The sequence below is a fragment of the Mauremys reevesii genome, linkage group 1 (assembly GCF_016161935.1).
Source record: "Mauremys reevesii isolate NIE-2019 linkage group 1, ASM1616193v1, whole genome shotgun sequence".
In the NCBI taxonomy this organism is placed as follows: domain Eukaryota; kingdom Metazoa; phylum Chordata; order Testudines; family Geoemydidae; genus Mauremys; species Mauremys reevesii.
The window spans coordinates 216,628,338-216,700,426 of NC_052623.1; the positions used below are offsets into that span (position 1 = coordinate 216,628,338).

Genomic DNA, 72,089 nt, shown 5'->3' on the forward strand with positions numbered 1-72,089 from the left:
AGATTAAAACATATGGCTCCTGCCATATGCTAAATCTATATCAGGCAAGAAGTGACATCATCCATGGTTCTTCACTCCTGACACAAGAAGACTCCTAAAGGAACAAAAGACAGAACTGGGGGAAGAGCTGGACCCAGTCTAAAGGGATCTCTAGCCTGTGTATGAAAACCTGGGGATTCCTAGATGGAAAGCAAGTGCAGCTTGTACCTTGAGAATCTGCTATCCTGCTTGTATCATCAGTCAGGATGAGAGATTGTTAACTCAAATCATATCCTTCTAGTACAGGGATCGGCAACCTTTCAGAAGCGGTGTGGCGAGTCTTCATTTGTTCACGCTAATGTAAGGTTTTGCGTGCCTGTAATACATTTTAACATTTTTAGAAGGTCTCTTTCTATAAGTCTATAATATATAACTAAACTATTGTATGTAAAGTAAATAAGGTTTTAAAAATGTTTAAGAAGCTTCATTTAAAATTAAATTAAAATGCAGAGCCCCCCAGACCAGTGGCCAGGACCCAGGCAGTGTGAGTGCCACTGAAAATCAGCTTGTACGCTGCCTTTGGCACGCATGCCATAGATTGCCTACCCCTGTTCTAGTATGTTAAGCTTAGTTTGCATTTTTGTTTATTTGCTAGATGATCTGATTTGATCTGTTTGTTATCCCGTTTAATCACTTAAAATCTATCTTTTGTAGTTAGTAAACTTGTTTTTTCTTTATCTAAATGAGTGAGTTGGAATGAAGTGCTTGGAAATCTTAGCTCAAGGAGAAAAGGCTATTGCATTTCCTCTGCACATTGAGGGGGAGGCAAACTGGATAATAAATTCATACTGGTTGGGGTTTTGACCAGGGCAGGACAGTACAGCTCTGGGGTCCTAGACTGGGAAGCTGGCAGTTGTTTTGGCTGTAGTCTCTCTATTGTTGGTGTGACGGGTTGGATCACATAAACCCCCTTGGGAGCTGCCATCCAATGTGCGAAGACTACTTCTACCCCTGCCTTCCCTGCCAGCTCAGGACTATAGCACCCTGTCTTGCTGAGCCACACACTCCCGTCTGCTCCAACAAAGACCCGCGGTCTGAATTACTTGCCCCAAAAGCTGCAGGTTTACCTGAAAGCAGCTCACAGAAGTGTTCTTGTCTTTAACACTCAGATGCCCAACTCCCAATGGGGTCTAAACCCAAATAAATCCGTTTTACCCTGTATAAAGCTTATGCAGGGTAAACCCATAAATTGTTCGCCCTCTATAACACTGATAGAGAGATATGCACAGTTGTTTGCTCCCGCCAGGTATTAATACATACTCATACTCATATTCATCATGCATCCGATTAAGTGGGTATTCAGCCACGAAAGCTCATGCTCCAAAATGTCTGTTAGTGTATAAGGTGCCACAAGACTCCTTGCTGCTTTTACAGATTCAGACTAACATGGCTACCCCTCTGATACTTAATACATACTCTGAGTTAATTAATAAGTAAAAAGTAATTTTATTAAATACAGAAAGTAGCATGTAAGCGGTTCCAAGTAGTAACAGACAGAACAAAGTAAGTCACCAAGCAAAATAAAATAAAATGCGCAAATCTATGTCTAATCAAACTGAATACAGATAATCTCACCTTCAGAGATGCTTCAGTAAGTTTTTTCTCAGACTGGACCCCTTCCAGGCCTGGGCACAATTCTTTCCCCTGGTACAGCTCTTGTTCCAGCTCAGGTGGTAGTTAGGGGGTTCTTCATGATGGCTCCTCTTCTAGCCAGCTGAAGACAAAATGGAGGGGTCTCCCCAGGGTTTAAATAGACTTTCTCTTGTGGGTGGAAACCCCCTCCTCACTCCTATGCAAAGTCCAGCTCCAAGATGGAGTTTAGGAGTTACCTGGGCAAGTCACATATTCATGCGTGACTCACAGTTTTTACAGGTAGCATCCATTGTTTACAATCTACCTTGAACATCCTCAAGTAGACTTCTTATGTGGATTGGAGCATTCCAAGATCCATTGTCTTTTAAGTGTTTCTTGATTAGGTACTTAATTTCAACATTCCTTTCTCCAGGAACTGAGCAAATGCTCTACTAAGGTTATTTAGAAACCAAGCCAGTACACAGCCAACATTCATAACATTCATAACTTCGAATACAAAAATGATACATGCATACAAATAGGATTAATACATTCAGTAGATCATAACCCTTACAGAGATATGTTACATGGCTTATGTAGCATAAAACACATTCTAAGCATATTTCCATAAAGCCTTATGGGAGGTACCATCACAGTTAGTTCATACAGTGGCTGGTCAGAAAGCCTGCATGTAACTGCAGCTGGGTATGTCCCTACCTGTGTGAATGCTGGTGGAAGTGTAGGACTGGGAGAGGGTCTGCAGCTTGTCACAGCAGTACAGCGTGAGATGGAGCCCAGGGAGGTGAGTCAGAGGGCTCAGTGGTACCTCAGTTCCAGGTGGCACCCTGGGGGGAATCTGTCACAGTGACACCACTCCTAGTTTACAGAATGTCCATGACTTTCCCTTTTCTCTTTAATCACCCTGTGACTTCTCCTACAAATGCCAGGATAAATAGCCTGGACTCCAATGCAACAGGCACTTAATGGGGAACTAGAAACCTGCTCAGGAACTGGGTGTGTTCAGAGGGAGCTGAGTGTTGTGTTTGCTGTTCCAGAGGGAGCTTCCCCTGAGGGGTCTCAGTTGGATTACGATAACGTGGAGGAGCCTGCATTGAATGATGACCCCCAGACTCCAGACAACCAAGGTGAGGAGTGAATCTGCCTTCTGGGAGCAACGTTAGTCCAGGAAAAAGCTAATAATATTGTCTTTGTAGAGACAAAAATTGTGCTTTATAGGTTTGCTCTTGTAAGGTGCTGAGCATCTTCAATCCTGCTGTGATCATTGGGAGCTCAGAGTGCTCAGCACTTCACAGGATCAAGCCTTCTGCAAGCAGCTTTGACAAACTCTTCTCCCATAAAGCATGGCTGTGTGCACTGGTTTAGTCCAGAGATGCACTGAGAGGACCAAGAAGTAGCAAAGCAGGTCAGAATAGAGGCACATTAGCCAACCAGTGTGACTCTAGAAGGAGGTTGTTCACCCTCATGACTGTAGGAGAAGCTTGTTCTCCCCCTGCTCATGCTGCCCAATTCTAGTCACTGATTCCTGGCCCTCACTTTCATATGCACTAACGTTACTCACAATATTAGGGGACAATCTCTCTGAGCACAGCCCTCTGATCGGCGGTAAAGGTCCCTCTCCACCATTCCTGCCTGTGCTGAGTCCATTGATCTAGACGTGAGTTTCACATGCACTGTGATAGGTGAAGGGATGTAGAGCTTTCACACACATACTCATATCTTGTCCTGAACTGGTGATGCAGCTTCCAGAGACTGCAGATTGAGGGTGGTTTATGGGCTAGACTACTTCAGGGAAATGGAACAAAACAAGATTTTAACCATAATTGAAAATGTAGGAAATGGGTGATAGAACAAATTAAAGTGTCATTTATCTGTTACTAATTACTAATTGATATATAATTAGTATAACAACAAATTACAGTGAAGAAATCTTCCTCTGACATAAACCCTACCCCCAGCCACCTCTTTCCAGATCTCCCACATCCCCACCTGGGTTTCTGCTTTAGGTTCTGTCCAGCAATTTACAGACACATCAAGTCCTTAAAATGTGTCAGATAAATGTGACCTGTATAAAATTCCTCTGACACTCAGGTTGCAGGGGAGAAGGGAACTTTTGATCTCTTATCATTGTGAGGGTGTCAGTACCTCAAGGCCCTTCATACCTGGTGTAAAATTTATTTCTCTATTCAGTGGAAGGTCTCTTCTCATTACCATTAATTCCTGTCTCTGTTTCAGAGGGCCATGCCTTGCCTGGAGATGTCCCTGGGGATAGTTATGACGATGTCAGAGAAGTTTTTGACCCTGAAGATGATCCTGGTTCAGGGCAGTGTGCCCGGGAGGTTACTTTGGCCCCTCGGGAGAGTGACAGGAACAGGGATTCACAGAGAGGTGAGTGGGGAAAAGCCCTGTTGCAATTCTTGTGGTTTGATTGCTAGTCTCATTATAGCTTGGTTTACACTACAGACTTGTAAGGCAGCTTACATTGACCTAATTCTGACACTGTACACACTACAACCTTGCTCCTGCTGATGTAAGTGCCCTACTACACCAACATCATAACTCCACCCCCACGAGAGGCCTGGGGCTTATGTCAGTGCAGTTAGGGTGACACAATGTCTGTGTAGACACTGCTTTACTTACGTCAGCTGTTGGCTGTCATTCTTGTCAATTTCATGGATGCATGCTAGAGCCATGAAATTGACAAAAAAGAGGGTTGGGAGGCTCCAGCTAGAGCCTGGTTGCCCTCAGGCTCCCTTCTCCAAGCCAGGCTACACTCACCCTGTTCCCCACTCAGAGCTGGGTGGTGCCTGCCAGGCTCCCCTGCTCCCTACTCCCAGCCCGGTTGCACCTATCTGGCTCCCCACTCCCAGCTGGGCTGCTGCCTGGGACTACAGGCACAGAGCCACCCAGACTACGGGCACAGAGCTCCATGCCAGGAGCCCAGGGGGCCAGCCACACTCCTGGCAGCAGGGAGCGGGAATCTGGCTCCCAGCAGAGGGGAGCCAAGAGATCAGGGGTAGCCAGGCTCCTCATGGGGAGCTGCACGGCTCTCAGCCCCCTACACTGCCCCTCTTAAGTCCATGGAAGAGCTCTTGGTGAGGACCCACACAACGGGCAGAAGGAGGGCAGTGTGTACATGAACCATTGCAGGAATTACTGTGGTAGCGTAAGTGACCTGAAATAGGCCAGCTTAAGTTTCTAGTGTAGACTTTCCCGATATTTGGTAAAAGATGCAGCTCCTAGACTTAGGTGGTTACATGAGAATCTCAGCTTTCAGTTTAAGAAAGGAAGTTTTCTAGACCTCATGGTTGCAGAAAGAAGCCTCAAATCATGAACCAAGTTTAACCTAAAGGCTTAGGAACCAGAAGACAAACAGAAACCAAAAGGACACCAAAATGTTTGTTTTAATCTCAAAATTTTTAAGCTAATCTCCTGATATTTGAGGCCTTACTCCCGATTTCCAAACACTTGGAGATGGCAATGCTGGAAATGTCTGTGTTTCCCAGTGACCCACAGGAACAATCTCCGGGAGGTGGGGAGGGGAATGTGGATTATGCAGCAAATAAGTGACGCTGGCCAAAGCGATGGTTGTGAGGAGGCTCCTCTCCCTGTAGACAGGGCCGGCTCCAGACCCCAGCACGCCAAGCACGTGCTTGGGGCGGCATGGCGCGGGGGGTGCTCTGCCTGTCGCCGGGAGGGCGGCAGGCGGCTCTGGTGGACCTCCCGCAGGCATGCCTGCGGAGGGTCCGCTGGTCCCGCGGCTCTGGTGGACCTCCCGCAGGCATGCCTGCGGAGGGTCCGCTGGTCCCGCGGCTCCGGTGGACCTCCCGCAGGCATGCCTGCGGATGCTCCACCGGAGCCGCGGGACCGGCAACCGCCAGAGCGCGCCCCGCGGCGTGCCGCCCTGCTTGGGGCAGCGAAATAGCTAGAGCCACCCCTGCTTGTAGCGCTCTGTGCATGGACACATTTGAGAGAGAAATTGCAGTAAGGGTTGCTGAGCAAATAACCTGGAACAGCCTCTACTGACCACTAGAGGCCACTGTCACTTCACTAAAATACAGCTAGTGTTAAACTAACCTTCTCAGCTGTATCCCCACCCTGACTTCGGCTAAACACTGTTAAATGGACTGAAATACCTGATGATTCCTATCTAAGGCCCTAATCCTGCAAACACTGGAGCCCACTTGTCACTCTCATCACATGAATATTCTCACTGACTCAAGGGTGACACCAGCCTCTTCCTGGTGGGGGGACTGAGGTGGCCCAGACAGAAAACTGGGGGGGCTGTGCTCCTCCTCACCAATAGGTCCCACCCCCTTCTGTGGCCCTGCCCAGGTTGCAGGCTGGAAGCCAGAGCCAAGCAGTGACTGGCTGATTGCAGCTGATAAAACTGTCCAAAAGGGGGACCTGGCTCCAGGCTAACAGAGCCCTTTGGGGGCGGAGCCCAGGAGCCTGGGCCAGAGCAGGTCAGTCTAGGCCACCGTGAGGAGCCCCGGACTGTCCACCTGCCCTGGATGATGCATCTTGGCAGGCAGGGACATGGGCTGGGGGCTGCTGTTGGGCACCCCGGCACCCGGCCCGGGCTAACTTCTCTGCTGCTGCTGGAGCTGGGCACCCAGCCAGCAGCCACCACTCTCTCCACTCTGCCTTCAGAGCTAGTCGACTGGAGAGTGGCAGCTGCTACGGGGTGGCTATGGGGATGCTAAGACAAATTTTGGGGTAGCTATAGCCCCTGCAAGCCCCACCCTAGTGCCAACTTCAGTGGGACTGTCCAGATCAGCAAAGTTACATTAATGGATTTGCAGGATCAGGGCCCAAACAAGGTGGCAGTGCCCTGGATGGTAATGGCAAGAACAGGGCCCTGTGATGGGGTTAGTTAGTGGCCTGGCTTCAGGTTTGTAATCAATCTCTTCAGTATGCATATGGACCCAATTGTACCAGAGCACCTCACAGTCTGAGGCTGAGGGCTGAGCTCCCACTTCGCACCTCAGAGGAAAGTGGGTTGGGATGAAATGTGCATTTCATTGTACTTGATGAGAATAACATACAACCATGTATTGTGCAGGCAGGATGAACTCTATGACATCCTCTTTTGGATTCCTTGCTCTTGCATGTCCCCTGGGGTAGGAGCCTGCCCTGCTCCTCCCCACCTGGTCGCACCTGGCACATGTCCCCTTAAGGACTATGCCAGCCATCGGGAGTTAGAGCAGCTCCTACTGAAGCATCAAGGAGGTGTCACCAAGTCACTGGCATTCCCACACTTCTGCACCTGGCAGATCTCAGCATGGAGAGAATCTACTCCCAGCTGTTTTCTTTATGGAACAGAATAACATAATGGATTAAACTTGTCAGAATCCCAATCAGAGGAACAGAGGGGATCATTCACAGCCCATACTATAGGATGCTCACCCATGTTAGGTTAGTGCACACAGGTGTAGAATAGATATATTGGCTGGAATGTGCCTCCTTTGATATTTTCAGATTGGAATCTGCACTCCCTGAGAAATGAAGGGGCCTTAGGGACTGAGAGAGACAGCCCATTCCCGCCTCCTGGAGACCCAGGTTATGATGACATTGAAGCTGGCATCCCTGAGACATCAATATAAGAATCACTGAGTTCCAATCAAATATCATGTGAGGATGTAAATGCTGTATGATTAGACTCTTTCTCTCTTAACTGCTAACTGGGCATGGGGGCATCAGAGATAGTTCCTGTCATGGATCTAGTTCAGTCACCTTTTATATTGGGGTTTTATGTAGTTGCAGGAAATATAAGTGTGACTGAGACAAGGTCTGTGACTTTCCCTGTAATATCTCATTGATCAGATTGCCTGGAACTTGTCCTGCTTTTTTATTCCTAATATTTTCTTCATCATCATTTTTTACTTTTTCATATTGAATCCTTTTAAAAAGTTTATTCCAGGAATGATGCTTCTCTCACAAGGTGCATAAGGGATCATAAGAGAGTGAGATGGAGTCTGAACCACCAAAAAATAATAATTGCAAAATGTCACCTCAGGTTGCTCAATAGGGTGCTGGATGGAGAATGAACATTCCGTCCCTTGTGTGGTAATGGTTAAAAACCCAGCAACAGAATAATCCTAACTCCAGAGATGGCCCTAACTGCCATCCAAACTCCAGACTTTCCTTTAAAATCCAGGAGGATAAATGGATATTATTTATAGGAACCTTAATGCACACACACAATTAGATAGCAGCTAAAAGATACCCCCATCCCATCCTCTTCTCTTCTCCTCTATACAAATTCATATACCATGCCCATTACTGTAGCATTGGAGCATCTTTCAGTGGTGCATTAAGTATAAGGACCTTCATCTTTGGTTTATACTGATTTTTTAATGAACATTTGCTGAGTTTTACAAAAATCGTTATTCCGTTTTTAACAATTTTTACCCAAATTTTAGAAGCGCTGGAACTTCATCTCCCTGCTCCAGGAGAAATGGCAGCTTGGTAACCTGGATGACCCAGGTTACCATGCCACCATCTCTCCTTCCAGAGTAGGAAGCCAGGTCAAAAGCACTGGAACAACTTGAGTGGTGGTGTATGTACTGGTGTCAATCCCACACCCACCACACACCACATACAGAATACCAGCTTTACAGATAGTGTAGATTGTCATCAGCAGTCAAAGCAAAATAAAAGTAGTTATGATATGATAAAATGGGTTGAAAACAAAAAAACTGTATCTGCTTACATTTCAGAACATACAGAGGGTGAGGGGGGCTTGAAAGTTAAAAAACAAATAGACAAAAAAAATCCTAGGAGAAGAGAGTCATATTTCCCTGATATTTCCCCAGAAAACTGCCAAGTTAATTTTTTCTACTGATTTTTCGCCCTTTTTTAATTTTTGAGATAAACACTGAGGCATTCCCCAGAAATTTCAAACAAAATAAAAACCTAAAATGAAGGCCCTTAATTAAGTGACATTATTGTCTTTCATCATGTGTGTTCATTCTGCCTCCATCCTGTGATCCAGGACAGCCAGCAGAGAGAGGGCACACCATACCAGAACTCTCATGAGGCCTGACACTCTCATTGTCCCAATTCACTCATATAATCTGTATCTAAAAGGTGTTGTGTAAGATGTTCTATGCAAACTGCTAACATGCTGCACATTAATATAATGGCATGATGTATGTACAGGTGCTGTATAAAGAAATAGAGATGTGTGCTGGAAATGTATTTCTAAAATGTGTTAGGCAGACTGTGCCTAAGCGCTGCCTTTCTCAAACAAAGGAATGTGTTTTTGCAGCTTGCCTGTGTCTCCAGTGTAAATTAAGCAAGGTGTGACCTAAGACAATGAAATGGACATTTACAAGCAAGGTAGACAAAGCCATCATGGGGGAATTGAACAATTAACCATCTTGATGGGGGATGGAGGCTATACTCCCAGAAAGCCTCCCTACCTCTTGAAGCAGGGTCAATGGACTTTGAGAAGATATAAGCAGAGGCAAAAAGTTGTTTTGTCATCTATCCCAGGCAACAGGTCACAGCACCTTCAAGCCTATGACAGTTGGGTCCTGTGGTGTGGGGGACCAGGGATGCTGATGACTTGATGTAAGTTATGAAACTGATCAGGCAAAGATTGTAACTTTCTAGTATTAAATTTCAGTCACCTGAAAGTATGTTTTGTTTTATTTGTAACCTTTCCTATCTGTTACTTGTAATCACTCCAACTTATGCCCTTATTAATAAACATTGTTTTTGTTTAATTACAGAAACATCTCAGAGTTGTGCATTAAGTTGAAGCATGGGTTTTAGCCAAACTATCAGGCTTCTGTGTGTACCCTGTCTCTGTGGAGGCAGGGAATGCAATCATTTCTGTGAGGGTACAGTGAGAGGGACTGGGCATTGCAGGGGAAATGATTTTGGGAGTCTCAGGACTGGAAGGGTGACGTTGATGTCACCCTCCAAGAAGTAAACAGGGTGGTGGAAGCCAGGGTGAGGCCACTGTGCTGTGATCAGGCTGCTGGTGTCAGGGCCCTGAGCCAAAGCTGCACAGGACAGAGACATCCAGGGTTACAGGACAGGCAGTGACACAACTCCTTACTGGTCTGAATGAAACCCCAAAATGTCAGAAAAGGGCCTTAGTTAAGTGGCATTATTTTCTGTCATCATGTGTGGTTCATTCTCCCTCCTCCCCTAGGGGCAAAAGCACATATGGATTTTGGAGGGTTACAGGCAGTTAATGGTGGTTTTGTTTTATGATGTGCTACAAGCTTCTGTTAGTGAAGACAGATTGAGGTAGCCCCCTGGCAAGTGGAACAGAGAGTTTTCAGGTGATTTTTTTTTAGATCCTGTGGGGCCTAAATATCTCTGAGGCTCTTGGTTGAATATATGAACTGAGACCTTGAATTAGAGATTATATTCTATGGGAATATCTAAGAGAAGGTTAAAATGCCTCTGTATATGTGATATGGTTGTGTTGTATGTGTAACCGCCTTGGGGTTTAGAGAGTGTGGTCCCTTTAAAACCTTGTATGTGGCCCTTTTAAAACCAGGGTGTGTGTGTCTGTAGCTCCAGACAAGAGAACTACAGTGAGCAGGCCATCACATAGTGAAGCAGCCGAGAACCTGCCTGAAGCCTGGGAGGGACAGAGTGACTGACTGGAGAAACCCCAGAACAGGAGCCAGGACCAGCACTCTGCCAGGGAGCAATCCCCCGAGAAGAACAAACAGAGCTGGACCCACTATCACTGTTGCCCAGAGCTATACGGGGCTGTGTGACCTTGCATTGGGAATAAGGAAAGAGGCTGTATTTAGCTAAGTGGGGAAGTCAAGGTTCCTCCCCCACTCTGAACTTTAGGGTACAGATGTGGGGACCTGCGTGGACACTTCTAAGCTTAATTACTAGCTTAGATCTGGTAACACTGCCACCATCCAGAAATTTCAGTGTCTGGATCACTTTCTGTCCCCCCAAAACCTTCCCCTCCCTGGGCAGCCTTGAGAGGCTTTTTCACCAAGTTCCTGGTGAACACCAATCCAACCCCTTGGATCTTAACACAAGGAGAATTCACCATCCCCCCTCCGTTCCCCCACCAATTCGTGGTGAGTCCAGATCCAATCCCCTTGGATCTTAACACAAGGAAAAAATTAATCAGGTTCTTAAAAAGAAAGAAAGGTAAAAATTATCTCTGTAAAATCAGGATGGAAAATACTTTACAGGGTAATCAGATTTATATAGCCCAGAGTAACCCCCTCTAGCCTTAGGTTCAAAGTTACAGCAAATAGAGGTAAAATCCTCTCAGTAAAAAAGGAACATTTACAAGTTGAGAAAACAAAAATAAGACTATCACGCCTTGCCTGGCTATTACTTACAAGTTTGAAACATGAGAGACTGATTCAGAAAGATTTGGAGAGCCTGGATTGATGTCTGGTCTCTCTTAGTCCCAAGAGTGAACAACCCCCAAACAAAGAGCACAAACAAAAGACTTCCCTCCACCAAGATTTGAAAGTATCTTGTCCCCTTATTGGTCCTCTGGTCAGGTGTCAGCCAGGTTTACTGAGCTTTACAGGTAAAAGAGACATCAACCCTTAACTATCTGTTTATGACAGGGGAAGTTGTTGCTCTGTGTGGTTTTGCAGAGAGCAGCAGAAGAGGGCACCAGAGGGGTTTGTTGGGGAAAATTCACTGGCACCAAAGATGACCAGGAGCACCCAAGACTCATTGCCAGACTGGCACTCTGCCCAGTATTCCTGAACTCTGAGTGGAGATGCAGTGCTAGGTGTCTGCCCCAGGGGCGGCTCCAGGCGCCAGCACGCCAAGCGCGTGCTTGGAGCGGCAAGCCGCAGGGGCCGCTCTGCCAGGGACTGTTGGGAGTGCAGATGGCACAAAGAGAAAACATGGCTGAGGTTCTTTTGTAGACAAACTCCTCCTAATCTCTTCATAGTTGGACAGAGCAAGGGGCTGGAATGAGCAGTGGTTGTGCGATCCCATGATTCCCCCACAGAAGAGTGAGGACACCAAGAACTAATTGAAACAAAACTTTCATTGCACCCACACTGGACTTTGGTCCGCAGAAGCCCAGCACAGGTGACAGGGGCCTGCATCTTGCCTAGGATGTAACTGGCATTAGTCACACATCTTACTGTACTGCCCCACTGAGACCCACATCATTGCTGAGGCATTTCAAAAAGGCAGCTATGGAGGTCATGTGCTGCAGGAGAATGGCTGACATGCCTCTTACTGACCAGCTTTTACTTTGATCCTGCTGCAGAGCCCAGACAGGGCCCCTGTCACAGGGACTGTGGAAAAGGTCCGAGAGACAGGCCAAGGTCAGAAGCAGTCCAGGGAGGCAGTAAGAAGTCTGAGGAAACAGACCCCAGCTGTTTGCTACAGAGTCCCTTGACTGGAACCGAGAATAGAGGAAGGGCCAGGGATCCCTAGTGGCCACCGAGGAAGATGGCATGAAACCCCTGATACAAGGGGTAAAGACTAGCGCAGACAAAGAGTGTAAGGAACACTGGGCCCAGAGTCAGGGGCCAAAGACCTGGCATTAAATCAATGGACCATTGTTTGTGGGACTCGCTGCTACCCTGGAAGGGGTGGGACTGAACGTGACTTGGTCAGAGTCATGAGAAAAAGCAGACCACAGGCCAGGAGAAGGGGAAGCCAAAGAAGGGGAGCCTGCTACCCCTTGCTCAGCCATGTGAGGGCACACCAGCCAGCGAGTCACCCTTCTACAGTCCCCAAGTCTACTCCTAAATCTTCAGGTAGCATCTGTGACAAGAAGTGCCTTTATCCATTGAGTTTAGCTACATCACTGGAATGATTAGTCTGTGAAGTGGACTCAGCACAGTTCTCCATGGCTCTGTAATCTTCCAATTTCATTACATTCTTGTGCTATACATGGGCACACTGCAGACCCACGTTTATCTTCTCTCTTACTCGAGTTATAGGTCATGGGACCATAGCACACCAGTTCTCTGATGTCTGAATTGGCTTCTCATTCATTGCATGGTGCAATTCAAGGAGTTGATCTATAATCCCCCCTGTAGTTTGCACCCACCTCTCTCCCTTCATGACATCTGAGATCCTCCCACTCACTTTTCCTGGATTTGGATATCTGGGGGCTCATTCCTCACATTGGTCGGGATTAAATCCTGATTTGCTGACCCACAGGACAGAATCAGGCCCCCTGTTTACTCACACTTTTACCTGAGATGCTGCTAGTGGGGCCTGTGAAGGTCTGTCTGCTGTGACAAGAGTGTCAGTGCATTATTATTTGTTAATAAAAAAAAATATTTTCCTGATTCCTGTGTCTGCCCTCCAAGATCAGGCAACAGATGCATTTTATAAACCTTAAACAAAGTAAGTAAATGAAAGTTAGTCCCTGCTCCTGGCAATCACTGTAGCAGTGCATGGGATTCTTCTGTCCTAAGTGCAGGACTCTGCACTTTTCCTTGTTGAACCACATCAGATTTATTTTGGCCCAATCCTCTAATTTGTCTTAGGTCCCTCTGTATCCTATCCCTACCCTCCAGCATATCTACCACTCCTCCCAGTTTAGTGTCATCTGCAAACTTGCTGAGATGCAATCCACACCATCTTCAAGATCATTAATGAAGATATTGAACAAAACTGGCCCCAGGACCAACCCTTGGGGAACTCCGCCAATAGGCAGACTACAGTGATAGAACAACACAGAAATGAGGATTTTACACCCCAGCTATTGATAAGTGAGTTCTTTCCATACAGGATGCTATCAAACTAAGTTTTCTTTACATTTTTTAGGCTCTTCCCTTTCTCTGGAGGTGATAGATCGGATCACCTTTCTAACAGCCCCAGATTGCCATATTTCAGTGTGACTAGTTTGGCATATGAGGATGTGACCGTTCACTTCCCAGTTTATGGCTGCCTCTGCTGCTTAGCCAAAGACCTCAGCCTAAGAACACGGCCTTAAACTATCATAGTGAGAGAAGGCCTATAAACAGGCAGACAGTGATTTTGATTCTTTTTTTATACCTCTACAACTAGCCAAATGATAAACATATACCTAAATTCTTAAAGTATAGGCCTTTGCAGACAGGCCTAATTATCTGTATCCTAACACATGCTATTAAACAACAGAAGCAGAAATGTTGATAAAAAATGGTTTTATGTATAAGGACTGAGATATCATGCTGAAAGGAGCCTTTGGATTCTCCATATCTTGGAGTATTCAAATCAAGATTGGGTGTCTTTTTGGAAGATGTGCTTCAATCAGACACAAATTATTGGGGTAAATGCAGGGGCAAGTGGATGAAATTATCTGGTTGGTGTTATGCAGGAAGTGAGGCTAGTTGATCTAATGGTCTCTTCTGGCCTTGGAATTTACAAAATATGAAAACAGATTAGTATAGATTAGGGAGAGACAGAGATAAGTTAGATAGGTAGAACAGGTTTCAGAGTAGCAGCCATGTTAGTCTGCATCCACAAAAAGAACAGGAGTACTTGTGGCACCTTAGAGACTAACAAATTTATTTGAGCATAAGCTTTCGTAGGCTACAGCCCACTACAACGGATGCATAGACTGGAACATACAGCAAGAAGCTATTTATACGTACACAGAGCATGAAAAGGTGGAAGTAGCCATACCAACTGAGATGAGCTATCATCAGCAGGAGAAAAAAAAACTTTTGAAGTGATAATCGAGATGACCCATAGAAGGTGTGAGGATACTTAACATGAGGAAATAGATTCAATTAGTGTAATGGCCCAACCATTCCCAGTCTCTGTTCAAACCTAAGTTAATTGTATCTAATTTGCATATTAATTCAGGTCCAGCAGTCTCTCTTTGGAGTCTGTTTTTGAAGTTTTTTTGTTGTAAAACTGCCACCTTCAAGTCTGTCACTGAGTGATTAGGGAGGTTGAAGTGTTCTCCCACTGGTTTTTGATGTTATGATTCCTGATGTTATGATTCCTGATGTCAGATTTGTGTCCATTTATTCTTTTGCATAGAGACTGTCTGGTTTGGCCAATGTATATGGCAGAGGGGCATTGCTGGCACATGATGACATATATCATGTTGGTAGATGTGCAAGTGAACAAGCCCCTGATGGCGTGGCTGATGTGATTAGGTCCTACGATGGTGTCACTTGAATAGATATGTGGACAGAGCTGGCATCGGGCTTTGTTGCAAGGATAGGTTCCTGGGTTAGTGTTTATGTTGTATGGCGTGCGGTTGCTGGAGACTATTTGCTTCAGGTTGCGGGGCTGTCTGTAAGCGAGGACTGGTCTGTCTCCCAAGATCTGTGAGAGTGAGGGATCATCTTTCAGGATAGGTTGTAGATCTTTGATGATGCGCTGGAGAGGTAGAACAGTTGCGTTTATATAACATTTTACGTGACCAAAGTCATATAAGAAATATTACTCTCTAAAGACAGGGGCTGGCTTATGGTCTGTCTCTTTGCTGGGAGATTGCTTGATGCCTCAGAGGGTACCCAAGGCTTCCTGTTTCAGACTGGGGTTACTGGGCTTCAGGGTGATGGCCTGTGCAAACAGGAGTATTGGAAATGAGGTAATGCAAATTAAGAACCAGGTGTGGTCATATGAAAAAAATATCCAAAAAGATTAAACTCTCAGGCACATAATAGAAAATATAGAGAATGAGGAGAGAAGTCAAGGTTTGGATTGCATGATTGTGGGCATTCAGGTTAGATTTGCCAAAGACCATGATCTACTCCAGATACCTGTTGTGCTGGCAGAGGGTCTTCATGAGCTTTATTAAAAAAGTGATGCTACTCTAAAGGGCCAAGGACAGGACAGGAGAAAGAGGATGAGACAGAAGGAAATGTAGCTGTTAAAAAGAAGTGATGGCTTGTTCTAACTGATGCTGAAATTGGTCATCATGCCTGGAGAGGTTTCTTTACAGACATCCCAGGCTACAGGAGTATCCAGGATGTCTGCCTGGAGTTTCTCATCTTCATCCTGAGGAAAATGCAATGGGTGCCATTAATTGTCTTCACATAATAGGAGGCACTTCAGCAACTGGTAAACCAAAAGCTGCAGACATTGCCAAAAATCAGGAAAAAGTAGAAAACATGATTCTTGAACCACAAGGAGAACGGTTCTGTTGCCGGCTCAAAGGGCCCGAGGCGGAGCAACAGCAGGGTTCGTTGCCCGGTGTGCGTCGCACTAATTAACACACCAGGGTGGAGAAGCAAACCACGTTTATTTGAGCCCAAATAAGATGCCAGGGAGAAAAAGCATTCTCAAATCCTGCACACCCGCGCGCAGGCGGGGTTCCAGCATTTATACCCCCCTTGTTTGTGTAAGCCTTTTGTTTGGTTTTCCCCCTCACCCCTCCCTTCCCAACAGCAGTTACTTTAAACATTACATTTCAGCGTGTTAGAAAAGTTCCCATTCGCATATTTATCTATTGCCTTCACAGCACAAACGCATACAGATTTTCCTCCCCCCCTCCCCCTCCTCCCCGCCGCTTTTTGCTGTTTCAAACTGTCCTACAGCTGCAAGCCGAGACAGCTGACAGTTACACATTTTGCTTGCTGTCTGTTAGCATCTTAGGCTGGTTAAAGTTCACAGCATGGAAGACCTTTGGTTACCAAGACACCAACAGTTCTATTCAGAAGAAAAAGCAGAAATCAGCTGCTGTGGCCAGGCACTGCACACAAATATTAAACAGTCCCAGAGAGAGACCAAGATTTGATCATTTGAGGACAGGTTGATGCCTTTAGCTCAGTGACATTCACAGTCACTATAAATTATAATGCTTACCGGTGAGACATGCCTATATGCTGCCTATATGAGAATGCCTATATGTTAAGAAAAATGATAACAGGGATGGCATATTTGCCCTTCCCTAGTTCTCCTCCACATAGCTCTCTGGAGTACTCTGATTATGTTGCCCATGTAAACTGACAGATGCTGTACTGAAGAAGGGGCGATCAGGGCAGGCTGTATCTTGCAAATGGAGGCTAGAAATGCTTGGAGATGGATCTTTATTTTCGCCAGAATTTTTTTTTCCCTTCTGGAATGATGCTAGCACCCTAATTATTCATTTACCATTTCCATAACTCACTCATGCAATGAATTCTCAACATCTGGCTAAGAAATCACAGCCCAGCCACTCCACACACTACAGTACTTGCCAGCTTTAATGGTGAACAAAACCATCACAATTTGCTAAATAGCTAATGCATAATAAAAACTCTACTATAGAACCCCATCATCTGAGGCTGCTAAATAAAATATGGGGCCCGAGCCTTGGGTCTGATGAAGCACCACTGGATGCAGTACCCATGTGTGACGGTGTTGCCCGTGGGAGCCAGCTGAGGTCACTCAATCAGGGTGCACTGCAAACCAAACGGGGCAGACAAACCCCAAACGCTGGTAGTTATTCCAATACTTAGATTTACCAACCAGCACAGAACAGCTTCTACAGTACCTCACTGGTCACTTAGAAGTCCAAACCACGCAGTTCCCTTAAAGTGCCCAGCCTTAGGCCTCCGTCCAGACACACCTGTCAGATATGATGATGATTCCTGAGAATCTTACTTCATCATATAAAAGAAAAGGTTCTTCCAATCCCAAAAGATCAGCCACATACCCAGGTCCAATTATAACTTAGATCTTATCCAAAATACACGCTATAGTCGATTCTTATTAACTAAGCTAAAATTTATTAAAAAAGAAAAGAGAGAGAGTGTTGGTTAAAAGATTAATCTACAGACAGACTTGAATTCAATTCTTGAGGTTCGGATACACAGCAGAGATAAGCTTGTAGTTGCCAAAAGTCCTTTTAGAAATAGTCCATAGGTTATAGTCCAATTTCCATATTCAGGGTGGCTCCAGTCAATGACTGGGGATCTCAATCCTTATGGCTTAAGGTTTCCCCCTCTTGAAACCCAAAGCAGATCTGAGATGAAGAAGGATCGTGTCCCAGGCTTCTTATACATTTCCAGCAGCCTTTCGGCCTGAGAAAACAATAGGTTTAACTCCTTCTCCCAAATATCCTGGCAATTAGCACAGAGCAATTTATCCATTAAACAGTTCAGATACAGGTTAGCATAACCTTCAAAGAGACACATAGACAATAATACTATTTCACTCAAGTATCATCATAAATGTTAATATTCCTTTTTTGATCTTTGAATTAAAACCATAGCAATAGACAAGACTTGTTTGCTGACATCACAAGACCTGAGCAAACATCTCCCCTTCTACCTCTAACAATGTAGACTTGCATTTCAAAGCTCTAGTCATTTACATATCTTCCTAACCCGTCCTCAAGGTTCACCCATGGGTCAGGTCAGTCTATGAGTTAATTAACTCTTTCTGGCCCTTTCACCTTTCAATGAGATATTATATCACAGTTATAATGTCACACCATGGAATGCAGAATTGGGCAAAGGTAGCCTTACATCAACATCATAATCCTCCTATTCCCATACTAGCAACAGTGCAAAGAAGCTGAAGTGAGGGTCAGGATCTGGCCCACTAAGAGCAGCAGTGAAAGCAGCCAGGAAGTGAAACTTGATGAGCCAGAGTATGATGGAGAGAAATCCGCTTTCCATACCCTTTGGAAATCAGACTTCCACAGTTGTAAGGAGTAATTTGATCAGCTTTGCAAATAATAAAATCATAGAATATTAGGGTTGGACGAGATGTTAGGAGGTCATCTAGTCCATTCCTCTGCTCAAAGCAGGACCAACACCAACTAAATCATCGCAGCCAGGGCTTTGTCAAGCCGGGCATCAAAACTCTCTAAGGAGGGAGATCCTACCACTTCCCTAAGTAACCCATTCCAGTGCTTCGCCACCCTACTAGTGAAATAGTGTTTCCTAATATCCAACCTAGACCTCTCATACTGCAACTTAAGATCATTGCTCCTTGTTCTGTCATTTACCACCACTGAGAAAAACCTAGCTCAATCCTCTTTGAAACCCCCCCTTTAGGTAGTTGAAGGCTGCTATCAAATCCCCCCTCACTCTCCTCTTCTGCAGACTAAATAACCCCAGGTCCATCAGCCTCTCCTCATAAGTCATGTACCCCAGCCCACTAATCATTTTCATTGCCTTCCGCTGGACTCTCTCCAATTTGTCCACATCCCTTCTGTAGTGGGAGGACCAAAACTGGACACAATACTCCAGGTGTGGGCTCATCAGTGCTGAATAGAGGGGAATAATCACTCCCCTCGATCTGCTGGCAATGCTCCTACTAATGCAGCCCAATATGCCATTGGCCTTTTTGGCAACAAGGGTGCACTGTTGACTCATATCCAGCTTCTTGTCCACTGTAATCTCCAGGTCCTTTTCTGCAGAACTGCTGCTTAGCCAGTCGGTCCCCAGCCTGTAGCAGTGCATGGGATTCTTCCTTTCTAAGGGTATGGCTACACTGGCGAGTTGCAGCGCTGGTGGAGGCTTTCCAGCGCTGCAATTAGTAAGTGGCCACACCTGCAGGGCACTTCCAGCGCTGCAACTCCCTGGCTGCAGCGCTGGCCGTACACCTCACTCAGCATGGGGAATAAGGATTGCAGCGCTGGTGCTGCAGCGCTGGTCATCAAGTGTGGCCACACACCAGCGCTGTTATTGGCCTCCAGGGTATAAGGATGTATCCCAGAATGCTTTTATAAATTACTCTCTTTGTTTTGTTATTCAGCCTCTCTTTGTTTTGTTGTGAACTCCGAGCTCCGTAGCTCCATTGATCCCGGAGCTGCTTATCTACAAACACAGCTCCTGTTTGCTGTGATCAATCTGTGAACAATCAAATGAGATAATGAGGCATGCAGGGAGTGAGTGTTTGCTTGACAGAAACGGGGCAGAGGGGAGAGAGGGAGTCCGTTGGCTGCAGGCTGTTTGCAGTTAAGAGTTAAGGGTAAGGGATCGGGAACATGTTCTGATTTTTCAAGGCAGGAAGGTAACACACAGTGTCGGCTCCAAAAATCCACTCTCTCTCTCTCGCCCGCTCCTTGTCACACTACGCCCCACCCCACCCCCCTCTTTTGAAAAGCACCTTGCTGCCACTTGAATGCTGGGATAGCTGCCCATAATGCATCACTCCCAACAGCGCTGCAAATGCTGCAAATGTGGCCACACACCAGCGCTGGTAGCTGTGAGTGTGGCCACACACCAGCACTGGCCCTGCACAGCTGGACGACCAGTGCTGCAACTACCAGCACTGCAGATTTGTAAGTGCAGCCATATCCTAAGTGTAGGACTCTGCAGGCATCTCAGCCAGTCTCCTTACTGCAAGCTAGAGCCTAGAGAAGAGCCCCTGCTGAGTGGGGGATGGGGAGGAATGCAGAACCTTACTGTCTGCAGCCTGGCTGGAGGAGGAGGGAGGAGACGAGAAACCAATGTGACAGTGAGTTTTCCACTTCCACCTGCTTTTATTAGCTTTGGATTTAAGCTGTGCAGCCAAATGCTTGTATTTGTTGTGTATATTAGTATTGGAGAGATCCCCTCACCCTGGGGGCAGAGAAGGACTGCCTCTGCCATGGTCAAACACACCCTCCCCCTGACTCCCTCCCCCCAGCTACTGTGAGTGAAATTAATAAGGATGCCAGAAACTGCTCCTAACCCCGGGGCTGAACCGCTCAGGGAACAGCTGAGTATGAACTATTCTTATGCAGGAGGCAGGCTTCTCCCTCCCTCAGCCAGTATCCTTTTCTTACCGGTCTTCCGTACTGGCCCGTAACGGCTTACTTTCACCTCTGTATCTACCTCTCCCCCGCAGCTTAGTGTCATCTGCAAACTTGCTGAGGGTGCAATTCATCCCATCATCTAGATCATTAATGAAGATGTTGAACAAAACTGGCCCCAGGACCGACCCCTGGGGCACTCTGCTTGATATTGGCTGCCAACTAGATATTGAGCTGTTGATCACTACCCACTGAGCCTGACAATCTAGCCAGCTTTCTATCCACCTTATAGTCCATTCATCCAATCCATACTTCTTTAACTTACTGGCAAGTATACTGTGGGAGACTGTATCAAAAGCTTTGCTAAAGTCAAGATATATCACATCCACCGCTTTCCTCATATCCACAGAGCCGGTTATCTCATCATAGAAGGCAATCAGGTTGGTCAGGCATGACTTGCCCTTGGTGAATCCATGTTGACTGTTACTGATCAGCTTCCTCTCCTCCAAGTGCTCCAAAATGGAATCCTCGAGGACCTGCTCCATGATTTTGCTGGGAACTGAAGTGAGACTGTAGTTCCCCAGGTTCTCTTTCTTCCCTTTTTAAAATATGAGCACTGTATTTGCTTTTTACCAGTTGTCTGGGACCTCCCCCGATCACAATGAATTTTCAAAGATAATGGCCAATGGCTCTGCAATCACATCAGCCAACTTTGTCAGCACTCTTGGATGCAATAGCTCTGGACCCATGGTCTTGTGCTTGTCCAGCTTTTCTAAATAGTCCTTAACCTGTTCTTTCACCACTCAGGGCTGCTCACCTCCTCCCACTACTGTGCTGCCCAGTGCAGCAGTCTGGGAGCTGACCTTGTCTGTGAAGACCGAGGCAGAAAAAGCATTGAGTACTTCAACTTATTCCACATCATCTGTCACCAGGTTGCCTCCCCGAATCAGTAAGGGTTCCACACTTTTCCTGGCCTTCTTGTTGCTAACATACCTGTAGAAACCCTTCTTGTTACTCTTCACATACATTGCTAAATGCAACTCCAATCATCCCTTGGCCTTCCTGATTACACCCCTGCATGCTCTAGCAATATTTTTATAGTCCTCTCTAGTCATCTGTCCAAATTTCCACTTCTTGTAAGCTTCCTTTTTGAGTTTAAGCTCACCGAAGATTTCACTGTTAAGCCAAGCTGGTCGCCTGCCATATTTGCTATTCTTTCTGCACTTTGGGATGGTTTGTTCCTGTGCTGTCAATAAGGCTTCTTTAAAATACAGCCATTTCTCCAGGACTCCTTTCCCCCTCATATTAGCCTCCCAGGAGATCCTGCCCATCAGTTCCCTAAGGGAGTCTAAGTCTGCTTTTCTGAAAATAGGGTCCGTATTTTGCTATACTCCTTTCTTCCTTTTGTCAGGATTCTGAACTTAACTATCCCATGGTCACTGCTGCCTAGGTTGCCACCCACTTCTACTTCCCCTACCAATTCTTCCCTGTTTGTAAGCAGCAGGTCAAAAGAAGCATGGCCCCTAGTTGGTTCTTCCAGAACTTGTACCAGAAGTTGTCCCCAACACACTCCAAAAACTTCCTGGATTGTCTGTGCATTGCTGTATTGCTCTCCCAGCAGATGTCAGGGTGATTGAAGTCCCCAATTAGAACCATGGCCTGGAAACTTCAGTTAGTTGTCCGAAGGAAGCCTTGTCTGTCTCCTTCTTCTGATCCGGTGGTCTATTGCACACGCCCACTACGACATCACTCTTGTTGCTCTCACCTCTAAACTTAACCCAAAGACTCTCAACAGGCTTTTCTCCAGTTACATACTGGACCTCTGAGCAACCATACTGCTCTCTTATATACAATGCCACTCCTCCACCTTTTCTCCCATATGTGTCCTTCCTGAACAGTTTATACCCATCCATGACAGTGCTCCAGTCATGTGAACTGCCCCACCAAGTTTCTGTTATTCAAGTCACATTATAGTTCCCTGATTGTGCCAGGACCTCCAATTGTTTCTGCTTGTTTCCCAGGCTTCTTGCATTCGTGTACACGCACCTAAGATAACTAGCCAATTGCCTTACTTTCTCAGTATGAATAAGGAGGCTTCTCATTTTGTATCCTCCTCCTTATGTTTCCTCCCGGTATCCCACTGACCAACTGCTAACATTACTGATCAACTGCTACTGGTATCATTTTCTACAGATGTAACCTCCCCTTTCCTTCCCAGGTTACTCGGGAGCAGGCTGCACTCACCTTTGTGGCCCGGCACCTGATGTTGTAAATGAAAAAGCAGATCCCAAGTATCCCAGAAGTGACGTTGGATAGGTGGGGATCCTCCATCCACTCCTCTGCTGCAGTCCTTTTATTTATAAGGAAATTACTCTTGGCAATGCCCTGACTAGGCCCTGTACACACATCTTGGGAGCCTCCAGGAATAAACCTGAGCTAATCTATACAATGACTCTGACCCAAACATCCCAATTATAAACCCCATACAAACAATATACTCTTAGAACTAAAACACATTTATTTAACAATTTTAAAAAATAATATAAGAGATTGAGATTAATTAAAATGCAGGAAAACTGTTCAAGTTCCTGAAGTAACCCATTGACAGTCACTGGGTAATAATCTATTTTAACAAGGTAGTTTGGGGACAGACACAAAGTAAAATATGTGGAGTTCTAGTATATCCAATGATTCATTTGTCAGAAAATATTAATGTATTTTGATTATATCTGGTCAGAAGATTATTTTTTTTTCCTCATCCAAATTTTGTGTGTGTGGGTTGTGAAAATTGAAACAAAATATGTTTTGGCTGAAAACCAGCAACTTTTGGCAGAAAAATGAGATATTTTGGCCAAAAAACCCAAAATATCTGATTCAGAAATATTGCCATGGTGCCTTACGGGAGCTATATTTTGGTTGCCTCATGCTTCAGTTCTCCTCTAGGCTAGGGTAAATTGATGTAGCTCCAGTGACTTCCAGCTGGCCTCAAATCTATCTTTAATGGAGAGACAAACCATGATCTGTATCTCTGTTTCCCAGAGTTCCTTTGTTTAACAAAACAGTGATTTGCTTTTAGTGACTTACTGAACAGACCAGATGAGAAATGCAAAGTGTTTCCTATATGTAATGGAAAATAAGTAAGAGGATCCACCCTGAATTTGCATCCCAATAGAATGCAGCTGGATAGTTATTGAAAAACAAATGGAAAAATTAGTAAATGTTTGTATGGTACTTTGAATGTGTAAAAAACCACTACAGAAATGCTAAGCTTTGTAGTTAGTATTAAAAAATATCACCATTTTTTTTCTTTAGTGTAAGGACATATATTGTATGTTTGGACTAACTCACAGGAAGCATTCATGCTTTAAACCAGGGGTCCCCAAACTTTCTCATACTGTAGACAACATCTAAATAGAGACATTGTTTCAGGTACACCTCCACTCCCATTTGTTGCCATGTGGGCCATCTACCCTCCTATTGACAATCAAATAGCATCCCCTTGGCAACTACAGTAACTAATTTAATTAACTAAAATCTGAGAAGAAGGACATTGTGTTGCTTGTCCCCCTCATGCCTTGTTATCCCTGGTCCTACTCTTGGTCTAGTGTTCTTGGGCGATCTCCTCTGGGAACAAAGATGACAATTCCTCACAGAGGAAGGTACAGTGTTCTAGGGTTAAGTGGAAGCAACCTGGTATAATTAAGAGATTTATGGTTCAGAAAAGTTCTGCAGGGCATAGCTACTGCCACTCTGGCAGAGGGCAGATAAGAACTCAGGACTGAATGCAAAAAAGGAGTTACCAAGATGCCCAGATTAGTCTTGTCTCTGAAATCATTCCAAGGATTCTGATATCAGCTGTAGTAGAAAAAGATCTTGAGACATGAATCCTGGTATAAGGGGCCTGGTATAAGGTCAGACCTTGCTGATATAAAGCAGAGTTAGCAAAAGTCCAGCTATGACCAGAAATCAGGCCCTGTAACAAAACATGCCAACTTGCAAGTTCACAGAACCTGGCGAGAACAGGGCTGGTGTTGCGAAAACACCAACATTCCTAAGCTAGGCACAGCACACTCACATATACAGATCCCAGAAGGGTAGTACCAGGACACCTTGATACAAGGTTATGGTGTAAACACACTCCCCAAAGATAATATAGGACACACTGACCCCTCCTAAAGATAAGGTCAGGATGACAGGGTGATGAATTGAAATGTTTTGATCAAACCAACAGGTTTTTAAAAAAAAGAAATATGGAGATATACCTTTCTCATAGAACTGGAAGGGACCTTGAAAGGTTGTGGAGTTCAATCCCCTGCCTTCACTAACAGGACCAAGTATTGTCCTTGACAGGTTGTTCTGCCCCCTCATCGATTGAACTCACAGCCCTAGATTTAGCAGGCTAATGTGCAAACCACTGAGCTATCCCTCCCCCACAAGGTGCAAGTTAAAGGGTGGTAACTAACCAAGTCAGAGGGACAATACGTAACGTTTGTATCAGTGTATAGAAAGAAGTCTCAGATGCCCGGCCGAGCAGGGAATGGAAAGTCCTGCCATTCACTGAGCCGAGTCCATTGCAACGAGCATATGTGTTAATGTAACTGTAACCATTGAGTCAGGGCATAAGGACCGTGCTTCGTTGTCAATAAACCTGGCCAAGTGCCTTTGCTATGAACTGAATCTGTGGTATTATTGGGCAGTTCGACTGGAGCCTACTGTACAAGCTAGTTGGCTACAGCCAGTGCAGCATGCAGCGTGAACACACATGCAGCCAACAACTGACTACACTGGTGACCTTGACAACTAGTCTGGTAAGTAGGTGAGCTGTCCTCTGTAGGAATCGTGATCTGATGTGGCAGAAAGCTACGAGCTAGGGAACCAAACTCCTCCCTGCAAATTCCCACAGAGTTTGATAATGTATGGGTTGCCAGCAAAGGGGAAGAAACATGGAATGGGATCTGTAAGGCTAGAGCACAGACTGTAGCTTTGGAAAATAATAAGAGTAAGAAATGTACACAACATGCCACAAAAGTGGCAGGGCAATTAACAGAAACAAAGGGTTAAAAGAATCAAGAGAAGCAACAGAGCCCTGGAATGCTCCCGCTCTCCTAGCAGGGTGGCAAGCAGACCAGATATATACGTTACAGGAAGTGCAAGGAAAGAATAAAACATTGGAAACAGCTGTAAAGGTTCCACAAGAAAGAGAAGTGCTGTCCTGTTATAAATATGGGTGGTCAGCAACAGGCTTCGGGTACCTATATAGTACCTGAAAAGTGGGGACAGAAATGGAAAAAGGCGACCTGAGCAAAATTAAAAGCTGTAACATGGAATGATTGGAATGGGTGCTGCAATGGGGACATTGGGAATGAGCCAAATCAGCCATGTAACAACCCATGAGCAGAGGCCACTGCATTGCATCCACCATCATAAAGTAAAAACCTGGTTCCGGTAAAACCTAAACCGAGACCTAGACTGGTGCTTGTCAGAACGGGAGAAGTAAATGCACGGGAGGGAGAAGCAGCAAACAGTACTTTCACTGGACTGGTAAATCAGATGAAGGAAAAAATGCAATGCTTCACAGAGCACATTAGGAGACAAGAGCTGTCACTTGGTCACAGGGGAGAGGATAAAAAAGAATTTCAAAGTGAAAAGCTGAGAGTTTTAATACCTAAAATTGATGCATTAACACATGGAGTTGACCCAAAAAAGTTAACTGTAGCAGGCACTCCTGCAGTCTATTTGTCATGCAGACAAAAGCAACAGACATTGGAGGAACAAATTCGGGTTTTACAAGAGCACGTAATGACCCCCACTTTCTTTCCAGAGCCAGGATAAAAACCAGGGCTGCAGGTTCCCAAAAGCTTTAACTCACAGAGCCCCACTCCTCGCTCAGAGCTAATAATCGAATCATAGGACTGGAAGGGACCTCGAGAGGTCATTTAGTCCAGTCTCCTGCACTCCTGGCAGGATTCAGTATATCACCCCACCTCAGTTAGGGAATCCCATTGCAGCAAAGCCATCCACTATGACCTGCACATTTCCCAGAGTCTCTACCTTTCATAGCAGCAGTTTAGTGATTGTTTTGGCTACTTCCATCACAGCAGCCCCGACAGTAGATTTGCCCACTCCAAATTGATTCCCGACTGACCGGTAGCTGTCTGGCGTTGCAAGCTTCCACAGGGCTATTGCCACTCGCTTCTCAACTGTGAGGGCTGCTCTCATCTTGGTATTCTGGCGTTTCAGGGCAGGGGAAAGCAAGTCACAAAGTTCCATGAAAGTGCCCTTACGCATGTGAAAGGTTCACAGCCACTGGGAATCATCCCACATCTGTAAAACTATGCGGTCCCACCAGTCTGTGCTTGTTTCCCAGGCCCCAAATCGGCGTTCAATGGCTAGAACCTGCCCCATTACCAGCAGGATCTCCAAAGCGCAGGGGCCCGCAGTTTGAGAGAATTCTGTGTCCATGTCCTCATCACTCTTGTCACTGCTCTGCCATAGCCGCCTCCTCCTCGCCTGGTTTTTCAGGTCCTGGTTCAGCATAGACTGCATGAGAATGCGCGAGGTGTTTACAACGTTCATGATTGCTGTCTTGAACTGAGCAGGGTCCATGCTTGCCGTGGTATGGCGTCTGCACAGTTCACCCAGGAAAAAAGGCGTGAAATGGTTGTCTGCCGTTGCTTTCATGGCGGGAGGGGTGAGGCTGTATCCAGAACCACCAGCGACAATGTTTTTTTGCCCCATCAGGCACTGGGATCTCATCCCAGAATTCCAATGGCCGGGGGAGACTGCGGGAACTATGGGATAACTATGGGATAGCTACCCACAGTGCAACGCTCTGGAAATTGACGCTAGCCTCGGTACATGGACGTACACCACCAAATTAATGTGCTTAGTGTGGCTGTGTGCACTCGACTTTATACAATCTGTGTCCAAATATCGGTTTCTGCAAAATCGGAATAATCTTGTAGTGTAGATATACCCATAGAGAAAGCAAAGTGCCTCTCTCATATTCTGTGAATTCTCCATCTTGATTTGCCTCACAGCAATGCCCCAGGGACCATGTAGACTTTGGGCTTGTCTGTGCACAAAATTTGTACTGCTTTAACTGTACCGGCACAGATAAAGTGGTACAACACCACTATGTTGTTTCAGTTATAGTGATATAAAAGTGCTTTATAACAGTATCGGTATTCCCACATGGTACCTGGTATCACTGTGTTCACACTAGGGTTTGTACCAGTATTAATATTTCAGTAAAGAATAAGTCTCCTAACTCAAAAAGTATACTGATACAAAAACTGTGTGTAGACCAGGCCTTACATTTAAAGGCATACAAAAGAGAATCATCTCTATATTATATCTCTCTAAGTACTGATACAAATTACCATTTAGTCTCAAATTGATTATAAGGGAGCAGAATTGTCGTTATGTTCTTAGGGCTGTGGTTCTGCCTATTCAGTAGAGAAGAACATTCTTCTCACTGTGGACCTTGGTCCAAAGCCCATTGAAATCAGTGAAAAGGCTCACATAGCTCCTCCTTGAAACAGCCTCTCAATATCTGCTATTCAAAGAAGCTCATAAACTGTAACCTCTCTTCCATTACTAATACAAAATAATATAAGTAAAGCTAAAATGTTATAAGGTATTATATATAATTCTTCATTTCCTTCTAGACATGTGCATTACCCTTCCACATCCTCTCTTTTTTGTACTCCTCAAGTGATGTTATCTTTTACTCTATTGCCTACAAGAACTTACCACCAGGCATCGGGCTTGTTTCTTCACTGCCTTGTGGTAATAGCAGCATTTTCACACCTACTTTGTACAGCTGTAAATGAGTATATAAAGGTGAAGGAAGTGGAGCATCAGCCCCAGAGTGTTTGCTACCATGAGTAGATTAATAGATTTGGGGTCTTGAATGCATCATTATGATCATCTAGTCCAATCTCTTGCATAACACAGGCCATAGAAATTCACCTAGGAATTACTGCAGCAAGCAATCTTCTGATTGAGCTAGAGCTTTTTTTTTAAAAAAAGACTCCCTATCTTGATTTAAAGACTTCAGTGGACTTCAACACATCCCTTGATAAATTGTTCTAATAGTTAATTATCCTCACTTAATATACTAAGTATTATTTCTTGCCTAGATTCATCTATGTTCAGCTTCTAGGATCTTCTTATACCTTTGTTAGATTTATTAGACTGCATCTGATGAAGCGGGCTGTAGCCCACGAAAGCTTATGCTCAAATAAATTTGTTAGTCTCTAAGGTGCCACAAGTACTCTTGTTCTTTTTGCGGATACAGACTAACACGGCTGCTACTCTGAAACCTATTATTAGATTAAAGAGTCCTCTACTATCAGAAATCCTTTCCTTGTGTAGATATTTACAGACCATGATCAAGTCCCCTCATAATCTTCTTTGACATGGACTACGGTGATCCTACACAATTGGAATCATTCCCCCATGAAACCCCTACTCTGTCCAAATCCATCCAATGGCCATTCACTTAATAAGAATTACACAGAGACCAAAATATTGAGTTCTCCACAGCAATGCATCCCTGGCAACTTCACTTTTAAAGGGATCTCACAAAACTGGGTGTCTGGGCAACAAAATAGCAGATGAAATTCAATGTTGATAAAGGCAAAGTAATGCACATTGGAAAACATAATCCCAACTATACATAGAAAATGCTGGTTTCTAAATTAGCTGTTACCACGCCAGAAAGAGATCTTGGAATTGGGGTGGATAGTTCTCTAAAAACACATCCTCAATGTGCAGTGGCAGTCAAAAAAAAAGCTAACAGAATGTTAGGAAAGGGATAGATAATAAGACAGAAAACATATCACTATATAAATCCACGCTCGGGGCGGCTCTAGCGATTTCGCCGCCCCAAGCACGGCGGCACGCCGCGGGGGGCGCTCTGCCGGTCGCCGGTCCCGCGGCTCCGGTGGACCTCCCGCAGACGTGCCTGTGCAGGGTCCACTGGTCCAGTGGCTCTGGTGGACCTCCTGCAGGTGTGCCTGCGGATGCTCCACCCCAGCCGCTGGAGCAGCGGACCCGCTGCAGGCATGCCTGCGGGAGGTCCACTGGAGCCGCCTGCCGCCCTCCTGGTGACCGGCAGAGCGCCCCTCGCAGCATGCCGCCCCAAGAACGCGCTTGGTGTGCTGGGGCTTGGAGCCGCCCCTGTCCATGCTATGCCCACACTTTGCCCTGGTCTACACTACAAGTTTAGGTTGATTATAGCAGCATTAGATCAATTTAACTCTGCACCCGTCCACACGATGAAGCCATTTTTGTTGACTTAAAAGGTTTAAAATCAATTTCTGTACTCCTCCCTGATGAGGGGATTAGCACTGAAATCGACATTGCCAGGACAAATTTGGGGTAGTGTGGATGCAATTTGGCAGTATTGGACTCCGGGAGCTATCCCAGAGTGCTCCATTGTAACCGCCCTGGACAGCACTTTCAACACAGATGCACTAACCAGGTACACAGCAAAAGCCCTGGGAACTTTTGAATTTCATTTTCCGTTTGGCCAGCATGGCGAGCTCATCAGCACAGGTGACCATGCAGTCCCAGCATTGCAAAAAAAACTCCAGCATGGACCGAACGGAAGGTGATGGATCTGATCGCTGTTTGGGGAGACGAATCTGTGCTATCCAAACTCCGTTCCAAAAGACAAAATGCCAAAATATTTGAAAAAATCTCCAAGGGCATGATGGACAGAGGCTACAACAGGAACCCACAGCAGTGCCGTGTGAAAATTAAGGCGCTCAGGCAAGCCTACCAAAAAAACAAAGAAGCAAATGACCGCTCCAGGTCAGAGCCCCAGACATGCCATTTCTATGATGAACTGCATGCAATTCTATGGGGGAGGAGAAGCTACCACTACCCCACCCCTGTCTGTGGACACCTGCAAGGGAGGAATCTCATGCAATAGGGATGAGAATTTTGGGGACGAGGAAGATGAGGAGGTGGAGGAGGATGAGGATAGCGCACAGCACACAAGCGGAGAAATTACTCCCGACAGCCAGGAACTGTTTATCATCCTGGAGCCAATACCCTCCCAACCCTCCCAAGGCAGGCTCATGGACCTTGAAGCCAGAGAAAGCACTCCTGGTGAGTGTACCTGTGTAAATATAATGCATGGTTTAAAAGCAAGTGTGTTTAATGATTAATTTGCCCTGAAGACATAGGATGCATTTGCAGCCAGTACAGCCGCTCCTTTTAAATGGCCAACCCAATAGGTGCTTGGTATGGGAAAGGAGGGCACTGCTGTTTGAAACCATTCCCACGTTATGAAGGTTGAACAAGCTGAAAGATTGTGGCTTACCATGGCTGCCTGCAAGCTGAATTCTGCTGCCCGACAGCCCTGCATGTGTGATCTCTCACATCAAACCGACAGGCCCTCAATATAAGAGGCAAAATGCGACCTTGTAGCGAAAGCACATGTGCTATGTAATGTTAATAGCTTGGTTCACCGTGAAAGAATCTACCCATTGTTCTCTAAAATGTGTCTTTTTCAATATTACTCTCGCTTTTTTCCCTCCCACAGCTGCAAATGTTTCAACACTCCTCCTATCATCTCCATCCCAGAGGCTACCGCATATAAGAAGGTGAAAAAAACGCACTCGCGATGAAATGTTCTCTGAGCTCATGCAGTCCTCCCACACTGAAAGAGCTCAGCAAAGTGCATGGAGGCAAAGAATGTCAGAGTCCAGGAAAGCAGAAAATGAATGCAAGGACAGGAGGGACAAGCGAGATGAGAGGTGGCAGGAGCAAGATGAGAGGTGGCAGCAATGCGATGAGAGGAGGCAGGATGCAATGCTGAGGCTACTGGGGGATAAAACTGATATGCTCCGGCATCTGGTGGAGTTGCAGGAAAGGCAGCAGGAGCACAGACTGCCGCTACTGCCCTTGTGTAACTGTGTAACCACCCGCTTTCATCCCCAAGTTCCATAGCCTTCTCACCCAGATGGCCAAGAATGAAAGGGGGGGGTGGCTCCGGGCACCCAACCGCTCCACCCCAGAGGATTGCCCAAGCAACAGAAAGCTGGCATTGAATAAGTTTTGAAGTGCAGTGTGGCCTTGTCCTTCCCTCTTCCCCTCATCCACCACCCACCCGGTGCTTCCCTCCTCCCCCACCCCTCCCGGGCTACCTTGGCAGTTATCCCCCTATTTGTGTGATGAATTAATAAAGGATTCATGATTTTAAAACAATAATGACTTTATTGTCTCTGTAAGTGTTGATTGAAGGGGCAAGGGGGGTTGACATACCGGGAAATAGAGTGAACCAAAGGGGAGGGTTTTCATCAAGAAGAAACAAACAGAACAGTCACAGCGTAGCCTGGCCAGTCATGAAACTGGTTTTCAAAGCTTCTCTGGTCACAGCACACCCTGCTGTGCTCTTCTAATCACCCTGCCTCTGGCTGCGCATAATTAGCAGCCAGGCAATTTCCCTCAACTACCTACCCCGCGATAAACATCTCACCCTTACTTTCACAGATATTGTAGAACACACAGCAAGCAGTAATAACAATTGGAATATTGGTTTTGCTGAGGTCTAACTGAGTCAGTAAACTGCACCAGCGAGCTTTTAAATGTCCAAATGCACATTCTACCACCATTCTGCACTTGCTCAGCCTATAGTTGAACAGCTCCTGACTACTGTCCAGCGTGCCTGTGTATGGCTTCATGAGCCATGGCATTAAGGGGTAGGCTGGGTCCCCAAGGATAACTACAGGCATTTCAACATCCCCAACTGTTATTTTCTGGTCTGGGAAGTAAGCCCCTTCCTGCAGCTGTTCAAACAGACCAGAGTTCCTGAAGATGTGAGCGTCATGCACCTTTCCCAGCCATCCCACGTTGATGTTGGTGAAACGTCCCTTGTGATCCACCAGTGCTTGCAGCACCATTGAAAAGTACCCCTTGCGGTTTATTACTGGCTGCCAAGGTACTCTGGTGCCAAGATAGGGATATGCGTTCCATCTATTGCCCCACCACAGTTAGGGAATCCCATTGCAGCAAAGCCATCCACTATGACCTGCACATTTCCCAGAGTCACTAGCAGCAGCTCAGTGATTGCATTGGCTACTTGGATGAAAGCAGCCCCCACAGTAGATTTGCCCACTCCAAATTGATTCCCAACTGACCGGTAACTGTCTGGCGGTGCAAGCTTCCAGAAGGCTATCACCACTTGCTTCTCAACTGTGAGGGCAGCTCTCATCTTGGTATTCTTGTGCATCAGGGCAGGGGAAAGAAAGTCACAAAGTTCCATGAAAGTTTCTTTATGCATGCGAAAGTTTCGCAGCAGCTGGGAATCGTCCCACATCTGCAACACTATGTGGTCCCACCAGCCTGTGCTTGTTTCCCATGCCCAGAATCGGAGTTTTATGTCATGAACCTGCCCCATTGCCACCATGATGTCCAAATTGCCAGGGCCCATGCTTTGAGATAAGTTTGTGTCCATGTCCTCATCACTATTGTGATCACACTGTCATCGCCTCCTCGCTTGCTTTTGCAGGTTCTGGTTCTGCACATACTGCAGGATAATGTGTGAGGTGTTTACAATGTTCACAACAGCAGCAGTGAGCTGATTGGGCTCCATGCTTGCTGTGGTATGGAGTCTCTGGGAAAGCAGAAGAGCAGAGTTGCAGTGGAAGCGGGGGATGATGATGGATACCACAAGAATAGATATTTATGCCGAATGACAAGAGGACCTGCGAGGTGGATTCATGGCACCAGGAGAGCAGGGGAGCAGATTTGCAGCGGAAGTGGTGGAGGACAATGGATGCCACGAGAATAGATATTTATATTGAATGACGAGAGGACCTACGAGGTGGATTCCTGGGAGCAGGAGAGCAGAGTTGCAGCAGAAGCGGTGGAGGACGATGGTTAGCACTGCACACATTTACCGAGGAAGAACATATGTTCCCGGAGCCCATGACAGACAACATGAAGAAATTCGCTATCGAGACACGAGGAGGAGAGCAGAGTTGCAGTGGAAGCGGTGGATGCCACGAGAATAGATATTTATAAAGAACATTGAGAGGACCTGAGATGTGGATTCATGGTACCAGGAGAGCAGGAGAGCAGAGTTGCAGTGGAAGCGGTGGTTGGATGACAATGGTTAGCAGTCCTACTGCACTGTCTGCTGAAAGAAGTATGGTGTCTGCACGGAAAAAAAGGCACGAAACGATTGTCTGCTGTTGCTTTCACGGAGGAAGGGGTGAATGACGACATGTACTCAAAATCACACTCAACAATGTTTTTGCCCTATCAGGCACTGGGTGCTCAACTCAGAATTCCAATTCCAGCGGAGACTGCAGGAACTGTGGGATAGCTATCCACAGTGCAATGATCCGAAAGTCAATGCTAGCCACGGTACTGTGGATGCACTCTGCCAACTTAGTAGGGACACACACACAATTGACTGTATAAAATTGCTTCCTAAAAATCAACTTGTATAAATTAGACCTAATTTCGTAGTGTAGACATACCCTTTGAGTACTCCATGAAGTTCTGGTTGTCCCATCTCAAAAAATATATATTAGAATTGGAAAAAGCTCAGAGAAAGGAAACAAAAATGATTAAGGGTATGGAACAGCTTCCATATGTGATGATAAGAAGACTGGGACTTTTCAGCTTGGAAAAGAGATGACTGGGGGGGATATAATAGAGATACATAAAATCATGAATGGCGTGGAGAAAGTGAATAAGAAAGTGTTATTTACCCCTTCACATAACAGAAGAATAAGTGGTCATCACTCAGTGAAAGTAGTAGGCAGCAGGTTTAAGACAAACATAAGGAAGTACTTCTTCACACAATTCACAGTCAATCTGTGGAACTCGTTGCCAGGGGATGTTGTGAAGCCAAAAGGTATGACAGAGTTTAAAAAAAATGAGATAAGTTCATGGAGGACATGTCCATCTATGGCTATTAGCCAAGGATTCAACCCCATGCTCTGGGTGTTCCTAAACTGCTGACTGCTAGAACCTGGGATTGGATGCCAGGGGATTTATCACTTGATAAACTGCCCTTTTCTGTTCACTCTCTCCCACTAGCCACTGTCAGAAGACAAGACACAATGCTAGATGGACCATTGGTATGTTCCAGTCTGGCCATTTTATGTTCTTATTTTCCTAAGGAGAGCGAGACCTCGGATCTCTCTTCCCGTCAGAGGGTAGGACTGGAAGGAGGGGCAATAGGCAGCTCTATCAGAATTTGACCAATATACTAGTCTGGAAGCTGAGGTGTATTGAAGAGTCCACCCAGCAGCAAATCCCCAATCAGTTGCTTTGATTCCAAACCAGGTCAAATCATGCAGTTTTGGTTGTGTTTTCCTTTGACTTTTGTGTTTTTGAATCCCGAGTTCAAGGTTGCAAACACACAAAAAGCAAACAAAACCAAAGCACACCAAAGGCTGGCACAAAAACCATTCAAAGTAAAATAAAAGAGATCCAAAACATCTAGGTGTGTCGGGGGGGGGGGGGGTGGGGAAAAGGAAGGGATTGAAAGGGCTGGATAAAAAATTAAGCAGGTGTGATTATAATCAATTTTAAATACTCTCTCAGGTTGATAGGACCTGTCCCTCAACTCCTCCAAAATAGAAGGTTCTAATTAGTAAAAGAAGAGAGGGTTTGGGGTCCAGTGCTGGGATAAAAAAAGGTACACACATTGTAGGGATATGAATCCAGGGAGAACTTTGTGAACTTATAAAAAGTAAGATTTTCAAACTGCTTTTCAAGCCCTTCTGTCTGAGAAGTAAATAGGCAGTAATTTAAGCCTTCCCCAATTTGCATGGCCAGAGAATGTAGCTGGGCTTTTGATCATCAAATAGTGCAAGAAATAAACAAAATAAATGAGAAATGATCTATTGCAGAGTTCTTCCTCTGAGATAAATAGGCAGGAATTTTGGGGACAGCAGCCAGCTGACACCAGCATCTATAGGCAGGCATATTCCTACATGTCCAGAGCCTTTAGCAGCCCACAAGGATGTCAGGTGAAGAATGTGCTTCCCGGAGGGCAGACAAGCCAACTCAAATTTCTCTCTTCTATCTGATCATTTTAGCCATTGAATCCATCATAGGAATGGGGGAAATGGAGTCATTGTGGCTATCAATCTCACCAACTGGGTCATGATCAGGAAACTGTCCTCCTGTGATATGATCTTGATCTTCCTGAGCTTATCCAGACTCTGCCTGCAGACCTGGTTCATGCTGATGGTGGTTTGCAGCATGTTCTATCCAGCCTTTTATAATGAGGATAAGGTATACAAAATTTTCAATACTCTCATCATGTTTCTGAACACTCCAGCCTCTGGTTTGCTGCTGGCTCAGTGTCTTCTACTGTGCCAAGATTGCCAGTTTCACCCAGCCCCTGTTCATCTGGCTGAAGTGAAAAATTTCCAGTCTGGTTCCATGGATGCTGGTAGAATCATCCCTTCTCTCCCTACTGAGCAGTTTTCCTTTCTTGTGGGACATCTACAATGTGTACTGCAACAACTCTATGGCAAACAGCACAAAGGGGACAGTTGTGAAGGAGATCAATTTGTTTCCCCAGATTCTTCTCAACAACATTGGGATATGTCTGCCTTTACTAGTGTTTGTTGCTTCCACTGTCCTGTTAATCACCAGGAAGATGGAAAACAAGGCAACTGGCTTCACAGATCCCAACATGGAGGCCCACATGGGTGCCATCAAATCCATCTTCTCCTTCCTTATCCTATACCTTTTCAATTTTGTTGCTTTGATTCTCACATTAGCTGACATCTTCTCAACTAACAGCAGCTGGGATGTCATCTGTACAGTTGTGATGGCTGCCTATCCCATGGGACACTCTATGATCTTGATCTTGGGCAATCCCAAATTCAAACAGGTATCAGCCAGGATTCTGCACTGTGCCAAGTGTCACTTGAGAAGCAGGTCCATGTAAAAGAGCATAGACCAAATTGTGCTTTCTGGAGTAAATCTAGAGTAATACCACTGAAGTCAAAGGAGTTATTATGAATTTACATACATGTAAATGACTGCAGAATCTGGCTCTGTATCTGGAATCATGTAGAGAAGCTTGGAAAATAGAGCTTTGTTTTGTTTAAAGAAGATCTCTTTCCTCTCCTATTTTTAAAGATAAATATCCCACAGTCCTATACAGCTGTTTCTACAAGTGCCAGTTCAGAAGAACACACAGCCTTTCTTAAGAGGTGTGGAAAATATACCTACTGCACACTGAAGTGTCTCTGAAAACTCAAGTCATGCCCAGCACTCAAACAGCAGCACAACCAGTTATCCAAAAGCTACAGGGGTTAGCTTTTTGGCTACCAACACAGACCACATCAGACATGCCTCAGTATAGACATGCTCAAATGCTGAGGGTAGGTGCTGGTCTGGGGGTTGTGGCTGGTGTTATATCCTTGGGGGCAGCTGGTTTAGGAAGAAATCACTTGAGGCCAGAGAGCAGACAGCTAACAAAACTACCATTTTATTTACAGACACAGAGCTCACCCAACCGTCCGAAGCTGACTGGGCTATCCCCTAATAATCTAGCTCAGTTGCCATAGGAACAAAAACCATGACAACCAAATACACAACATATTCCTCCCCCCCAATAAGAACATCCCCTAAATAAAACACACACTAGACTAGAGAAGGAGGGTAGACTGCCTCCATTCCCGGCTAAACCCTGGGGATTATTTTGCCCCCTAACCGCGAGTTCGCCTTAGCTAAAGATCCGGCCGATGAGGAGGCCTTCTGTCTCTAGGTGGATTACGGTGAACTTCTGGTGTTGTTGCACCCGAAAGTACCATGGGCTCAGGGTCCGCAGCACGAACAGGTGAGGAGGTGGTATCAGCTCTTGCTGGGCAAAGGGGTATCTCAGACGCCAGCAGTAATGCATGAGAACAGTCAGGAATAGGTGATTCGTGATTCGGTGCCTCGCAAGAAGAGGTGAAGTCAGACCACTCAACAGCAGATGTGTCCTGAGGACTGGCATGACCTGGCAACAGCTGATCTACATGTCGCCACCAGGTAAGATTCTCTGCAGTCCGGACTCTGTAGGAAACAGGTCCTGTTTGAGTGATGATTGTGGCAGGGACCCATTTAGCTCTGGAAGTATAATTCTGAGCCAAAACTGGCTGTCCTGGGCTAAAGGTTCGGTCTTTTGCTCTGGGTGCCCGTCTAATGACTTGATATTGCTGCTGATGTTGCACAATTTGTTGGGGTTCAGAAGGTTTCAGCAGATCAAAGCAAGTGCGCAGCTGTCATCCCATCATTAGAAAGGCCGGGGATGCCTGGGTCGTAGCATGAGGTGTGTTTCTGTAGGAAAGTAAGAAGGTATCCAGACGCTTTTGAATGGAGTGTTGTCCCCTTGCTGATTTCAAAGCATGTTTCATTGTCTGCACAAATCTTTCAGCTAATCCCTTGGTGGATGGATGATATGGTGCTGACATGATGTGGTGTATCCCATTTGCCTTCATAAAATCTTGAAACTCCTGAGAGACGAACTGCGGTCCGTTATCGCTCACAAGATGTTCTGGCAGATCAACACGACTAAAGAATCCTCATAGTTTTTGGATAGTACTCTCTGCAGAAGTGGACTGCATTATAGAGACTTCTGGCCATTTAGAATGGGCATATCTACTGCCACCAAGAACATGCTTCCTTCAAGGGGGCCAGCGAAGTCAATGTGAATATGTTGCCACGGGTTTTCAGGCTAGTCCCATGGGTGTAGGGGTGCCCACTGGGGTGCATTCCTCACACCCTGACATGACATACAAGCTTTTGCCTTCTCTTCAATAGCACTGTCCAATCCAGGCCACCAAAAATAGCTTCGTGCAATTTCCTTCATGCGCACTATTACACAGTGACCGGAATGGAGCTGTTCTAACATCTGTGATCTCAGTGGTGGTGGAATAATGACACATCTCCCCCACAACAAACAACCAGATTGGACCGATAACTCCGTCCTCCTGGACATGTATGTAACAAGGTTGGGTGAGACCGGAGAGGTTTGTCGAGATATTCCATACATCAAGAGGTCCATAACTTGGGACAATACTGGGTCAATGAGAGTTGCCTTCTTTATCTGAGTAGCAGTGATGGGTGTATTGGCTACCTGTTCAAAGTAGAAGATTTCTTTTTGGGCGCTATCTTGATGTTTGACCGGCAAAGGCAACCTTGAGAGGCCATCTGCATTGCCGTGCAGAGTGGATTTCCGATATTTGATTTCATATGTGTGTGCTGAAAGTAACAATGCCCAACGTTGCATACGACTAGCAGCTAATGGGGGAATGCCTGTGTAGGGTTCAAAAATTGATGTCAGAGGTCGATGGTCTGTGAGAAGAGTAAACTTTCGCCCAAACAGCTACTGATGAAACTTCCGAATTCCAAAAACAATGCCTAATGCCTCACGTTCGATTTGGGCGTAGTTAGTTTCTGCTTTGCATAGAGTGCGTGAAGCAAAAGTAGTAGGTCTTTCTTCTCCCGAAGGCATAATGTGTGACACGACTGCTCCCACTCCATAAGGGGAGGCATCGCAGGACAATTGTAGGGGTAAGGATGGATCAAAGTGCGTTAGAACTGCAGAATTTAGCAATGCATCCTTAGCTTTGTTAAATGCAACATCACAGGCTTCAGTCCACTTCCAGGCCTTGTTCTGCCCAAGGAGCTCATGAAGTGTTTTTAGCAGTGTGGCTAACTGTGAGATGAACTTTCCACTAGCTTGCCCACACTACACTAGTTCAATATTGAACTAGTTCATTAAGTTCAATATACACTAGCCTCGGTACATGGACGCACACCGCCGAATTAATGTGCTTAGTGTGGCCACGTGCACTCGACTTTATACAATCTGTTTTAAAAAACGGTTTATGTAAAATCGGAATAATCCTGTAGTGTAGACATACCCTGACACACTCTGTCTCCACTGAGGTTTATTTGTGAACAGATATGAGCTATTTCCCACCAAGTTTGTCTGTTCCCTTTAGAAGTTTGCTAGGTCAGGAGCATCAGAGACTCATCCTTCCTTTCAGAGTCTTTCCAAAAGGTCCAACCACTCCCACCCCAAATTATCCTGCTCAACGGGATGTAGTACTCTCAATTTTGTATTTGAAGTACAGTATGTGGAGTGAAGTAAAATACCAAGGCTTGGGACTCATATTTAGTTCTAACACTAGAGGGCAGTACTAAAGGGAAAGGCAGTATTAGAGTGTGGTATTGTAAACCATGTTCTGTGCCCATGTGTGAGGGGAATCCAGGAAAGGTAAGGATTCTCAGGAAACTTTTTGAAAACATTCGGAGAAAAAATTCCAGAGTCTGGGCTAACACTCACATTTTCAAAGAAACAGGCTCAGGTTTTCTGAAAATTATTTGAGATCGGAATTCTCTCATTTGCCTGCTTAGTTACAGCACCGCTGGTTTCTGACTCACTGTTTCAAAAAGTGATTTTGGTTACCTGAAGGAGAAGAGTTGGTATGTAAACACAAAGGTGTTAATGTATCTTAATATGGTATATGAAAAGCTCTAGGGAATATCCCAGAATCCATTTGTAGAGGACACAGGAAATTACCTCTGTTGTGTAGCCTGTGACTGTGGAAAGTTGATGTATTATGCATCCAAGAAAGGCCAGGACACAAAGTAGCTGAGCTAAGGAGCCATGTTTTAGCAGCTGGAATTAGATATCTCATCTTTTAATAATAATACCAATATACTTCACTTGTTTAGACATTTACATCTGTCCATCTTAAAGTGCTTTATAATGATGGGAAAGAAGCATTGTCATCACCAGAGTAATTGAGGCACAGAAAGAATTAACAGACTTTTGGGGAATGACATAGGAATTAAACCCGTGCATCCTGACCCCTAGCCATAAGAGTAATCCAGCCAACCACTGCTGTCCCTTATTTCGGGGCAGGGGCCATATGCCATAACCTATGATTCCTCTTGATTTTCTCTGTCTTGGAATCACATTTCAATGTGTTTTCTTTCTAGTGAAATAGTGATTTGTTTACAGGCATGAGCTCTCAGGCAGGGGATGCAAAGATGTGTCTGTGTAATTGACAGCTTGTTACAGAATCCTTTCCTGATTTCCATCCTCATAAACACAGATGGATTTTTCAGGACTGAGATGTGGAAGAACAACCCAAGGACTCCTGTTTCAGAGCTCATGGGATTGTAAATTAGCCATGGAAGAAAACTATTATGCTTCACTTGCATTGGGGACACACCCTGGGCTCCACTGAGTGTGTGAACAACTTTGTGTACACACACTCCTGCTTCCACACTTTCTCAGCTCTAAAACCTGCGCACAGAGTTGATATCTTCTAACACCTGTATTTTCAAGTGGTAGGGCTGGAGAAGGGCACTGCATGCAGGTGGGTGCATGTGCAGGCCTGGGTTTCAAATCAGACCCATTAGATCAGTTAAACTAAGATTTTGAAAAAATAGGAACTTTTAGGTAGGCTCCTAAATCTGTAGATATGCCTGCGTTTCAGAAAGCCCAAAACTCCCACTGACCTCCAATGAAAAAGGGCTTAATTTTATTTATCGTATACATTTTTTTGCTTTGTATAGTCACTTAGGTATATCAACGATGGAGCTTACCTCACTCAACTTCAGCTACACCTCACAACAGGGCAGTGAGCAGCCAAGCGGGGAAGGACACCTTCCAAACCAGATGTTTATAGGAAACTGGCTTCAAGTAACTATTCATTCTCCAAAAGCAGCAAAGAATCCTGTGGCACCTTATAGACTAACAGACATTTTGCAGCATGAGCTTTCGTGGGTTAATACCCACTTCGTCGGATGCAAGCAGTGGAAATTTCCAGGGGCAGGTATATATATGCAAGCAAGAAGCAAGCTAGAGATAACGAGGTTAGTTCAATCAGGGAGGATGAGGCCCTGTTCTAGCAGTTGAGGTGTGAAAACCAAGGAAGGAGAAACTGGTTCTGTAGTTGGCAAGCCATTCACAGTCTTTGTTTAATCATGAGCTGATGGTGTCAAAATTGCAGATGAACTGAAGCTGAGCAGTTTCTCTTTGAAGTCTGGTCCTCCAGTTTTTTTGCTGCAGGATGGCTACCTTAAGATCTGCTATTGTGTGGCCAGGGAGACTGAAGTGTTCTCCTACAGGTTTTTGTATATTGCCATTCCTAATATCTGATTTGTGTCCATTTATCCTTTTCCGTAGAGACTGTCCAGTTTGGCCGATGTACATAGCAGGGGGCATTGCTGGCATATGATGGCGTATATTACATTGGTGGACGTGCAGGTGAATCAACCGGTGATGGTGTGGCTGATCTGGTTAGGTCCTGTAATGGTGTCGCTGGTGTAGATATGTGGGCAGAGTTTGGCATCGAGGTTTGTTGCATGGATTGGTTCCTGAGCTAGAATTACTATGGTGCGGTGTGCAGTTACTGGTGAGAATATGCTTCAGGTTGGCAGGTTGTCTGTGGGCGAGGACTAGCCTGCCACCCAAGGCCTGTGAAAGTGTGGGATCATTCTCCAGGATGGGTTGTAGATCCCTGATGATGCATTGGAGGGGTTTTAGCTGGGGACTGTATGTGATAGCCAGTGGAGTCCTGTTGGTTTCTTTCTTGGGTTTGTCTTGCAGTAGGAGGCTTCTGGGTACACGTCTGGCTTTGTTGATCTGTTTCCTTATTTTCTCGTGTGGGTACTGTAGTACTTACTGCAAATAAGTGATGGTCACATTAACACCACCCTATACTGAAAACCTACCGACCGCTATGCCTACCTTCATGCCTCCAGCTTCCATCCCGGGCACAGCACAAGATCCATTGTCTACAGCCAAGCACTGAGGTACAACCGCATCTGCTCTAACTCCTCAGACAGAGACCAACACCTACAAAATCTCCACCAAGCATTCTCAAAACTACAGTACCCGCACATTCTTCTGAGCATTCTATTTCATTTTCATTCTATTTAATTTTCTAACTATTTCTAATTGGATAAAATTTCACATGATTTTTTTCTTCATTTTCTATTACATTCTGCAAGAGTTGTCTGAAAGGAGCAGGCACTTCTTCATTTTTGAGAATCCTGCAATGTGCAGAGATAGTAACCAGTTTGTTCTCAGAGTTGCTGCAGCTGGTCGAGGGAGATACATGCACTATGTTGTGGAAGCCAGGAAATAATTAACAAGAATTTGAAGGGATCTTAATGAATGTCAGTTACTTAGCATGAGTTAGGCTAGCTGTGACCCTAATGATGTGAGATTTGTAGAAGCAAGATAATGTGAGACAGAGTGAACTGTGTGAAAAGTTATTACGACCTTGCATTGATAACCAAATATGCAGGCTTGTTTTTTTTTAGTAGTGAGACAAATAAGATAGCAGAAAGGCTTATGTATAAACAAATGCAATTGTTTCTTTTTACCGTCTGTATTATTGCTAGAAATTGTCTGTAACAAAAGTATAAAGGCTTGCTGTAATTGTTTACCAGTTGAGAGACCTGTCTGGGACTGGGGTGACCCTGTGTCCTATGGCACTCTCTCCCTCCATTGTAATTACTGGAGAAATAATAAAGTATTTGATTTTGCTGCACCCAAACAAAAAGCGAGAACTGAGTTTTTCTCCGACAATGTTCTCTCATGAAGACACTACTTTCACTCCTAAATCTAAAAGTCAAAATTTCAAAAATTATATGGTTGCTCTTTTTTATGGAAAAAAGATCAGCTATTTTTTTTCTTGTTTCATCCTTCACCTTCACTCAATTTTTAGTTTCCTTTCCACAACATCCATATCTTTCTCTTCCTTCGGAGGCATTGCCTCTTTTCCTCTTCCGCTTCTTCCATCTCCACCATGGACCATCTCTCTCTGTCTTTCTCCATTGTACCTATCCTTCACCTCTATGGATGCCCCAAAACTTTTTTTTTTCACTCCAGATTATGGGATGGATCTGTCTCCATAGGGTTCTGTCTTATTATAGCCACATTTACCTTGCTCTAAAATGCCTACAGATGACAGGATAAAAGATGAAAATGAGAGGTAAAATGAAGTTACTGATCAGTACTGAGAACTGTGTAAAATGCAAATATCACAAGTGAGTTAATTGTAAACCCTGTAATGGAATCCTTCCAAGATTTGCATCCTCCAGATCAAGACATGAAAGCAACTACAATCCCATTTCCAGATGCTTTCCTGCTCTCCAATAAAAAGCAGGAGGAATGTGTGTTAGACAGATGCCAGTAAGCCTTTGCTTTGGTGACACCTGTTCTCCTTAGGAAATTTCTCCTTTAACTCCACAAGCAGGTCGTGGTGATTGTGAGAAGAAAGATGTTTATTTCATTTTATATCATCGGCCTAATCATTTTATTGACGGAGATCATCATAGGGATGTTTGGAAATGGATTTATTGCAGTCCTTTATTGCATTGACTGGGTCAAAAGCAGAAAACTATTTTCATGTGACATGATCCTGACCTGTTTAGCCATGTCCAGAATTCTCTTGCAGGGGATATTTACAGCAGATCTCTTCATCCACATCTTTGCTCCTGGGACATTTCATTTGAACCAAGTACAGATATCTCTCAGCTTCCTGTGGTTCTTTGCAAACACTGTTGGTCTCTGGTTCACTGCCTGTCTCGGCATTTTCTACTGTTTGAAGATCACCATCTGCAACCAGCCCCTCTTCCTTCGAATGAAGCAGACAATCTCTGTGATGGTCCCCAAGCTGCTCCTGTGGTCACTGCTGGTCTCCTTTGTTTCCTCTATCCCATTGATCTGGGGTGAGTACAGCTTTTACCTTTGCACCTCAACAGGGGATCTTTTCAGTAACAGCACTGTGGAAGATAAAACCTGGGATGTTTCATACTTTTACTTCAACCTTCTGTACGGTGCAGCATCTTTCATTCCTCTTATCATATTTTTGACAACATCCATCCTGTTAATTTCCTCTCTGTGGAGACACACCAGGAACATGCAGCACAATACAACCAGCTTCTGGGACCCCAGTACAGAGGCCCATGTAAGTGCCATTAAAGCTCTGATCTCTTGCCTTATTCTCTATATTTTCTATTTTGTAGCTGTGACTGTACTCACATTACCTACTTGTTTGACTGATAGCACCTGGACACCTACAATCACTTCCATGGTCCTTGCTGCTTATCCTTCAGGGCACTCGCTTATCCTGATTCTAATTAATCCCAAACTGAAGCAGGCATTGGTGAGGATTCTGCAGATTATCAAGTGCCATCTGAAAGGATAATTTTTTAAAATCCTATCACATGACCCCAGAGATGTCCCAGCCTTCCTGACAGGCAAGGAATGGTTTCACATTTGGATTGTCCTGGACACTATGAGAAGAAAGATAAGACAAGGAATGTTGGTTAATTAGACCATAACTTAAGTAACACATCTGGGAACTACCTAGCAACAAATCGTCCAGCATAGGTCACCCTTCCTATTGTAATATGTACCACCTGGTGGAGGATTGCTGTCATCCCCCTACCCCATTAACTGTTCCCAGCGCCATTTTGAAGGTGAAGGGGTGGGGAGGAAGGGGGTGTCTCCTTGCTGTACTAGACAGTAGGAGACTCAGCCCTATTCCCCCCACACACCTTCTTTAGAAGAAGCTGCCTCCTGATCTGCTTCCAATTCTAGTGTATCTGGGAACCAGACTCCCTGTTGAATGATTGCCTGCCCTGGGCACTTCCAAGTTACAACAAAATGAATTTTACAACCTAACCTTCCCATAAGGTCCCTGGCCTCCTTTTCCCTGGTACCTTGTGCCTGGTATGCTTGCTTCTGTCTCATCTATTCCTCCATCTTCTGGAATGTTGTCCTCAGGTTATAAGATGGTGCTGTGTCTCCCACTTGTGTAGAACATCAGGACAAGGGAAGCATGGGTTTATGGAATCCAGAAATAATCTCATAGGGGAAGTAAAGAATATTGTGTTGTATGCAAAGATGACAAAAGGTGTCTTCTCAGTTGTGTTGGTTTTCACAGACTAAGATTCAAAGTATGGAACCAGTGGTGCAGCTTACTGTCCATTTCTCTATTACTCTCAAGGTGAATAACACTGGTCCTCATCTTCGTTATCTGGAAAACCTCATTCAATAACCATGATTCAAATTCTTTCTAGCGATCACTGCAGATGCAGCTGGGTATGCCAAACCACAACACTATATGTTTCATCAATGGCCTTTTATCCTTCAGTAGCTGTGCCACCACATACTTTGAGGAAGTATCGTACTGGTGTTTCTGCTGGTGTTTCTGCTAGTGGGCCTTTGAAACTAATCTGTACAAACTTCCAGGGCATATGAGGGTAGAGCATTTCCCCTAAAGGAATTCTGCCTCTCCTTGCTGGTGCTGTAGAGGTACCCTGTCCTTAACATCTTCAGCCACGTCCGGACAAAAAAACCTGTTGGATACTCAGCTCACTGTCTTTTCATACCCCAAGTTGTCTGCTGCTTTGTTCTCTTAAAGACACTCCAGGACTGTTCTCTGTACACTTACTGGAAAGACAATCCCATTACTTTCATACACCTAGCAAGTTGGTAGCTGGATCAATGGACAATCATTCCTGAACTGCACTGACCCTCCCTAGTCTTGGTCTCCTTTGACAGATCTGTTGGTGCACAGAACACAACTCAGGTTCCTTAGGCTGCTCTTGCCAGATGTGCTCACAAGACCAGACTGAATCTTTTCTCACTGCACTCACTTGATTGACAGCATCTGTAACCACATTTTGCTTTTCAGGTTTACGGTGGACTGTGACTGCATATTCAGATAGTTTGTGAATCCTTCTCCACAGGCATCCTTCTGGGTTGTGCTTCATAAGGAGCCATTGCAGGGCACTGGGGTCTATGCATGCTGTGAATTCCATACCTAGGAACTAGGGACAATAGGCTTTGTGTGTCAGGAATCAAAGCCTGCAGCAGAATTAGTCTCCATGCAACCTAATGAGCACAGCTGGCCTGCAGCAGGCTGTTGGATTGGCTATACCACCTGATTGGCTGGAAGGGTCAGTAGACTAGCTCTTAAATCAACAGAAGCAGCAGCTGCTCATTGGTTACTCTTTGCTCGCACCCATCACTGTGACTATTCCTGTGGTATCTTATTCCTGCTGCCCCTGCCTTGTCCCCAGCCTTGCCTCAGTCCTGTTCCTGCCTGTGACCCATCTTGCCTATTACCCTGCTTGCTTCAGGTGATTCTGACTCTGATCCTCAGCTCTGGTTTCTGGTTCTTGCCTCTCAGCTCTGGTCCCAGTTCCTGAACCCTGACTTGTCCCTTGGCTCTGGCTTCTGAGTACTGACTCTGGCTCTGACCCCACCCTAGCTCCTGGTTTCTGACACTCAATTCCTGATGCCTGCTCTGGCCACTGGTCCAATGCCTGCAGGAACCACTAGGATAGACTGTCCATGTCCTGACAGATTGAGCAACCCAAAAGACTGGCCAAGGAATGAGTATGGACATGATTAAGGCACCAGCAGAACTAATGGATGCCTTGCAGAACCTGCAGGTGTAAGTAACCATCCAGCAATCAGAGAATGTGTTCCTGCAAGTGCAGGTTGCTCTGCCGGCTCCTCTGATTCTGCCCCCCTCCAGAGCCAAAGATTCTAGTACCTGACAAATTTGATGGGAGGGGGGCAAGTTTTAGAAATCCTGGGCCAATGTCAGCTCCTGTTCTTACTACACCCTCGATTATGACCAATATACATGGTCCATGAGGGGCTCATCTTAAGTTAGTTGTCTGGGGAGGGTTTGGCCTGGGCTTACCCCCTTCTGGAACAGTCCAGCCGCCTCCTGGGATAATTAGAGGGATTCATTCAAGCTGTGTCTATCTGTGATTACCCCAATTTTACACAGATTGCCGAGGCAGCCCTTTGGGCCTCAGGGCAGGAGTGCCAGCACATTGCCAAATATGGCACTGAATTTCATTGTTGGGCCTCTTACACTGGGTGGAATGAGGCAGCGCAGAATTGCCATTTCTGTCTGGGGTTAAACAAGAGTTGACCCTAAGAATCCCTCTATGCCAACTGGCAAAGGGCACACTCAATACTCTGTTGTCAGAACATTTAGTCAAAGAGTGTCTTGTAAGGTATCATATAAAAACTGGTGACATGCTGGGCATGAATATCATTGTGTGATGTATGCATGGGTTTATATAAAGAGTTATATATGTGTGCTGGTAATAAGTTCTTAAAATATGTTTTGGAGGCAATGGATAAACTAGCCTGCCACAGGCAAAGGAATGTGAATTTACCTGTCTGCCTGACTTGGTTACAGGCAGAGGACAATGAAAGTGTATTTAATATAAGGTAAACAAAGCAATCAAGCTAACAAGCAGTGGAGGAAAGAGCTTGGTGAGCACAATGGGGGACATGCTGGAGTCTGTACCCCCAAAAGGACTTCCTGGCACTTAAAGCAAAGATAGTGAATTTTGAAAAATACAAGGGGAGCAAAAAGACATTCTAGTTATCCATCACTTAGGAGACAAGGGGAAAATCACCCTCTGATTCTGTAGATTCTCTTACCTGACGGACTGGAGTTACTGTAAATGAGAAACTTTCAAGCAAAGACAGCATGCTATTTGTGTTTTGTTTGTAACCCGTTTCTATCTCTTTTAGTCTTGCTTGGTATCACCTAAATCTGTGTTCTTTATTAATAAACATACTCTTTTTATTACAAAAATCATCTCAGTGCTTTATATTAAAGTGAATTGTGGGGCTTCAGCTAACCTAACAGGCTGATGTGTGCACTGTCTCTTTGGAGGCAGCAAACTCAATAATTTCTTTGAGTGTCAACACTGCTGAGAGACGAATCTGGGTAACTTGGGTCACTGATTGTTACCTGCAAATCAAGATTTAGACTGACAGTTTTGAAGAGCTTTCTGGAAAGGCAGCCAAGTTGGTAGGTCAGGGAGCTGGCACACAGCTTAGTAGCACCAAAGCTTTCACTTGCTAATGTAGGTGGGTATCACAGTGGCTTACAGTTCTGGATGTCCTGAGCAGACCATCACAGGGACATAGACCACAAATGAGATTTCTCTCACTGGCCTTGTTAGCAACTACTTTTCAAAGTATAACCATTATCCACATTCCACTCTGTTAGTATATAGGTCTGTTTGTTATCCTGGGATAGAATTTTGGGTTTCACTTTTTGATACTTTTATACTAAAATGTGTAAACAAGGGACAGAGACACTGATGTTGCTTCTGCCTAGTCAGCTGCATTTGTTAGTACAATGGGAATAGATAAGAGCAGTTGAAGTGTTACTCGAGAGCACACTAAGATTGCCTTGACTCCATGTCAAGGAAAAGTCAAGCAATCAGTCGGGAGAGGCAAAGGGGCTTGTGGGGTGGGGAGGTATAAAACACAAAAAGACCAAAGAAATGCCCATCCCTGACCATAGCACAACTCACTCCTTACCCCCCCATGGGGTACAAAAGGGGTGGGATGAAGAACCCAGACCCAAAATGGAACATGACCCTACATTGTAAGGGGTGGGGCTGTGGGCATTCCATTGCAGGTATATTTGGGCCTGCTCAGAAGGAGGAGGTGGGGAATGGGAAATGGGAACGGAGACGCAGGCAAGACTCTATGGTGTCAGAGCTGAGAAGGGGGACACTGGGGAATGGATTCTATTGTCGTATAGCGATAAGCCCGACTGGTGTGAAGGGCTTCGGAATATGCTTGCTTGAAAATTAACCCCAGTAAACATTGCATTGTCTGCGCTTCGGATTTCTGGTCTTTTGCTGCTTCTTGTCTGTGTGACAAGAACCAGAGAAGTGGGAGGGTTGAGGGAAAGCCCTCTAACATCTTGGTGCCATGACTCGGATGCATCGCTCTGCAGGCATGCAAATCCCCTGCCCTAACTGTCTGTGCAGCTGCTTGGATGGGGTTATGCCAGGCTCTCATGATGATAGTTGTGGGTCCTTGCAAGCTGGGGTAATGGTCTTTTTGGATAAGTGGATATAGAAGAATCAGGGCCCATTCCAGGTACGGGGGTCAACTTGAGATTAAGAAGGAAATGGGAGCAGTGTTAGGGGACTCAGAGGGATGGGGGCTAGCTGAGGAGCTCACCCTCCTTGGTAAATGGGTAGTGGAAGAAGGTCGATGCCCATGGGGACAGGATGCCTTCCAGGGAAAGGAGGCGCTTAAGTCTGCTTGTAAGAGGTTTGAAGTAAAGGCAGCATTATGGGAAGCTGCCAGTAATCTTTCAAGTTTGATGCTATTCCAGCAAAGGCAACTGGAGGGTTGTAAATTAGAGCTAGGGGTAGCTAAAGGTAATTTGGCACTATAGGGTTTGGAGTCAGAAGCAGAGTTAACAGACCACCTTAAGAGAGAGGAGCTGGGACTTGGTCCTAGGGGAGTGGAGGAAAAAAAGTTTCAAAATGAAAAAGAGCAGGGTTTGCAGGAGGGGTAACAACCCCCATTCCTCTCCCAGAGCCAGGATAAAAATCTAGGCGTAAAGGTTCCTAACTGTTTTAGTTGTTAGCCTGCACTTTAAAATAACTACACAGGGTAATTGGTTGCTTTCCACCTCATCCCTCTCTCTCTCACTTTTGGTTTTTCTGAAGTTTTAGTGGAGGGTACTTTGGATATTTATGTGAAACATTTGTTTGGACAAAGCATGAGGGAAGTCTGCTGGATTCTGTTGAAAATTTTAGAGTAAAAGATCCAGGGGCGACCACTGGAGATAAAAGGTTTTTACTGCCTTTTTTAACAATCCCGAGGTAAAGACAGCACAGGGTAAAAGGCAGTTGTTTGCAGAAATTAATACTACAGAGTGTGGGGGAGTTTGGAGGGAAGTAAATGGTTGAGAGTTGTGGAAATGTTAAAAGGTACCAGTTGTGAAGATGGTAAAGAGTAACAGTGTGTTATAAGAAGGAAGTTTTAGGCTTGATGATAAAACTCAGTTATGTAAATGTAATTATTTGCACAACTCGTACAGTCACATTGGGTGGAACCCTGGTAGTTAAACTACTACCACCTCCATGTTTTTGTCCCCAGAAGCCTTTACAGCTGTTCTGAAGGAAAATGGGCCTTTTTCCCACAGGAAAGGTTTGTAAATATGATTCAATCAAAATCACTAAAGAAATGTAAGGGGTTTCTATTGGAATTTAACTTGACTGCCTCCAATTGTACAAGATGGGAATGTTATTGGGGTACAGTTGTGTAAAAAATAATAAAAGCAGTGCAAGGGGTGTTGAGCAGGAGGATTTTTGTGTGTGAATGTTTTTGTGTAATTATGTGAAGTTTTAAGGACCTAAACCACCACTCGTAGTTTGTAAAATACTGTTTGTAGGTTTAAGATAAATTGTTTATTTTTTAAATAATGAAAAAACAATGGCATTAAAATTCCATTTTAATCTCTCATTCAAAGTTGCAACACTGATAGACCTCTGTGCTAGAACTGGATTAGTTAGTATGATGTGGCTTTGGTATTTGGCATTTAATCTTTTGGGTACTGTGACAGGGTTGGGACTCACCACCGCGGCACCTCCCGCTGGCACCAGGGCCGGCTCTAGGTTTTTTGCCACCCCAAGCAAAAAAAATTTTGGCTGCCCCCACCCCAGCCCTGGGCTCCCTCCCACACACCCCTGCTGCTCCAGCCCTGGGCTCTCCCCTGCCCCACCCCGCACCCCCCTGCCATCCCAGCCCTGGGGTCTCCCCCACCACACGCACTCCCTGCCACCCCAGCCCTGGGCTCTCCCCCTGACACACCCCATGCTGCCCCAGCTCTGGGCTCTCCCCTTTTCCCCCCACCAGTGCCCCCCCACCCACACACACCCTGCCACCCCAGCCCTGGGCTCTGCCCCCTCCACTTGCACCCCCTGCCACCCCAGCCCTGGGCTCTCCCCCTCACACACCTGCACCCTCCTTCCGCCCCAGCCCTGGGTCACTGGTAACTTGCTCCCAGGGCGGGTCATTCAGCAGGAATTTTGGATGTGCACAGAACACAGACATAATTGGTTCCCATATGGTTACAGAACTGCAGTAAAGTGGAACAATTTTCAGCTTATGTGATTGGCGGATATCTGGATGCATAATATAAGACTGTCCTCCATAAATGAGGAAAAGTCGAGGTGCCTTTATTATTCTTTTGTTCCACTCTTTCTTTCTATGGGGAATTTGCCAATGCAATATCACTGTCTTCCTTTTAAACAAAACAAACAAACAAAAAGGCAATGACTCTTGAAAATAGCAATTCCGGTCCTAAAAACCACTGGGAAGCATTTCTTGCTCAATTTTATCTACAGCAAATTACAGTGGATCAGTATATTTGATTTGGGAGAAATGAAGTAACACTGCCCAAATTGAGCTTGAACACTCCTGAATTCTGAGGTGTTCAAATCTGGAAGGCACGTGCTAGATTCCCTTTCTGAATATTAGCTAAATCTGGAAAAGAAAAGTCAATTTCTGTGTAAGCAGAGTCAGGATGAGCCCCACCCTGACATCTGGTGGTAAATTATGGGGAGTGCAGAAAGTGTTGCATTGGTATTTCGGTTATTTGCATGGGCACTCCCACTCCACTTAGCATACCGCAAAGCAGCATGGGATGGTTATTTTCACAGCTGTGGGAGCCCCAATTTCGTTGTTATTGGGGCAGGAGGAATGAAATGTTGTCACCCTGATTGGGTAAATGGGGAACTACAAAATTGTCTTGTGATGGGGGGTTTCATTGTCAGCTGGATAGCGCTTGCTAGATGGGGCACATGGGTTCCAAAACCCATTAAAAAGAGAGAGGCTGGGGACAGGTATCTGTACTTGGTGGTGTAGGCTCTTTGTGTGAGTCAGAAGCACCAGTTCCACCTATGCTTTTCTCCACTGTGGAATGTCAGAGTTAACTTTTGATTCCCTTAAGAATCTAGATGCAGGTTACTGAGCTGAATTCACTGGTACTGGGGCTCCCCTACTATGAGCTGAAATCACTGAAGAGCTGGACTTGCTGAGCTGAGAGCACTGTGCTGATGAGTGGGGGAGCCTGAAGCAATACTGGCAGAGCAGAGTGGAGCAGTTTGTGCAGCCACTGGGTGAGTGGAGCTGAGCAGCTCGTGAGGACGGCTGGAGCGGATCACAGGACAGCTGGTGGACCAGAGCAGCTGGCAGAGTGGAGCAGCCCACAGAGTAAGCGGAGCTGAGCTGTTTGCGGGGACGACTAGTGGAAGCAGAACCCCACGAAGAGGCAGGGCAGTTGGCCCCGAACCACGTAAGGTGCCCCTTTCTACCTAGGCTGGGGAGGGGGACCTCTGCAAAGAGACTCTTGAACTCTGGGCTGCCTGACCCGGGACAGAGACTTTTGAATTGTGGGACTTTTGGGACTGTGGGTGATTTAGGGGGGTTGCTGGACTCAAGGGCCCAGAGAGAAGGACACGGCCCAAGTTGCTGGGGTGGGTCTTTGCTCACGGTTTGACCTATGAACTCCAGTTGAGGTATTTTCCAAATTTCATGCTTGTTGTTGTTTATCTTATGTAATTAAACCTTTTCTGCTACACCAAGAGTCTGTGCTTGCGAGAGGGGAAGTATTGCCTCTTTGAGGCGCCCAGGGGTGTGTGTAAGATTTTCCCAGGTCACTGGGTGGGGGCTCGAGCTGGTCTGCATTACGTTGAGGGGAAGTGACCCCTAGATATTGAACCTGGCCCTTGCTGCTATTGTTTCAGCCTGGCAGAGGGGTTACATTTTTGGGGGCTTGTCCGGGATCCCAAGTGACCATCATATTCCAGTCTTTCTACCAGCAGATGCTTGGGCATCTGCCTATACAGCCCCTGACAGGACTTGGCCTGTGTGGCCTTAGCATGGATGAATACCCCTATCAGGGCTATGTCATAGTACACCTGGAATTCCCAGAAGAGATTGCTGGGGTAAGACAGGAGGTGGACACTGCTGCTTTAATATGCCCTGACCCCAAAGGAGCCTCTGATGTGTCCGTGCTAATAGGGACCAACTCCAGCCTCTTTAGGATACTTGCCGATTACTGCAGACAGCAAGCAGGAGACCAATATCTGAACACCTTGGTGATACACACACACTGTGCCGCGGCCTACAGGAAAATTGAGGACACAAGAAAAGTGATGCCTGATTTGCCAGTAGGAGCACTGAGGTATGCGGGCCCGGTCCCTTTGGTGGTGCCTGCAATGTCAGAAAAGGAGGTGATTGTCAGGAGTACCTGCCTAAAAGGTAGTAAGGGAACATTAGCTGTGGCAGAGCAGCCAACCGAGGGAGGGCTCCCAGAGGGAGTGCTGGTTCTCAGTGGAGTCATAACCCTACCTGCTGAAGCCCAGGAGGAGGTGACTATCCTGGTTGCTAATGAAACACGCCGTGATGTGTTTGTAAAACCAGGGCAGAAGATTGCAGACATCTTTGAGCCTGAAAGCATTGTGAGACCGCAGTGTGAAGCTGAAGTTCCAATGATAGATCCTGCAAAGTTTGACTTTGGGGACTCACCACTGTCCGAGGAGTGGAAAGATCGCCTGAGGAAAAAGCTTTGTGAGAGATCCAAGGTGTTCTCCCTACATGAGTGGGATGTGGGATGTGCCAAAGGAGTGGAACACCACATCAGGCTACAAGATCCCCGACCCTTCAGGGAGAGGTCTAGGAGGATTGCCCTCTCTGAGATGGAAGACGTGCGCCATCATCTTCAAGAGCTGATCGCAGCTGGTATCATTACAGAGTCCCGAAGCCCCTATGCTTCACCCATTGTGGTTGTTCGTAAAAAGAGTGGAAAAATCCAGATGTGTATTGACTATCGCACCCTAAACAGGCGCACTACAGTTGATCAATACACCATGCCTCGAGTACAAGATGCCTTGGACTGTTTGCTAGGTAGCCAGTGGTTCTCTGTATTGGATCTTCGGAGTGGATACTACCAGATCCCTCTGGGAGAAGAGGATAAGGAGAAGACAGCCTTCATCTGCCCGTTAGGGTTCTACCAGTTTGAATGCATGCCCCAAGGGATTTCCGGGGCCCTGCCACATTTCAATGACTTATGGAGAAAGTGGGAGACATGACTTTACTGCAAGTGTTAGTTTACTTGGACGACCTGATTGTGTTTGGAAGAACCTTGGAGGAACAAGAAGAAAGACTTCTTAAAGTGCTCGATAGGTTGGAGGCATATGGTTTGAAGCTTTCAATTGACAAATGCCAGTTCTGCCAAACCTCAGTAAAGTATGTCGGTCACATCGTGTCCCAAGAGGGCGTGAGTACTGATCCCGATAAAATAAAAGCACTCACTACCTGGCCACGTCCCACTAACTACAGGGAACTCAAGACCTTTCTTGGATTTAGTGGCTACTACCGCAGATTTGTGAAGAACTATGCCACAATTGTAAAACCTCTGAATGATCTTACCAGGGGATACCAGTGCAACAAGTACAAATCTAAGACCCGGAATAAGAGGAGGCCTCCAAAGCCTCCTGTGCAGAGACACTATGGCCCCTTCGAACCATTTGGGCCACGGTGGGATGAAAGATGTGAGAGGGCTTTTCGGGAAATCATTACTCGCCTAACTCATGCTCCCATCCTAGTCTTTGCTGATCCAAGCAAACCATTTATCCTGCATACTGATGCCAGTTCGGAGGGTCTGGGAGCAGTACTGTATCAGGAAGAGGAAGGCCACCACAAACCTGTAGCCTTTGCCAGCCGAGGACTGTCTGACAGTGAAACTCGATATCCCATCCACAAGCTGGAGTTCTTGGCTTTGAAATGGGCCATCACTGAGAAATTTCGAGACTACTTGTATGGTGCTCAGTTCCAGGTGTGGACAGACAACAACCCCCTGACTTATGTGCTAACAAGTGCTAAGTTGGATGCTACAGGGCAGAGATGGGTGGCCGCCTTGGCTAGCTATGAGTTCAGCATTCAATACCGATCCAGGAGAAGCAATGTAGATGCAGATGCATTGTCCAGACGTCCGCAGACACCTGAAGTTGCTGTGATACCCACAGATGGAGTGAGAGCTATTTGCAGCGTGAGTCGCAGAGAGCCGGAGGCCCATGAGAGCCTTCATGGATGTGTTGCTGAAGCTTTGGGCCTTCCCCCTGAATGCGTGCCTTCTGCTTCAGTGAACTACATTGCATTGGACCAATCTCCCTTGCCCGTGCTCAATGCGGCTGACTGGCAGGAAGCCCAGCTGCAAGATACTGACATCCGTGATACACTACTTGCCAAAAGGGAGGGGCGAAGCCCAGCTGCGGTTGTCCCGCCCAACCCAGAAGGTAAGCTGCTATTGAGAGAATGGACCAAACTAAAACTGATTCAGGGAGTGCTACACCGTGTGACCACAGATCCTTTACAAAAACAACGGACCCAACTAGTGCTGCCGAAAGAGTACAGAGCCCTGGCTATGAGGGCCCTGCATGATGACTTTGGACATTTAGGAATGGAGAGGACCCTGGAACTTATTCGCAGTAGGTTCTATTGGCCCCGGATGGCTGAAGATGTTCGCAGAAAATGTGAAACCTGCTCTCGATGCGTTCAAAGGAAAACTCTGCCCACAAGGGCTGCATATCTGAAAAACATCACCAGCAACAAACCTCTGGAGCTGGTTTGCATTGATTTCTTGTCCTTAGAAGTAGACAAGAGGAATATTGGGAACATTCTAGTCGTGACCGACCATTATACGCGATATGCGCAGGCATATCCCACACGTGATCAGAAGGCCACTACTGTCGCTCGAGTACTGTGGGAAAAATATTTCTCAGTTTATGGATTCCCAGCCCGGATACACTCAGATCAGGGGCGGGACTTTGAAAGTCACCTTCTAAAGGAGGTGCTAAGGATAGCAGGAATTAAAAAGTCGAGGACAACGCCTTATCACCCGCAAGGTGATCCTCAGCCAGAGAGGTTCAACCGAACCCTATTAGATATGTTGGGGACTTTGCGGCCAGAACAGAAAGCAACCTGGAGCCAACATGTTGCATTTCTGGTGCACGCCTACAACGCCACAAAGAACGACGCTACGGGATTCACCCCGTATCTTTTGATGTTTGGGCGAGAACCAAGATTACCCATAGACCTGTGCTTTGGTGTATCCGAGGATGGAGATGGCTATGAAACTCATCAGCAATATGTATCCCGACTACGAGAAAAGCTGCGGGATGCTTATCACTTGGCGGCATCTGCAGCTCGGAAGAACGCAGACCGCAACAAACATCGATATGATGCTAGGGTACGTCTGCAAGAGCTCCAGCCAGGGGACAGAGTCTTGCTGCGAAATTTGGGTATTGCTGGCAAACACAAGATAGCTGACAGATGGAAGGCAATACCTTACTTGGTGATGGAAAAGCTAGGAGACCTGCCGGTCTACAAGATCAAACCTGAAGAGGGTCCAGGGCAGGCAAAGACTGTGCATAGAAACCTTTTGCTCCCTGTGGGGGAATTGGTGGGCAGCCCTTATGAGATGGGCCACAACAGGGCAAGTGGGCAGAATGAAGGTGCTGTACCAAAGCCACCTTCCAACATGGACAGGCGGCCTCCTGCAGCTAACCTACCCTTACTCAGCACATCTGAGAGTGAGTCTGAGGAGGAAGACACAACCATGGTGTACCCTGGGATGAAGACAAGATTTCAGTCTCGATCAGCTGAATCAAATGAGAGCACCTCCTCTTCCACCCTAAACCCCATGGCAGAAGTATTTAGGCCTATTCCTGATACCCCTGAGCCACTGGTGGGACCCCCATGTGATGTCACGCCCGGGTTATTGGACAGCAGAGACATACAGGTGGAGGATGTCCTGAGCACCATCAACCCTCCACTGTTAGAACTGGAAATGCAGGGGCCTATGGCAGTATCTGAGGGGGACTCACAGGAAACTTCCCCATCCGTTACTCAAGAGGATGTCCCCCCTGCCACAGCAACAGAGATTCTCAATAGGCGAGACAGGGTAATAAGACCAGTGAAACGGTTAACTTATGATGCACCTGGGGTGACTAGTGAGGAGCCAATACATTTAGCACACAGGCTTGTGGAAGCTAAAGTGGGCTATCTGAGGCCGTTTGACGGGGGCCAATAAGTTGGTACAGTAGGGAATGTGATTTATCGGGACGACAAATTCTCGGCTGGGGGGAGGATGTAAGCAGAGTCAGGATGAGCCCCACCCTGACATCTGGTGGTAAATTATGGGGAGTGCAAAAAGTGTTGCATTGGTATTTCAGTTATTTGCATGGGCACTCCCACCCCACTTAGCATACCGCAAAGCAGCATGGGATGGTTATTTTCACAGCTGTGGGAGCCCCAATTTCATTGTTATTGGGGCAGGAGGAATGAAATGTTGTAACCCTGATTGGGTAAATGGGGAACTACAAAATTGTCTTGTGATGGGGGGTTTCATTGTCAGCTGGATAGCGCTTGCTAGATGGGGCACATGGGTTCCAAAACCCATTGAAAAGAGAGAGGCTGGGGACAGGTATCTGTACTTGGTGGTGCAGGCTCTTTGTGTGAGTCAGAAGCACCAGTTCCACCTATGCTTCTCTCCACTGTGGAATGTCAGAGTTAACTTTTGATTCCCTTAAGAATCTAGATGCAGGTTACTGAGCTGAATTCACTGGTACTGGGGCTTCCCTACTATGAGCTGAAATCACTGAAGAGCTGGACTTGCTGAGCTGAGAGCACTGTGCTAATGAGTGGAGCTGAAATCACTGAAGAGCTGGACTTGCTGAGCTGAGAGCACTGTGCTGATGAGTGGGGGAGTCTGAAGTAATGCTGGCAGAGCAGAGTGGAGCTGAGCAGCTCGTGAGGACGGCTGGAGCGGATCACAGGACAGCTGGTGGACCAGAGCAGCTGGCAGAGTGGAGCAGCCCACAGAGTAAGCGGAGCTGAGCTGTTTGCGGGGACGACTAGTGGAAGCAGAACCCCACGAAGAGGCAGGGCAGTTGGCCCCGAACCACGTAAGGTGCCCCTTTCTACCTAGGCTGGGGAGGGGGACCTCTGCAAAGAGACTCTTGAACTCTGGGCTGCCTGACCCGGGACAGAGACTTTTGAATTGTGGGACTTTTGGGACTGTGGGTGATTTAGGGGGGTTGCTGGACTCAAGGGCCCAGAGAGAAGGACACGGCCCAAGTTGCTGGGGTGGGTCTTTGCTCACGGTTTGACCTATGAACTCCAGTTGAGGTATTTTCCAAATTTCATGCTTGTTGTTGTTTATCTTATGTAATTAAACCTTTTCTGCTACACCAAGAGTCTGTGCTTGCGAGAGGGGAAGTATTGCCTCTTTGAGGCGCCCAGGGGTGTGTGTAAGATTTTCCCAGGTCACTGGGTGGGGGCTCGAGCTGGTCTGCATTACGTTGAGGGGAAGGAACCCCTAGATATTGAACCTGGCCCTTGCTGCTATTGTTTCAGCCTGGCAGAGGGGTTACATTTGCTTCCATGGCTCAGAAGTGGAAATCCTCCTACGTGCCTGGCACTGTATCTAAAGCTGCCCAGGTCCAGTAGAGCCTCCCCTCCCTAACTTTTCATTTTAAATTCTAGTGGGATCCACATACCTCCCTGAAGGGGATATCTGGGCCAAAGCCTTCTGCTCCTTTGGCACGCTTGTTCCACATTCACAGTGCCAACCCCGCTCTAGCAGTGAGCTCTCCATTCACAGCAAGCCGCAGCATGAGGTTTCAGCTACCATACTCCCTCCCCCTCCCTTTCCTGTTGATAGCGGCCAAGGGAATGCTGGGAAATGTTCTTTCCCTGCTCCAAGGCTGGCTCTATAGGCAGGGAGCTAACCAAGGAACTACAGCTCTCAGGGCCCCCTGTTGGTTCTCAGCTCCCAGGCTTGCTCCCTGCCAGCTGCCGCCCCTGCAAATGGGCTGCCCCAAGCACCTTCTTGCTTTGCTGGTGCCTAGATTCGCCCCTGCCTGGCACATCTGGGAATTAGCTCTGTCCTCTGCGGGGCTCCCTCTGCTGGTGGTGTCTAGTCGATCGTCTGCTCCCCTGTCAGTATCCAGACCCGTGTTGCTCCCCACTCGGCAGTGTCCTCTTCAGGACACTTCCCTCTGGCAGTGCCCACTGCTCCGGTCTCACCACCTTCTGGGGGTGTGGTGTTATCAGTAGTCCTCCATCTGCACCTGTTCTAGTGGCCGACTGCAGCCTCAAAGTCTAGCCCCTTTGTCGCAGGGGCCAGCCACAGCCTGAATCCAGCCACGGTCCTCCTCAGCCAGGTGTAGTACAAGAAGGAATGGGGGGGACACAGACCCACCCGCTACTTTGGGTCTCAACCCAGGGACCCTCTAGCAGCAGCCTACCTGCCCTCCTTCTCTCCCCTTGTCCACCTTTTGTCCCTGGACCACTTCCCCTTTGGCCCTGTGCACCTGCTTGGCCCTTTGTAACAAGGCCTGCAGCCTGGGGTTTTTCTTGGCCAGAGCTCCCCAGCTCTTTCTGCCCTTCCCCAGCACTGCTGTGTCCAAGGTGCTACCTTTCCACTCAGGAGACAGTCGTCGTCATCATCGTCATCGTCCTCGTCCTCCTCCTCCTCCTCCCTTGCCAGTCAGGGAGAGACTCTCTATTCCCCTGCTAGGCAGCCTTTATATAGGGCCTCACCCGGCCCTGCTTGACTGCCTCTGCCCTGCCCTGACTGGCTCCCAACAGGCCTCTGTTGATTGGCTGCTGGCCTGTGCAGCCTCAAAGACCTGTTCCAGACCTCTTCTCAGGGGGTGGGGTGCCTGTCACACCACAGGTACCTTCCATGGTTTTTAATAGAGTTTAATATCTTTTTAAATAGGGACCAGAGAATGTGGCCCTGGCTGGGGCAGCCAGAACCGAGAGAATGGGGAGAGATTCTGGATCCTTTTTTGGTAATGACTAGCAGGAGGGGAACAAAAAGTTAAAAGACAGTGTACCTCTGAAGCAAAGGCAGGGGTGGAATGTACAAAAAAGCAATATCTGAAACACCAAGCCTTGAGGTGGGTCTGAGTAATCAAACTGTCACAGTGTTAAACTCTGAGATAAATGCTAGCAAGTAATCTTGTAATAATGGATAAGGTGTATGATTTGGGGGGATTTTTAAAACATGCTAAAAATGGTAATTGAAAGAAAATCTGATGTCAATAGTTTCCTGGTAATACTGTGTCTCACCTATTACCCGTGAATAAACTTGAAGCCAGGCACAGCAGAAAAACCAATACAAATGTGGTCTGCTGTACAAGTGGGGAAACTGAGGTACACCACCTCATGAATTTCATGAATGAACAGATAATTTACTAGCCTGCCCATAGAACAAAACTAGGACAGTCTGGAGGTAATTCTTCTGTTTTTCCTGCAATTAGCAAGGAGATTTGTAAAAGGCAATAATCTTTCTCCACCAGGGGGCTGGGAAATGTTTCTTTTGTTTTTCAGACACTCTACAAGCAAGCTGGTGCCAGTGGAAGAATAACCCAGAGCACCGTGGATCTACTGTCGTGATGAAGATTGTGTTGTGTGTTTGTGGTTTTTGTCTTGTTATTACCGTTATTTTGGTGGATATTGTACAAGGAGGGTTAACACATGTAACAGCAAAGGTCAACGCATGGTATGACCTGCCTGGGAAGCACGGTCTACCCATGCTGGGAAATCAAATTCAAATAAAAAGGCACAAAATGGGGGTTAAGAAAGAGGAGGTATACATTGTTACATGTATATTACAGGTGGACCTACAAAGGGGAACCCCAAAATTCCATGGCCTGGAATGGAACAATCATTGTTGCTAATCACAATTGTCACTATTGTAAACTCTGCCCAGATCCCATGATGTAAAGTGGCAAAAGGCGAGAACATATGGACTGCTGTACCCCCAAATTGTGATAATAAGGCAGATAAAGACCTTAAGGATCTACCCATGTAAAACAGTACCACTGATCCTCCCCATGTGAATTTGGCAGTGTTGGATGTGGTGTATGGATTGGAAGGGGAGGGGTCCTAACTTGGTGGAGAATATCAAATTTATCAAGATATGTTGCATGGTATTCTTTAGGATATGTCATGATCAATGACAGTGGGAAACAAGAGTCATCTGAACATGTGGTTTGTCACAGAGGCAGGGCTGGTGCAAGGATGTTTCGCACCCTAGGCGAAACTTCCACCTTGCACCCTCCCCCCCACACACCCCCGCCCTGAGGCACCCCCCCACAGTAGCTCCCCCCCTTGCCCTGAGGCACCCCCCCTGCGGCAGCTCCCCCCTCCGCCCTGAAGCGTCCCCCTTGCAGTAGCTCCCCACCCCCACCCTCCACCCTGAGGCACCCCGCCGCTCCAGCTCACCCCTGTTCCACGCACGAGCACCCTGAGCATGCCATCGCTGCTTCACTTCTCCCGCCTCCCAGGCTTGCGGCGCCTAAGCTGATTGGCACCACAAGCCTGGGAGGCGGGAGAAGTGAAGCAGCTCACCCCTGTCCCGCCTCCTCCCCAAGCATGCCGTGGCTGCTTCACTTCTCCTACCTCCCAGCCTTGCGGCGCCAATCAGCTTAGGCGCCTGTCACGGACTCACAGATCGTGCCCACTCATGGCCCCATGCGGTCCGTGGGGGATGCCCCATTCAGTGCAACAGCCCTTCTCGGGGGTCCACTCTCTCTCGGGGTCAGGTCCCTCCACCTCCTGGAGCCACACCTCTCTGAGCCTTAGCACCTCTGTCTCTCGCCGTGGGCCCCCTCAGGGAGTCCGCACGCTCTGGACCGCCCTGGGCCTTCTCACCCCCGAAGGGGATGATGTAATCCTGTTCTCAAGACCAGAGTGACTCTCAGCCAGCATAAAACAGGAGGGTTTATTGAGAGATGAATACAGCACGGGAAACTCTCAGGGCCTCAGACCTGGCCTTTCACAATAACAGCACATCCTTGTCTCCCCTGCAGCCAGGTGGGCTCTGCCTGCTCCCCCTCTCCAGCCCAGAGCCCCACTGCTTCCCAGCTGGGCCTCCGATATCCCCAGCCCCAAGCCCCGCCTCTGTCCATTGTCTTCTCTCCAGGTAAACAGGGTCGTAAACAGGAAGGCCTGAGTCTCCTCTCCTCTCAGCCCTCTGGTCCCTCTGGCTGGAACCAGCTGGTCAGGTCACCGGGGTCCTCTCCCCGCAGCCCATTGTCCTCCCATTGGCCAGAACCGGCTGCGACTCCTGAGCTGGGTCTCCAGGTCACCAGGTCACCAGTTGCTGGGGTCTCCATCCGCCAGGCCATCAGCCGGGGTCCTGAGTCCCTCTCCGGTCCTCTGTAACAACAAACTCCCTCTCCCCTCACCTCGTTAAACCAGTAACACCCGGGAACACTGAGTCCCACCCCCTCTGCATGCAAACCACTGGAAAACACAGAAAACCCCAAGAAAACCCCCCACTTCATCACAGCACCACAAGCCTGGGAGGTGGGAGAAGTGAACTGGCCACGGCATGTTCGGGGAGGAGGTGGGGCAGGGGTGAGCTGGGGCGGGGAGTTCCCCTGCATGCCGCCTCCCTCCCCTTACTTGCTGCAGGCGGCCCTCCCTGCGCTCCCCTGCCCCAGCTCCCTCCGCCTAAATGCCGGCAGCGACCGGGGCAGCTGAAAATCCGGCCGCCGCAGTCACTGCTGAAGAAAATGGTGCACCCCAAATCCTAGTGCCCTAGGTGACCGCCTAGGTCGCCTAAATCATAGAATCATAGAATCTCAGGGTTGGAAGGGACCTCAGGAGGTCATCTAGTCCAACCCCCTGCTCAAAGCAGGACCAAACCCAACTAAATCATCCCAGCCAGGGCTTTGTCAAGCCTGACCTTAAAAACCTCTAAGGAAGGAGATTCCACCACCTCCCTAGGTAACCCATTCCAGTTCTTCACCACCCTACTAGTGAAAAAGTTTTTCCTAATATCCAACCTAAACCTCCCCCTCAGAAACTTGAGACCATTACTCCTTGTTCTGTCATCTTCTACCACTGAGAACAGTCTAGATCCATCCTCTTTGGAACCCCCTTTCAGGTAGTTGAAAGCAGCTATCAAATCCCCCCTCATTCTTCTCTTCTGCAGGCTAAACAATCTCAGTTCCCTCAGCCTCTCCTCATAAGTCATGAGTTCCAGCTCCCTAATCATTTTTGTTGCCCTCCGCTGGACTCTCTCCAATTTATCCACATCCTTCTTGTAGTGTGGGGCCCAAAACTGGACACAGTACTCCAAATGAGGCCTCACCAGTGCTGAATAGAGGGGAATGATCACATCCCTCGATCTGCTGGAAATGCCCATACTTATACAACCCAAAATGCCATTAGCCTTCTTGGCAACAAGGGCACACTGTTGACTCATATTCAGCTTTTCGTCCACCGTAACCCCTAGGTCCTTTTCTGCAGAACTGCTGCCCAGCCATTCGGTCCCTAGTCTGTAGCAGTGCATGGGATTCTTCCGTCCTAAGTGCAGGACTCTGCACTTGTCCTTGTTGAACCTCATCAGATTTCTTTTGGCCCAATCCTCTAATGTGTCTAGGTCCCTCTGTATCCTATCCCTACCCTCCAGCGTATCAACCACTCCTCCCAGTTAGTGTCATCTGCAAACTTGCTAAGGGTGCAGTCCACACCATCCTCCAGATCGTTAATGAAGATATTGAATAAAACCGGCCCCAGCACCGACCCTTGGGGCACCCCACTTGACACTGGCTGCCAACTAGACATGGAACCATTGATCACTACCCGTTGAGCCCGACAATCAAGCCAGTTTTCTATCCACCTTACCGTCCATTCATCCAGCCCATACTTCTTTAACTTGCTGGCAAGAATACTGTGGGAGACTGTATCAAAAGCTTTGCTCAAGTCCAGAAATAGCACATCCACTGCTTTTCCCTCATCCACAGAGCCGGTTATCTCATCATAGAAGGCAATTAGGTTAGTCAGGCATGACTTGCCCTTGGTGAATCCATGCTGACTGTTCCTGATCACTTTCCCCTCCTTTAAGTGGTTCAGAATTGATTCCTTGAGGACCTGTTCCATGATTTTTCCAGGGACTGAGGTGAGACTGACTGGCCTGTAGTTCCCTGGATCTTCCTTCTTCCCTTTTTTAAAGATGGGCACTACATAAGCCTTTTCCCAGTCATCCGGGACCTTCCCCGATCGCCATGATTTTTCAAAGATAATGGCCAATGGCTCTGCAATCTCATCGGCCAACTCCTTTAGCACCCTCGGATGCAGCGCATCCGGCCCCATGGACTTGTGCTTGTCCAGCTTTTCTAAATAGTCCCGAACTACTTCTTTCCTCACAGAGAGCTGGTCACCTCCTCCCCATACCGTGCTGCAGAGTGCAGCTGTCTAGGAGCTGACCTTGTCTGTGAAGACAGAGGCAAAAAAGCATTGAGTACACTAGCTTTCTCCACATCCTCTGTCACTAGGTTCCCTCCCTCATTCAGCAAGGGGCCCACACTTTCCTTGACTTTCTTCTTGTTGCTAACATATCTGAAGAAACCCTTCTTGTTACTCCTAACATCTCCGGCTAGCTGCAACTCCAAGCGTGATTTGGCCTTCCTAATTTAACTCCTGCATGCCTGAGCAATACTTTTATACTCCTCCCTGGTTATTTGTCCAATCTTCCACTTCTTGTAAGCTTTTTTTTTGTGTTTAAGACGAGCAAGGATTTCACTGTTGAGCCAAGCTGGTCGCCTGCCATATTTACTTTTCTTCCTACACATCGGGATGGTTTGTTCCTGCAACCTCAATAAGGTTTCTTTAAAATACAGCCAGCTTCCCTCGACTCCTTTCCCCATCATGTTATTCTCCCAGGGGACCTTGCCCATCAGTTCCCTCAGGGAGTCGAAGTCTGCTTTTCTGAAGTCCAGGGTCTCTGTTCTACTGCTCTCCTTTCTTCCTTGTGTCAGGATCCTGAACTCGACCATCTCATGGTCACTGTCTCCCAGGCAGGGGTGAGCTGGAGCCAGTTTGCACCGGTTCGTGCGAACCCGTTGTTAAATTTAGAAGCGGTTTTAGAACCGCTTGTTAACTAGCTTCCCTGCGAGGGAAGCTTTCACGGGCTCTGCCTGGGAAGCCTGTAATTCCTCCTCCCGGCCGCCGGGGGGCGCTGCGCTGCGAGAGCCATGTGAGCTGCCTCCTGGCCCTGTTGCTGCTCCTGCTCTTTGGACCTCTGGCCCTGGGGCTCCTGCTGCTGCTGCCTGGTGAGTCCCCGGCTGCTCCCAGCCCCCCCCCCCCCGTGTGAGTGTCTGCGCCCCTCCCCCGCCTTCCCTGCCACAGCCACCCCCTGCCCCCAGCCAGCCCCTCCCCCAGCCACCCCCTGCCCCCAGCCAGCCCCTGCCCCACCCCCTGCCCACAGCCGCCCTCTGCCCGCAGCCAGCCCTTGCCACAGCCACCCTCTGCCCGCAGCCAGCCCTTGCCACAGCCACCCTCTGCCCGCAGCCACCCCCTGCCCACAGCCACCCGCAACCCGCCCATCTGCATCACCTGCCCACAGCCAGCCCGTGTCACTCCCTGCCTCCAGCTAGCCCTGCCCCATGCCCCTATCTGCAGCCAGCCCCACATCCACTGGTGCCCTGCAGTTCCCAGGGCAGTAACCCTGCACACCTGCTTCAATGGGGGGGGGGGCAGGGAGCATCTGGGACCCACACATGTGCACACCCTAGAGTGACCAGACAGCAAGTGTGAAAAATTGGGAAGGGGGTGAGGGGTAATAGGAGCCTATATAAGAAAAAGACCCAAAAATTGAGACTGTCCCTGATCACCACCCACACATGTGAAACGGAGCTCATTTCTAGTTCAGCCCCATCTTTTTAAAAAAGAACTTTAGGTAGGGTTAAAATACATCTGTATTTTCCTGGACATGTCAGGCTTTTCGGTTCTTAATCACCTCCTGGGAAAATATGGACGTATGGTAACCCTATTGGTACAAAAAATACATGCTGTCGCACATCCCTTAAATCAGAACTTTTTATAGGGAACCCGTTGTTAAATCAGAACTTTTTATAGGGAACCCGTTGTTAAGATTTTGGCAGCTCATCACTGCTCCCAGGTTCCCATCCACTATTGCTTCCTCTACTATTTCTTCCCTGTTTGTGAGCAACAGGTCAAGAAGAGCTTTTCCCCTAGTTGGTTCCTCCAGCACTTGCACCAGGAAATTGTCCCCTACACTTTCCAGAAACTTCCTGGATTGCCTGTGCACTGCTGTATTGGTCTCCCAGCAGATATCGGGGTGATTAAAGTCACCCATGAGAACCAGGGCCTGTGATCTAGCAACTTCTGTTAGTTGCTGGAAGAAAGCCTTGTCCACCTCATCCCCCTGGTCTGGTGGTAAGTAGCAGACTCCCACCACGACATCACCCTTGTTGTTCATACTTCTAAATTTAATCCAGAGACTCTCAGGTTTTTCTGCAGTTTCATACCGGAGCTCTGAGCAGTCATACTGCTCTCTTACATACAAGGCAACTCCCCCACCTTTTCTGCACTGCCTGTCCTTCCTGAACAGTTTATATCCATCCATGACAGTACTCCAATCATGTGAGTTATCTCACCAAGTCTCTGTTATTCCAATTACATCATAATTCCTTGACTGTGCCAGGACTTCTAGTTCTCCCTGCTTGTTCCCCAGGCTTCTTGCATTTGTGTATAGGCACCTAAGATAACTCGCTGATTGTCCCACTTTCTCGGTCTGAGACAGGAGTCCTCCCTTCTCGCAGTCTCCTGCTTGTGCTTCCTCCCGGAATCCCACTTCCCCACTTACCTCGGGGCTTTGGTCTCCTTCCCCCGGTGAACCTAGTTTAAAGCCCTCCTCACTAGGTTAGCCAGCCTGCTTGCAAAGATGCTCTTCCCTCTCTTCGTGAGGTGGAGCCCGTCTCTGCCTACCAATCCTTCTTCTTGGAAGACCATCTCATGGTCAAAGAATCCAAACCCTTCTCTCCGACACCATCTGCGTAGCCATTCGTTGATTTCCACGATTCGACGGTCTCTACCCTGGCCTTTTCCTGCCACAGGGAGGATAGACGAGAACACCACTTGTGCCTCAAACTCCTTTATCCTTCTTCCCAGAGCCACATAGTCTGCAGTGATGTGCTCAAGGTCATTCTTGGCAGTATCATTGGTGCCCACATGGAGAAGCAGGAAGGGGTAGCGATCCGAGGGCTTGATGAGTCTCGGCAGTCTCTCCGTCACATCATGAATCCTAGCCCCTGGCAAGCAGCACACCTCTCAGTTTTCCCGGTCAGGGCGGCAGATAGATGACTCAGTCCCCCTGAGGAGAGAGTCCCCGACCACCACCACCCTCCTCCTCCTCCTCTTGGGAGTGGTGGTCATGGAACCCCCATCCCTAGGACGGTGCATCTCATGCCTTCCAATCAGTGGAGTCTCCTTCTGCTCTGTTCCCTCAGGTGTATCATCCACTCCACTCTCTGCACTAGTACCTGCAGAGAGGACATGAAAACGGTTGCTCACCCGCACCTGTGTTACTGGTACATGGATGTTTCTGGTACTCTTTCCTCTTCTGGAAGTCACATGCCGCCAATTATCCTCGCTGGCCTTCTGCCCCCGCTGCGTACCCTGCTCTGAATCTTCAGAACATTGTGCCCGCTGAAGCTGATCCTGACGTCTATCCAGGAAATCCTCATTTTCTTTTATGGAACACAGGGTTGTTATTCGTTTCTCCAGACCTTGAATCTTCTCTTCCAAGACGGAGATCAGCTTGCACTTTGTACAGACAAAGTCGCTTCTATCCTGTGGAAGGAAGACAAACATGGTGCATCCTGTGCAGGTCACAATGGCGGATTGCTCCGCATCCATGGTCTCTTCCTTCTAAGAGCTCTCTCCAGGCGGACTCCCAGGCAAACTCCTTCTGTTTGCCTCTCTGCTGTTCGCTGCTCAGCTGGTTCGCAGCTGACTGCCTTTTTATAACAGTCAGGCCCAGCTGGAACAAAGCACTCCCAAATCAAACTGGTCAAACAAGCAATCAAACAATCAAGCACACAGTCAAACTGCCAAACTGCCCCCCCAACAGACACTCAGATACTCACCAGCGTGGTTGCACCGGCCCTGCACAGAGGGCACAAAAACATATAACCCTCTGGTCTCCTGGAGTGTTTGGGTTATGGGGTCCCATAGTCAGGGTGTGTTACCATGTGTAATCATAATGGTACCTCCACAGAGGAAAATCCCTGGATATACAGTTATAATGTACACATCACAGTGGGCATACCATCTCCCTGGGAGGCTGGGTATGACAATGTAACCGCTTTGCAGAATGTAACCCTACAAGTAATATAGATGCCAAGCTGGAAGAATCCTGATCTAAGCTGGCCACAGCCTGGAGCCAGAAATACTTCCTGATGGGTGAATGCATGGGAGCCACTGTAGGAGTCCATTATCTGTGTGATACCTCCCAAATCCCCCCCGCTTCTTCCCCCAGCATGCCGAGTTCCCCCTCCTCCCCCATCCTGCCCCGCGAATCAGCTGTGTAACAAGCTCTGGGAGGGAAGAGAAGCAGGAAGCGGCAGCGGGCTCACGGAGGAGGAGGAGTGAAGGTGAAGGTGAGCTGGAGCAGGGGGGCAGGGCAGGGTCACGGGAAGCTGCCAGTGGGTGCTGAGCACCCACCAATTTTTTTCCGTGGGTGCTCCAGCCCTGGAGCACCCATGGAGTTGGTGCCTATGCAACTGCCAACAATTGGACACATTTAAAATATATTCTCCAGAATGGTGTTAAAAGGATTTTAACCCTGCCAAAAGAAGAGAAGCAGTGTTTCTGCTGGTGGTCCAGATGTTGGACTATATTATGATGGTCAGGGCTGACAACATTACTGTGGATTATTGTGGCTATTGTTTATTGTTTATTGTTAAGTATGCTAATTTTGCAACGTATACTGAAGTGGTTAAGGGAGGCACAGACCACAAGGTATAACCACTAAGTGTCATATACAGTAACTCCTTGCTTAATGTTGTAGTTATGTTCATGAAAAATGTGACTTTAAGCAAAATTTTGTTAAGTTAATCCAATTTCCTCATAAGAATTAATGTAAATGGGGGGGTTAGGTTCCAGGGAAATTTTTTGCACCAGACAAAAGACTATATTATATATGTTTAAAACAATATAACAATTTAATACTGTACACAGCAATGATGATTGTGAAGCTTTGTTGAGATGGTGAAGTCAGAGGGTGGAAGAGGGAGGGATATTTCCCAGGGAATGTCTTACTGCTAAATGATGAACAAGCACTTGTCTGAGCCCTGAAGGGTTAACATGTTGTTAATGTAGCCTCACACTCTACAAGGCAGCAGAAATGGAGGGAAGGGAGACAGCATGGCAGACAGAGACAGAGACACACACCCAAGGTGTGTGTGAGAGAGAGATGCGCATTGCCCCTTTAAGTACACTGACCCCAGTCTAAGTACATTGTCTTTTTAAGTAGATCAGGAAGTTGAGCCATCAGCTGCTGCTAGCAAGCTCCCTCCGTCCTGAGCCCTGTCGTGTCCCCTCCCCCCTAATGGAGATGGGGTATGCAGGGGACAGGAGCTGATAGGGGGCTGCCAGTCCATCCTGGTTCCAACCACCCACCAGCTAGCTCCAACGGGCTGCTCTTTCTGCAAGCAGTGGACAAAGCTGGTGGCTGCCAAACAACATTATAAGGGAGCATTGCGCAACTTTAAACGGGCATGTTCTCTATTTGATAAGCAACGTAACAACTAAACATTAACCTGGGCGATTTTACTTGAGCAGTTACTGTATACGGAATGTAATAGGCTCCCTACCACAGTGTAACAGATAACCTGGACCCAACCTTCTTGGGCCCATTACTATGGGGAGTCTGACACACTCATTGGAATATACGTGCAGTATGTCCATACGAGGGAAGGTGCAGGGCATCATACTGCATAAGGGACAGTGGGGCAAATGGAGCATCAACACATTCCATCTTGATACCTGGCCCTATCAGGAAATGTGCTGCCATGTGTCCTATGCTTTTCCAAGGATACCTGGTCAGAAGGGTCCCAGAAAAAAAAGAAAATAAAGGGGTGGAGTGTCAGTATATAGGTCTGTTTGTTAGCCTGGGATAGAATGTTGGGTTTGACTTTTTGATACTCTTATACTAAAATGTGTAAACAAGGGACAGGGACACTGTGATGTTGCTTCTGCCTAGTCAGCTGCATTCGTTAATACAATGGGATCAGATAAGAGCAGTTAAAGTGTTACTTGAGAGCACACTTTAAGATTGCCTCTGCCCCTATCTCAAGGCAAAGTCAAGCAACCAGTCGGAAGGGGCAAAGAGGCTTGGGGGGGGAGGTATAAAACAAGAAAAGACCAAATAAATGCCCGTCCCCGACTGCAGCACAACCTCACTCCTTACTCCTCCCATGGGGTACAAAAGGGGTGGGATGAAGAATCCAGACCCAAAATGGAACATGACCCTAAGCTGTAAGGGGTGAGACTGTGGGCATTCCATTGCAGGTATATTTGGGCCTGCTAAGAAGGAGGAGGTGGAAAATGGGGAATGGGGAATAAGAAATGAGAATGGGGAACAGGGACACCAGAAAGGCTTTGCAGCGTCAGAGCTGGGAAGTGAGATATGGGATAAACGCTCTGTGGCATCAGTGCTGGGAATGGGGAAACAGGGGAACAGACACTATCGGTGTATAGAGATAAGCCTGACTGGTGTGAAGGGCTTTGGAATACGCTTACTTGGAAATTAACCCCAATAAACACTGCATTGTCTGCACTTTGGACTTCTGGTCTTTTGTTGCTTACTTTCTACATGACAAGAACCAGGGAAGTGGGAGGGTGAAGGGACAGCCCTCTAACACGCTATAACAAAATGTACAAGATGGGGAGGAAAACTGTGGAATAACATAGCAATCATATGGCCTGGTATAAAAACCACTGGACTAGGACTATTCCTAGCTCAGCCCCTGGACTGCTGGGTGACAATGGGCAAGTCACTTCACCTCTCTGTGCCTCTGTTTCCCATTTGTTACATGCAAATATAAAAGACATTTTTGCGCAGGTGGAACTCCACCCAGCCTGGATGGTCTGTTTGACTTATGCAGCAGTATCAATGATCACATCGTGAAGCAGCACCACAACCTTACCTTGCCTCTCTGGAGGCAACCAGTATTTCTATCCACGACACCTGACACATGTGAGTTTTCCCTGGCATCATAATCCATGCACATGAACCAGGCCTGCCCACACCTCTCTGACACTGAGAGGCATTGGCACCAGACATTAGGCCTGTGCTTATATGGTTCCTTCAGAACTCTTGGGTGAATACCATCTTCCTGGTGACATATTAAGCCCTGGATGAGAGGTTGGGGGAGGCAGAAGGGGCCAGGGATGATGGGTATCGGTGGGTGGGGGCATAGGCGCCAACTTTCTCCGGCGCCGGTGGGTGCCTGCACCCCTCGCCCCTTACTCCACCCTTTTCCTGCTCCTGCCCCCGCGCCCATACCAATCTCATCCCCAAAGTCCCAACCCTAGCTCTGCTCCTCTCTCCCCCTCTTGGATCCCTTCCCCAAATCCCCACCCTGGCCCCGCCTCTTCCCCCAATGCGCCGCATTTCCCCTCTCCCCCCGTCCATGCCCCACAAATCAGCTGTTTCGTGGCGCAAGTGCTGGGAGGGAGGGGGGAGAAGCAGGTGGTGCGCTCGTGGAGGAGGCAGAGGTAAGCTGGAGCGGGGGGCACGGGGCGGGGAGCTGCCGGTGGGTACTGAGCACCCACCAATTTTTTTCCATGGGTGCTCCAGCCCCGGAGCACCCACGGAGTCAGCACCTATGGGTGGGAGGGCAGGGAAGCAACAGGAGGCTGGAGCCTGAAGCCCCACAGCCAGAGAGTGAAGCCCCATGGCCAGGAGATGGGGCCTGGGGATGGAGCCCAGAGCCATGTGGCCGGAGCTTGGGACCTGCTGCCATGCAGCCGGAGCCTGGAGATGGAGCCCGAAGCCCCATGGCCAGAGCCTGCCGTCATACCACCCCAGGGTTGAAGCCCAAAGACTGAGCCCCACCGCCCCTGGGAAGGTGGGGAAATCACAGGCTGTCT

General features: G+C 47.1%; 1 protein-coding gene, 1 long non-coding RNA gene and 1 pseudogene across 4 annotated transcripts in view; all 3 read left to right on the plus strand.

Moving 5' to 3' along the window:
* Positions 1–35,228: 35,228 nt before the first annotated feature.
* LOC120368764 lies at positions 35,229–36,167 on the plus strand (annotated as a pseudogene).
* Positions 36,168–43,518: 7,351 nt separating this feature from the next.
* LOC120368812 (taste receptor type 2 member 9-like) lies at positions 43,519–44,448 on the plus strand. Its single transcript, XM_039481427.1, has one exon. It carries the CDS (start codon positions 43,519–43,521, stop codon positions 44,446–44,448), a length of 930 nt encoding a protein of 309 aa, XP_039337361.1.
* Positions 44,449–65,199: 20,751 nt separating this feature from the next.
* LOC120403583 overlaps positions 65,200–72,089 on the plus strand; it is a 14,681-nt gene continuing 7,791 nt past the window's right edge. For all 3 annotated transcript variants that reach the window (XR_005597609.1, XR_005597604.1, XR_005597606.1), the window contains exons 1-3: positions 65,200–65,242; positions 68,473–68,593; positions 71,059–71,193. This is a non-coding gene — a long non-coding RNA (uncharacterized LOC120403583). The remainder of the gene's footprint in view (positions 65,243–68,472; positions 68,594–71,058; positions 71,194–72,089) is intronic.

Excerpts from the sequence above, each read along its gene's own strand:
- LOC120368812 (XM_039481427.1), top strand. The coding sequence starts at position 43,519 with ATGTTTATTTCATTTTATATCATCGGCCTAATCATTTTATTGACGGAG.